This window comes from Pinus tabuliformis, chromosome 1_1 (genome assembly GCF_031772625.1).
Source record: "Pinus tabuliformis cultivar Carrire ecotype Pingquan chromosome 1_1, CPIR1, whole genome shotgun sequence".
Classification (NCBI taxonomy): Eukaryota; Viridiplantae; Streptophyta; class Pinopsida; order Pinales; family Pinaceae; genus Pinus; species Pinus tabuliformis.
The window spans coordinates 66,199,573-66,271,661 of record NC_142297.1 but is presented as its reverse complement, the minus strand read 5'-3'; the positions used below and the strand labels follow the sequence as shown (position 1 = coordinate 66,271,661).

General features: G+C 38.8%; 1 pseudogene; it reads left to right on the top strand.

Annotated features, from left to right (window-relative positions):
- Window positions 1–36,428: 36,428 nt before the first annotated feature.
- LOC149211598 (dynamin-related protein 4C pseudogene) lies at window positions 36,429–60,901 on the top strand (annotated as a pseudogene).
- Window positions 60,902–72,089: the final 11,188 nt, after the last annotated feature.

Sequence of the window (72,089 nt, the reverse complement as noted above, 5' to 3'; positions counted from 1 at the left end):
AAATCTGCCCAATCCTAAAAAAGCTAAATCTCTTGATACTGATCACAAGCAAGACATCACATGGTTTCTAGAGTTTGATGGCTCTGTTAACAAGTTAGGAGTAGGGGCAGGTGTCTGGATTCACAATACATATGATAATCATGCAGAAGGACATGCCTATAGACTGAATTTCAAATCCACAAATAACATGGCAGAGTATGAGGCTCTGCTGTTAGGCCTTAAACTGCTGAAAACTCTAGGTGCTGTAAAAGTGTCTATCTTAGGTGACTCTGATCTAGTTATACAATAGATGAAAGGTAATTTTGTTACCAATGACAATAGAATGAGAGCCTACAGAACAGCTGCTACTGACATACTCCAGTCATTCACTGAATTCAAGCTTGACAAGATTTCCAGAAATCACAACATTCATGCACACAACCTAGCCACCTTCGCAAGTACATGCAAGCTTCCTTTTGACCCGAATCATCGTTTCACAGCCGAAATAAAACATAGGCCCACGATCCCAAATAATGTCAGAGATTGGCAAGTATTCGAGAATGATGCCCAGATTAATAATTTCCTTACCCTTGTGCACGAATTTTCAAATATTCACATTGACACGGATGCCATGATAGATTCTGAACAACAGAGAAATGAAAGTCAGCAAGCTTTAGATGCTGCAATAGCCAAACTGATTCTGAAGCCAACCATTTTTGACAATGAAAACATTGAACAACTGAAACAAACATAGGCAGAAGAAACAGACAGAACAGAGGCAGAGGTCATTGACTTGAAAGATAAACTTTTGCCCGCTGGCCTCACCCCTTTAGAAGACATGTTTGACTCTAATGATGTTCCCAGAAAACCAAAACTGCAACCAATAAACACGGAAATAGAAGAGCACAACATAGGGACAGCCGAGAATCCAAAAATGATCAAACTGTCCAAAAATTTGCCACCCGATCAAAAGCCCAAGTACATTGACTTATTCAAAGAATTTCAAGATGTATTTGCTTGGAGCTATGAGGATTTGAAGTCCTATGATACATCAGTGATTCAACACACAATCCCATTGAAGCCCAATCAGAAGCCCTTCAAACAGAAATTGAGAAGAATCAACCCTGTGCTACTTCCCCCAATTGAAAAAGAAGTAAAAGGGATATGGGAAGCAGGCATAATAGCCCCTATCAGATTCTCTGAGTGGGTGTCCAATCTTGTTCCTACAAGAAAAAAGACAGGAACAACAGTAAATTCATGGAGGCACAGCCTGTGCTGATTGTCCAGTTTTTCAAGACCTATCTTTGTATCAATCTCAGCAAAACAGCAAGAGTAACAATGTCATAACAGCAATTCGGGTCAAAGAGAAGTTGTTTTGCACTTGCAATATTCAGGCAAGAAAAGGTTAACAGAAGAGGAAAAATTTCAGCAAATTGTTTCAGACCAATGCTGAAAGAAGTACATCAATTTGCAATCCATGTTTTCAAAAATATATTCTCAGGCAGCATTGTACATAATAATCCAGCACGCAGAAGAAAGCAGGCGTTGCTGAGCAGTTCACAAAGATTCACTTGAGGAGAAGGTTGTTTTGTCACAGAGTTTCATATTTCTAACAGCCAGAGCAAAGAAGTTTTTCAGTTTACGGTGACAACAGAGATCAAGGCAGTCTGACCTGCTGTTCTTGACTTTTCACAAGGAAAAGCCATCCCCAAGTGGAGCCACTGTTAGCCTCCTGTTGCAACAGGTTTCATTTTTCATGATTGACATTTTTACATGCCAAATATGTCATACTTGGCAAGCTGCAATGTTCCATATTTCCAGAAGATACCATGAGAATGTGCCAGTCCAAATGTCACTGCTGTGATTCCATTTTGAGGAGTTGTCCCAGTTTTGAAGAGTTCTTCATTTTAGGGAGGTCCAAACAGTCTAATCTTGGTCTCCCTAGGTTTCAATTTTTTGTTGTAGAATATAGAGAATGCATCTGTCCAAACAGTTTAATCTTGGCAGATTTGTAGATAGGCAGAGAATCAAAGGGACCCAACTGTTTAATCTGGGCCCTGGCAGAAACAAGTGTAGATTTAGATAGGAAAATAGAAAAAAGGAAACATTGTAAGGATGGGTCTGCAAGTCTAAGTGCACCCAAAGCAAAAAGAAGAAAAAAATGTTAGGAGAGTAGGCTGGGTAGGTAGTTTTGATGTGGCAGAATCATGATTGGTAATCAATTTTGTATCTCACAATATCTTATCTTTTCAGATCACAATTATCAGGCAGTTTTGTATTCAAAGGAGGTACTCAAGCTGGAAATTCACTAACCTCCCCTTTCTTCTCATCACCCCAAAGTCACTTACTAGCATCCCCCAAGAGGTTAAGATCTGCTTGAGCCTCTCAGTTTCATCATTTCCATGACATGTGCCTTGGTGAGGATCTCCTTCACTCAAGGACTGCTCACTCATCATCTGTGAGCCTTCTTTTCCCCAAAATGGCATAAGGTCTCACACCTTAGCGCCCTCTTTTCATCTCCATATTAACTTTTAACTTTATTATATAACTCCCTATCAGTTTTTCCCTCCCCCTATTAAAATCATGTATATAAACTCCCCTATGTAAATACCCCTCCCTGGAAATATAGACATATTCTCTACAAGTCCGGGAAATCACAGTCCATATGGGGCTATTTTTAACCCATCCGAGTCATTAAGGAACTAGTTGACATCTGGTCAGCTAGTAACCTCTCCTTTAACCCAAAAAACCCCCAAAAAACCCATGTTTTCACCTTTCCCCTTGTAAAATTTCACCCTAACGCTGTAAAAGAAAACCATATTCCGCCCCTAACCCAAAGTTTCTGTGCATAAGTATTAAGCCCGCGCCTGTAAAACCCACATAAACCCTTTTCCTATAGTTTTTAACCCACCGCGCGCATATATTAAATTTGGAATATTCCTGCGAATATTCCCACCCGCTAACCCGCCGTTACCTCGCGATCGCCGCCAACCGTTGGATCGCCCGCCCCACAGATCAACGGCTGGCGGGCTTTCCTATATGCAACACGCCCGGCCTTTAGCGTCCGGGAGTTCGGCGGTTTTGCCGCCGTACTCCCGCCACGCGTCAGGCTCTGGGGTGTGGCGGAGCCCCCTCCCCCGAAACCACCTTTTCCCATAAGCGGTGCGCCAAAAACCGCTTACCACCTTGTGACGTCATGCCCCACGTCACCCCCTGCACAGTCCCTGCTTACGTCACCCCCTGCACAGTCACCGGATGAGTCACCTGCCTGCGTGGCCTCCTGCCACGTCACTACCATGTGCCCTGCCACCATACCTGCCACATCATCGTCCGTACGTGATGACGTCATCCTGCCACGTCGCCTTATTGACGTCATGCTGACGTCACCCGCCATACAATGCTGATGTCATGCTGACGTCATCAACACTTTCTTGGGCGCAGAGGCGTGAAAGTCACACTTCAGAGCCCCGGAATACAATTCTGAGGCAGTTTTTGATGAGCGATTTGCGCCATCGCAGGATTTTTTAGGCCGAAATGGAGAATCTTCAGGGAATCTTTAAGGAATCTTCTCACTATGCAGCCCAGGAAGCCCGAAAAGGCGCACAAATGATCCGTTTTCTTCACAGAGCACACCAAAAGGAGCAGAAGATCATTCCAGAAGATACAGAGGCCAAACAACGACCATTTATTAGTGATTAGACCCGCAGCATATCAGATCAGCAGTCCAGATTTTGTCAAAGAGTATCAGAGAAGGAAAAACGACAAAGAGTATCAGCTGAAGATATTTTAGTGGCTCGAAGCAGCTAAGAATTAATGAGCCCCCAGAAAGTCAAATCAAGCAGCTAAAGCTCATTCCTGCACTCAAAACACAGCTTAAACTTTAAATGCAGGCAGACATCGAGGAGCAGGAACCCATGCATATTTACTTCAGAAGACACTACAGCAAGCCACCAAGGACCACATCATTTGCTTATTTCTGATACGGTGACCCTCAACGCCACTCAAGAGATTTTTTGAATTTAATTCCAGATAGAGTTAGGTCAATAAATTATGTTTTATGACCTGATTAGGTCAAGATGTAATAAAAGTAGTAGATAGAAATTTTTTCCCTATATATACCACCATCTGTATAGTCTTAAGGGTGAGTTAATTGAGAATTTTCACTAGAGACTCGCTGTGTATACTTGAAATTTTCTGTAATCAAAGGTTGCTTAAAGCTTCGAGAGCGAACTGTCTGATGTTGATGAATGTTTTGAAGAGTTGAAGCTGGAATTCCTGCGCTGCGGCCTGAAGCAATAAGTGCCTCTTATCTCTGTTTATGTGTTTGCCATTATCTAAATAGAAGAAAGAAGGAATAGCCTAGAATTAGTTTAAATACTCTCTATGCTCAATTTCTGTTGTTTCTTGATGTTTTCCTCTAAAAGAATTGGTTATGAACATTGAATTCCTCCCGGCTCATGTTTACCCCAATTCACCTGTGTTGGCCAATTATCTAGGGATTCTTAACTGCCCCTAGGTAGCGCCCTGTTATTTTCTCTGCTAATCTGTTGGAGAGATTCTTAACTGCCTCTCTTTCTTTAGCATTGAGTTCATCCCTTAAACCTGAAAATTGCTTCAACCTCAGCTATCTTGCTCCATGTTCCCTCACTGTTATGGAAGAAGTACACTGGCAGTTCCCCTCCTCGACTCCACGCTCAATGGTTTGAAAGATTCAGACTATACTCTGCCTCTCTACCTAAAAGTGTTAATTTTCCCACCAAAACAAAACAAAAAACCCTCTGGACCCAAGACCTAGCCTAAAATCTTTTTTAAACAAAGCTAAATCTAAAAGAGAGAACCCTCTCTCATTGCAGGTTGGCTAGAACCTGCAGTCCAAAGTTGGTTTGTGGTTACCTCGACCGTATCCCTTTCTTAACCTTCAGGGACAACCTGAGTGATAACACACGTGAAGACTTTCGTGGCCATTTCTAGATCTCTAGAGGAATGCTGACACCTGTAGGCTGACCACGATGTGGATCCAACAGCCACTTTCAATAAGATTGCGTAATCTCGGAGACCATGATGCTAAATCCATGGACGTTGTTTTTCACGTGTCCTCTGTTCACATAGTTTTCCAGGAAAAGCAATTATGTAACCTTTGTTATAAATAACGCGTTCTGATACGCATAGTAGTTAGTCTTTTTGAATGTAAGTTTGTTGTTAAGAACTCACTATGCCGTGACACTAGTTTATTGTTGTAACTGTGTTTTGAGATATATATACGAAGACTCTGTTCTACATGCTTGCGTAAACGTGATTTTGGATTGATAGCCTATTGGCCAAGGTTGTACAGAGGGCCCCTACACATTGAGGTTTCGTTTTCTTACTGTGTACAGTTTCACGTAGTATTTCTTTATGTTCATTGCTTATATGCCATAGTCATTCACTTGTGTATATTTCATTAACTGTGGTAATAATATTTCGTTTCTGTTCATAATTTACATGCTTTGTATACTGCTGATCAGTGTGTGCATGTTTCAGGATAGAGTAGGCAGCCTGGGCATCTACATATAATTTTCACAATGACTAGTGACATGGAATTAATCCTCTTCTGACTTTGCTTTCTTAGTTTCTTTTTAATTCCAGTTCTATTTTGTTGATTGCAGTCTTCTTCATTTGCTTTGATAAGTTAGTTTAGAAATCAACTTGCTCATGTCATTGACGGTTACCTCCAAAAGCCATAGCGAGACTAACTGGCGAGGGATTGAAATTTGAATGATGTAATTTGATTTTAGTTTACTTTTCTACAATTAGATATTGGATTGCTCATGTCATTGGCAGTTACCTCTGAAAGCTATAGCGAGACTAACTGGCGAGGGATCGAAGTATGAATGATGTAATTTGATTTTAGTTTTACTTTCCTTGAAATCTTTGATTTCCTTGAGTGCAGTAGCTTAATTCATTTTTTGTATTTAGACAGCAGAAGAGATAATAGTTTCATAACCAGTGGTTCATTATTTACTTGTTTTAAATAACATCGTATTTTCATTCTTGATTCAAGCATTACTTTCATTACTTTCATTATTTTGAAGTGTCAAGTTCTGGAAACCATTATAGAGGACCTAATCGCCTAAAAACTATATCCGTACTTGCCTTCTAGAGACTTAGGAATAGGATTTCCATTTAGGATATAAAAAAAGACAAAACCCCCCAAAACAAAATAAAAATTGAAAAACGAAAAAAAGTAAGAAAGAGGTTATCTTGCACTTATAGTACGCCACACTTCATTAGTTTACGACTCCCGGATTGATAATTAATGTAGCAATTTAGGACACACTAAATTGACCAAACAATCACCCAGCCACCTCCGTGGGCCGTTGGGCCGCCAGGGTGGGGCAAAGGTTGTGCGCAGCCTGCGCCCCACCTGACAAACCAATGGCCTGCAGGGGTCGTGGGGCAATTCTAGACATCCTCCGCCCACCTTGATGGCCCAACGGCCCACAGGGGTGGAGGTGATTCTCGGAATCACCTCGCCACCCAGGCAGCCCAATGTCCATAGCCTCCTCCCCACCCCCAGTGGCCTAACGACCCGCGAGGGTGGCGGGGTGATTTCGGGAATCTTCAAGGGGAAAACAAATTGAAGGATTCATCTTATATGGTAAGACATTTGAAATGTATATTTGATTAATGTTAAAAATTTCATTTATGTACAAGTTAATTGAACTTTTACTATTTCATGTTACAGGCAAGAGTCAAATCTTCTTAACTATGAAGATAAACTATCTATAAATAATCGTGAGCTCATCCATATTAATAGTTAGGTAAAAGATGATAGCAATATGTCTATGATTTTAAATCAATTAGATAGAAAGAGTCATATCCAAATACTGACTTATGATGCTATTGTGAGAAAACTAACATATGAAGTCAAAGAGGCAAAAAAGAGAGATAATGAACATTTATCAAAACCATAGTTATTGATTAACTATCTTATAGACATATGTTCAAATGAAGGAGCTTGGGTTCTGCCACTGCCCCACCTCAAAAGGGCCTAACAGCCTGTGGAGGTGGTGAGACGATTCCCGGACAGCCTCTGCCCCACCCCAGTGGCCCAACGGCCCGCAGGGGTGGTGAGGTGATTCCAAGAATCTCCCCTCCACTCCCAGCCTACACCCCACCTTGGCGGCCCAACGACCTATGGGAGTGGCGTGGTGATTCCGAGAATCACTCCGCCACCCTCGCAGGTCGTTGGGTTGTAGTGGTGGGGCCAAGGGCGAGGTGATTCTGAGAATTACCCTACCAGCCCCATGGGCTATTGGGCCGCCGAGGTTGGGCAGAAGGCGGGGTGATTCCCGGAATCACCCCGCCACCCCTGTGGGTTTTTGGGCCGTTGGGGTGGGGCAGAGGCTATTTTCAGCCCTTCGCCGCACCCTGGCAGTCCAACAACCTGCAGGGATGGCAGTGTGAATCCCGGAATCACCCCGCCACCTCCATGGGCCATTGGGCCACCGGGGTAGGGTGGAGGTTGTGTGTAGTCTGCACCCCACCTGATGACCCAATGGCCTGCAGGGGTGGTGAGGCGATTCTGGACAACCTCTGCTCCACCTCGACGGCCCAACGGCCCGCAGGGGTGGTGAGGTGATTCTCGGAATCGCCCCACCACCCGGGCAGCCCAACGTCCATAGCCTCCTTCCCACCCCTGGTAGCCTAACGGCCCGCGGGGGTGGCGGGGTGATTCCAGGAATCTTCAAGGGGAAAACAAATTGAAGGATGCATCTTATATGGTAAGATGTTTAAAATGTATATTTGATTAATGTTAAAAAATTCATTTATATACAAGTTAATTGAACTTTTATTATTTCATGTTACAGGAAAGAGTAAAGTCTTCTTAACTGTGAAGATAAACTATTTATAAATAATTGTGAGATCATCCATATTGATAGTTGGGTAAAAGATGATAGCAATATGTCTATGATTTTAAATCGAGTAGATGGAAAGAGTCATAGCCAAATACTGACTTATGATGCTGTTGTGAGAAAACTAACATATGAAGAGAAAGAAGCAAAAAGAGAGATAGTGGACATTTATCAAAACCACAGTTATTGATTAACTATCTAATAGACATATGTTCAAATGAAAGAGCTTTGGTTCTGGATTTATTTTCTGGCTCAGGTAAGTTTTATTATATGGAATTGAATTTCAATATGTTATTTCTTAATTTATATGTCATTGTATTAATTTACTTCATTATTTCTTTTGTGCTTGATAATTAGGTACAACACTAGCATGTTTCCTTAAAAAAGGAAGAAATTGCATTGTAATTGAAAAAGATCCAATACAGTACAATTTTATTCAGCAAAGAATCAATGCTCTTCAGTTTCTTCTAGATGCAATGCAAGAAATTGGGTTAAAGAAAGGGGACTTTAGTGAATCATGTGTGGCAAAAAGGCATAGGAACCCCAACCACCAATACACCGAATGATTGGAAAGGCATACATTGGGAGATTCGCAAACATTAAAGATCCATTAGAAGAGGAAAATCACCAAAATGAAGCAGAAAATATTGTGGAAGAAGACAATGATGAAACTCTAGAGAACGAAGATGGGAAGGGATGAATGACAGAGCGTGGGAGACACGCAGTAGCCTTAGTAACCACTGTAAGTAGAGTTAGAGTTGAATGGAGAATGGCAGGGGGGTGCTCGGCTCCCTCCTACAAAGAAGAAGTGGCCAGCAGAAGTAAATCACCAGCTGGAACTAGTAAAGGTGGTATCAACTTCAGAAACAGGGTTAATGAAAAGGAAATAGATGGGACCAGAACTAAAGAAGACACTAGCACAAAGGACAAAGAGGAAGAAGACAAAAGTCTGGGTTCAAGAGACAGAAAAAAGAAAGGACCTTGCAAACCAAAAGTAGAAATCACTCCTCGAGTAATATTAAATGATCCTACTCTGCAGGAGCACAGGGAACATATGGGAACCTACGCCATTATCTGTAAATTCATGGGACTATGGCCCACTAAAAAGGATTTACAGACATGGATCAAGTATCATTGGTAGCCAAAAGGAAGCAATGACCTACATCTAGGGTCAAAAGGATTCTTCACAGTAGTGTTCTCCAATATCGAAGATAAAGACAAAATATTCGAGGGAGGACATTATTTTTTTGCTGCAGCAGGTCTCTAAATGAGACCTTGGAGAATGAACTTTGTCCCAGAGAGGGAGACTTTCTCTTCAGTCCTTCTGTGGGTAAGGCTCTACTCTCTACCTCTTGAGTATTGGCAAACTGAATCATTGGCTACCATTGGTAATAAACTAGGACGCTATATTAAAGCTTCTGAAGCCACAAGAAGAGGAAAATATACCTCCTTTGCTAGGATATGTGTGGGAATGGATCTATCAGGAGCACTTTCGGACGAAGTCATCTTGGAAGTTTTTGATGAGGAATGGGTGCAGATGGTAGACTACAAACATATCCCCTTCAGATGCCGAAGATGTCATGAACATGGGCATATATTAAGAGACTGCCCTCTAAGCAAAGAAGATAACAAAGATAAACTGAATGCAATGAAGGACACTGAAAGCTTCCAGAAAGTGGCTAGCAAAGGAAGGGGGGGAAAGGGACCAAAGCAACATCATACTGAGGGGCAAAAGGGTAGTAAAAATAAGTTTCAAGTGCTAGAAGATCCTGAAGAAATCATAAGAGAGATTCAATATCAGGAGGAAAATGCTAAAGAAAAGGGAAAAAAAGAGGACACAAATCATTCTTCTGACGCTAAATCTCAAAAAGAAGCCATGAGAAGTGATACAGAAATGGAAATGGACCAGGAAATGACCCAAAGTGAAACAGATCTGGAAGAAAATGAACTACAAGATATCCTTGACAAGGAAAACTTGGATCTGTAAGGATTCCTGACGCAAGGAACCAAAGAAGGAATAGATTCTCTACCTCAAGAAGAATGCAACAGAATACATCAGCTATTCTTATGGAAGACTCGGGAACGAGGATAGGAGAAAGGTACAAAAAGGAACACAGAGGAGTGAAAACAATGAAAGTAAATCCAGGATTAGCCACCAGAAATCCAGGTAAGAAGAGAGGTAGAAAAACGAAAAATGAACTCCTGATGGAGTGTGTAAAGCTAAGGATAGATTCGGGTAAGATGAAAGATCTAACTAGTTACTCCTTTACAAATCTTTAATTATGAAGTTCATTTCATGGAATATCAGAGGTCTAGGTAGTAAAAGAAAACAGAGAGTGCTAAGTAATAGAATGAAACTAGAAATGTCGGACATAATCTTCATTCAAGAAACAAAATGCTCCATTCAGAAAATAAAGCAAATCCATAACAAATGGCTTAGAAAATTTGAGTTTCTAGAAGTCAAAGCAGAGAACACAGTGGGAGGCATTCTCACTCTTTGGAACCCCCAAAAATTTAGCATTGTAGATGTAGAGGCGACGAGAAATTACTTATCAGCTATCATTCAACCAATGGGGATGTCTGAGACCTTCTTGGTTACAAATGTCTATGGTCCTCAGAGAATTGAAGAGAAGCTTAGATTTTTGAACTCCCTGGCAGATCTCAGAAGCAGACATGAAGAAATCCCTTGGGTCATTGGAGGAGACTTTAACAGGATTAAATCTCTTTCAGAAAAAAAAAGGAGGCACCAGAATCCTCATTAGAGATTTAGTAGGATTCCATTCTTTCACAGAATACTTGAAAATGGTTGACTCTAAAATGCGTAACGATCCTTTTACTTGGAATAACAAAAGAGGCGGAAATGCTCAGGTTGCCTCCAAGTTAGACAGATTTTTGATCTCTGAAAATCTAATGCTCACAAATACAGAAATATCCTCAAGTGTTCTTCCATTTTGAGGCTCTGATCACTGGCCGATTCAATTAGAAATCAAGGGAATTGATGCTCCCAGAAATAGACCCTTCAGATTTGAATATCTGGCTCTCCCATCTAGATTTCATCAGCAACATTGAAAAATCTTCAGGTTCAGGGCTCCAAAATGTTCCTCCTACATAAAAGACTAAAGCACATAAAAATCAAACTCAAAGAATGGAGCAAGAAGGATTTTGGCAACATTTTTGTAAACAAAAAATCAGTAGAGATCAAACTATAGGAACTAAACCAAGCAATGATCACAAATGGTTTTGATAAAAACAAAAGTGAGCATGCTGAAAAACTCAACCTTGATTGGGAGAATTTATGCAAACAGGGGGAAATCTTTTGGAGACAAAATTCAAGAGTCCAATGGCTTAAAGAAGGTGAATGAAACACCAGTTTTTTCCACTGTTCCACCATAGCCAATATAACGCACAATAGAATCTCCTCAATTTTGAATAAAGATAGGGAGCTTCAGACCTCTCACAAGAACATTGAAGGGGTGATGGTTCAATATTTCAGAGACATCAAAAATGAAAATAATCTAGACATATACCAATACATCAAGGAAATTACAAAGAATATTCCTAGGATGGTGTCTAGAGAAGATAACTTTAATCTGAAAAAACCAGTAACCAAAGTAGAGGTCAGTATGGTTATCAAAGATATGCAGAATGGCAAAGCTCCAGGTCTAGATGGTTTCAATGTTGACTTTTTCAAAGCCTGCTGGAATGTTGTCAAACAGGACATTTTGGAGGTGGTTGAGGACTCCAGAAGAAGCAAATCCATTCTGAAAGCCCTCAACAACTCCTTCATCTCCCTGATCCAGAAACAGGACTCAGCCCTGATTCCTGACAAGTTCAAGCCTATTGCTTTATGCAATGTTGTTTACAAAATTATTTCCAAGATCTTGGCAAATAGACTCAAACCTCTTCTTCCTTCTTTGATATCTGGGAAACCGTTTGGTTATGTTGAAGGAAGGCAAATCCTGGATAATATTATTCAAGCCCACGAGGTTGTTCATTCTCTCACTAGTAAAAGGTAGGCCGGTATGATCATGTAATTAGACATTGCAAAAGCGTATGACAAGGTGAACTGGACATACATAAAAAAGGTCCTTTCTTCTTTTGGGTTTGATCATGACTAGATCATATGGGTGATGGTTTTGGTTACTTCACCCGGCTTTTCAATTCTAGTGAATGGCTCGCCCTCAGAGATCTTCACACCTTCCAAAGGCCTCAGGTAGGGATACCCTCTCTCTCCCTTTCTTTTTATCCTCATGATGGAAGGATTGGGCCAAACCATTAAAAAGGCTAAAATCTTGGGAAAGATCAAGGGCCTACATTTAATGGAGAATGGCCAAGCCTTGACTCATCAGAAATTTGTGGATGACACCATGCTACAGGGTATCCCCACAGTCAAGGAAGCTGCAACGTACAAAAAAATATTAAATGACTTTGCCTCGGCTTCAGGTATGGAAGTCAAACTCTCCAAATCAAATTTTTTCTCTTCAATACTAACATTGCTATTCAAAGGAACATCTCCAGAATTTTGGGCTTCCAAAGGGAGGTCCCCCCCTCTAAATATTTGGGAATCCCCCTAATGGATAAAACAATGCACAAAAGTATCTAGGAACTAGTGCTCAATAAGATGCAAGACAAGATCAAAAGATGGACTTACAAAGCGTTGAACCTTGCGAGAAGATTGATTTTAACGAAGACAGTTCTTCAATCTATCCATGTTTTCTTTTTATTAACCCTGCCAGCTCCCAAAGGAGTCTTATAGCAATTTAGGAACCTTTAGAGAGACTTTCTCTGGGGCAAGGAGGGAACCAGAAAGAAATGGGCCCTTGTTTCTTGAGATAAAATCTATAAACCCAAAAGTCATGGAGGCCTAGGCCTAGACGATCATGAGATTCTAAGTAGTGTTTTAGGAGCCAAACTCTGGTGGAGATGGGTTAAGGAACCAGGGGCGCAATGGGCTAAAACCTGGAAAGAGAAATATGCTAACCCCTAGAAAACGAGTGATATCATCAGAATGTCAGGGAACATAAAAGGCTCTCACATCTAGAATAAAGCCTGGGAAAATAGAAGCCTGGTACAAAACAACAGCTTCTGGGAAATCAGAGCAGGAGATCAGGCTCTCTTCTGGGAAGATAAATGGCAACAGGAACCTATGTTGATTAGGGAGGACTTTATGGGCATCAAGCAAGAACTAATTTCCAAGGACTAATAAAAGTTAGGGACTTCTGGAATCTTCCTCATGACACTAAGAAATGGAGAAGCTAGAGGACTATAGAATGCAGAGTGGACGACCCCTGAAAAGCAAAATCAGAAGAACTCATGAAAATTTTAAACCAGAGGAAGATCTTGGTTACAGATGGGCAGGATCAGTTAAGATGGGCCCAAAACAAAGAAGGAATCTTCAACATTAAGGAAGCTAAAAGAATTTCTCTTAACCTAGATCCCTGTGTTTTGGCTAAGTCCTGGCAAAAACTTTGGAGCCACCAAGGATGGATGAAGATCAAATTGTTTATGTGGTTAGTTCATCACAAGAGAATATTAACTTGGGAAAACGTTCAGAAGAGGGGGGTAATGGGGCCTTCTAGATGCCAATTATGTGAGGCTCAAGAGGAAACTATGGAGCATATTCTCAATAACTACACCTATACCTCTTGGTTGTGGGATTCTTTCAATAGCATTTTTCAACAGACATACAGAGATAAAGGCAGCATTATCAACACCTTGAACAAGTGGAGAAAAAACTTTTCAGAGTATGAGATCCTTAATTTAGCCTGGACCTTTACACCAAGCTTCATTATCTGGAATACATGGAAATAAAGGAATAAAATAATTTTCAAGGATGAAAAAAATGCTTTTCTTTGCCTTATGGATTTGATCTTAAAGCAGATAAAGGAGACTGTTTCCACCACAGTGCACAGTTATCCCTCGAATCCTCCCTTGGCACTTGAATTGAGAACTCTCAAGCAGCTGGGAATGCATGAGATCATCCTCAATGGTCTGAGCAAAAAAGAAAGAATGTGGGAAAAGAAAAAGGAGTTCTGGCATCCTCCACCAAAAGATTATCTAAAATGCAACATTGATGGGGCTTTAAAAAGCAAGCCGGGGATGGCAGGTTATGGAGGGGTGTTAAGAGATGAAGACGGAAAAATAATTTTTACTTTACACTATAATTTAGGCCAAGCCACCAACAACATGGTTGAATTAATGGCTTTGGAACAATGTCTAGAGCTTTTTAAACTCAATTATAGCTCAAATGTTCTCATCGAAGAAAACTCCGAGATTTCTATAAATGTAGTCAAGAAAATAAGCTATGGAACAACGCCTGAAAGAGTCTCAAAACAATGGAGACTTATACAAGTGTACCAGAGAATCCAAAAACATCTACAGAGTCTAAGAACGGTTAGCTTCAATCATGTTCAGAGGATGGCCAACAAACTTGTAGGTCTACTGGCCAACCAAGGTGTCGTAAATCTTGAATGCAGAATCGAAATGAAATGGCAGGAGATGCCTCCAAATAGGATAAAAGCCCTCTGTGATGCTCATGTCGCATAGGATAAATAAATTTTCGATTTTTGGGCTCGAGAGGCAGGACATGATTAAATCTCTCTATGCCTGTTCTTTCTCAATTCGGCGGTTGGATCCTTGTCATAGGGCTTTCTCTACATGGGGATATCTTGTTTTGTGGTAAGGAAACTTATCTCCTTCATTCATTGAATGGCGACACAGAGTTTCATTTGCAGTTGAATGACGACACAGGGTTTCATTTGCACTTACAAAATGGTTCGGTGGCGAGCTTTATAGCCGGTTTTAGTAGCATGAAAGGCTAGTCTGCTCCCACGACGATCTTTACCCGCTTATTCTCTTCTGACTCGGAAAACCAGGCAAGAAGTGGTTTTCTTTTGATTGCAAGGCTCAAGAATGGTAAGTTGTTTTGGCCCATTGAGATCGATTCCACTCAGCTCTGACCACGTGGCAGGGGTCATGCTCAACATACCTCCTTTGATCGCGCCTTAAAGTCCTTGCATCTTGGCTCTCCAATATTTCTCAGCGTCATCCTTTTCTGTGGGGGCACTCGACAGTCAGATCTCGTCGGGCTTGTTTGTGGGATCGCGAGTCTATTCACTCTTTACGAGTTAAACACGGGAGGTACCGCGAACTTTGACCTTGGGTCTTCTTTGTGGTCGCGTGTTGGTTCACTCTTTGCAAGTTAATCACGGGATGTTTTGCGGATTTTGACCTTGGGTCTTCTTGTTTTCGGGGGGATGATTTGAGCGATAGCTTGTCCTTTAGTTGGTTTGGTGGGTCTCATCCTTGTTAGTTCGATCTCGTTGGTTTCGTAGGCCTTAAGTTTTTTAGGCCTTTTGTACTTATTGTAACTATACTTTTGGGTTATTGAAATAGAAGGAAAGTCTCTTACTTTAGCAAAAAAGAAACTTTAGAGAACGAAGAGTTTGGATTACGTGACATTGTTGAATAAATTTAGGTTATGCTTGGAAATCAAGCTCATTTTTTGTAACTATTAATTAGTTATACTTGTAATGTTTTGACTTTGACATTTTATGAGAAGAATAAGCACTCAATTAAGGTTGTTATGCGTTCAATATTTGTATTATGTGATTTTCGCATTAATTTTTATGTTAATCATTATTTTTTGAAAAAAACAGTGATTATTAATATTTTTTTTGACATGAAATTCATTAAAAAAACTATTATTTTAGTTAAAAATTTCCTATAAAAATTGTGATTTTGACATGTCATTTCTAGCAAAAAATTAGAAAAAATTATCAAAATGTGTAGTTTTTTAGTTATATTTATGTTAAAAATGGTTATTTTTATGTCAATTGTTAAAAATTATTGTTTTTTAGAGACAATTATTTCATATGGATTGAAAAATTAATTACCGATGTATAAATATGTAGAATATGAAAAATTCAAAATATCGATCTTCTTCTTTAAATATGCAAAACAATAAAAATCACACTACAAAATTTTATATATATGTGTGTGTGTGTGTGAAGAAGAAGACCACTTCAAAAATTATTAAATTAAGAAAATAATTATTTACATTTCATACATGAGAAAATTTAAAGTCAAAAATTAGGTCTTTTAAAAAAAGGGTCTCATCGAGAATTACCACTTTTTAAAATTAGCATGAAAATCACTACCATTTTAAAACACAATGTACATAAAAAAAATTAAAGTGCCAAAAACTATGCTGTAAAAAAAACATGTGTTCTGCATCACCCCTTCTCAAAATCGGGTCACTTTTTTGCTATCTCTATGAAACGGGTAATAGTATTAGTTCTTGTTTCAAAATTTACATTGTTTAGTCTTAATATGGACTGTAAATGAATTTTAAGGACTTCTGTAGATTTGTTTTAAACCATATTTAGAAGGAAAAAATGATGTGCGTTAATGTGTGGTTCCTTGTTGTAAATGTTTTCTCATGGCTGGAAATTTGATTGTGCTTGAAAAGAAACTCTCTGTCTGTTGTCTTTATTACACGCTTGATACTCTTCAGGAACTGTAGGTAGTTATTGTGAAGTTTGTTGGTTCTTCAACGGTTGTTCTCTCCGTGTGACTGTAGCAACACTTCCACCGGCTCTTGGTCTCGCTGTCTCTAATATTCTAGATGTCTGTTAGAACAATTAATCTACCAGTTTTGGTCTCTGTTTTGGAATACACTCAATTCATCTTAAGAACAGAAAAGAAATATATCTTATTCCAAATGGATTCAGATGATTTTGAAAGTTTCTTGTATGTTTCTATTATTCTTCTGCTATGATGGAAATCAACCTTTACAATGTTTCGCTCTTTTCCTTTTGTATGATTTGTTGAACAGTTTTAAAAATTGTCAACAGTTACATGTAGTTACCATGAGTAACTGTTAATTTTTGTTTGTCTAAATTCTAGAATTAATTTAAAAATAGAAAGTCTTTTTTTTTTTTAAACAAAAACATCTTAACAAAATAAAACAGAATTTGCTATCATATCCTAAATGCTAGTAAATAAGAAATTTAAAACAAACTTAGGTACAGTGACCTGTAAGCCTGTCAACTTGTGAAACAAGCACCTTCTCTTGTTCACCCCTAGTCGGATGCTCCTGCATCACAAGGCTTAGAATTCTATACATAGTAGCGATAATAAAAAAGAAATTGTCTCTAATAAGAAATAGTCAAGGTTTTCATTGAAACTCTAAAGAGATATTAAGTTATCCATGATAGAAATGTGAATTCATATCAATTAAACCCTTAAGAAAGATACAGTTCATATGATGCATACAAAAAAATTAATGCTCAGAGTGCCAAGGTTCAGGATTTTGTACACAACAAATCAGAAAGAAACCATCTCCAATAGGAAATACTTAAGGTTTTCACTGAAACTCTAAAGAGAGATGAAGGTAGCCATTATAAAAATGTGAATTCATATCAATTAAACCCCCAAGAAAGAGATGGTCCATATGATGCATACAAAAAATCCATTTTGAGAGTGCCAAGGCTCAAGACTCTATACATAGTAGCAGTAATCAGAAATAAACTATTTCCAACTCAGTGGAATATGCATAGATGTTGATAAAAACAAATTATTATGACTTCAGTTATTTATCCACCTACATCATGAAAGTCCAATTAGTTGACTACTTTTCCACTGTATAAAGCTATAGAACAAGACCTCACTTTTGCATATTATTTCCCAACCATGACGAGCCCTCACACATCACAATCTTGTAAGCATGTGTGACACATAGAAGACAGGGTTTGGAGAAAAGTGGTAAGAACATAAATAAACTAAAATGTGTTAAAATTCCATCTGGAGAAGCCAAAATTATACAAACAAATTATTCTATAGAGACTGGCTCAAGAAACTCAATCTGGAGAAGCCAAAATTATACAAATAAACTATTATAAAAAAAGACTGTTATATAAACAAATTATTATGCAGAAACTGGCTCGAGTAGCTCAGTGGAATATGAAAAGATTGCTATATAAACTAATTATTATAGTAGTAAAACCCCAATTTGTTTTTCAACCTAAGCCACAGAAGCCACCAGAAGCTACAAATTAAGGCCACATATACTCCGTACATTCACAGAAGGCAAACAAGCCTTTGAAAACCCAACCAATGCATAAACCCCAATTTGTTTTTTAGCCTAATCCACATAAGCCACCTATTAAGCCACAAAAGGCACAAATTGAAGCCACATATACTCTATACATTCACAGAAATCAAACAATCCACCAAAAAATCTAACTAGTGAAAAACCCCCAATTTGTTTTTCAACCTAAGCCATAGAAGCCATGAATTGAAGCCACAAATACTCCATACATTCAGAAAAGGCAAACAAGCCACCAAAAAACCCAACCAAAGCATGAACCCCAAATTTGTTTTCAACTTAAGCCATAGAAACCATGAATTGAAGCCACACATACTCCATACATTCACAGAAAGAAAACAAGCCACCAAAAAGCCCGACCAGTGCATAAAACCCAAACCTTTTTTTCAATCTAAGCAACAAAAGCCACGAATGGAAGCCCCAGATAATCCATACACTCACAGAAGGAAAACAAGCCACCAAAAAACCCAACCAGTGCAAAAACCCCAAATTGTTTCTTCAACTTAAACCACATAACCACCAATTAATCCGTAGAAGCTACAAATTGAAGCCACAGGCACTCCAAACATTCACAGAAGTCAAACAAGCCACCGAAAAACTGAACCAGTGCAAAAACCCCATTTTTTTTTCAACCTAAGCCACAAAAGTCTTGAATTGAAGCCAAAGATACTCTACACATTCGCCAAAGACAAACAAGCCACCAAAAAACCCAACAAGTGCATAAACACCATTTTTTTTCAAACTAAGCCACAAAAGCCACCAATTAAGCCACAAAACCAACAAATTGAAGCCACGGATACTCCACAGAAGGAACAAAAATCTAATGATTAACACAAAGACAGCGAATGGTGTTTATACTGAGCAAATAGATGCGTTTACAAACATAGTTGCAGTTATGGCTCGCAAGATAAAAAATCCTACCAGGGAACAACAACATCAAGCTCCAAACTCATGTTGCAGCGAGCTGACTAGGGTGTCCAGTGTCGGTTCAAACAAGGACGAGAGAGTGAGAGAAATCGAACAAAGATCCCTCCAATTTTGAACCATAGTCGACGACATACAACCCTGCGACAATGTGATGACACCCAAGAGCCGAAACCCTTTACTACGCCCACACCCCACCTCTGCGGCCGAGCAACACACTACAACATCTGAACAACGCAATGCAGTGACTAATCAAGATTCCATAACAAGTGATAAATGAGGGTTCACCTCACCATAAACAAACACCTCACACACAACTACCAACAAAGGAAAACGAGCAAGTTTCGGGCCTAAATAGAAATGAAAGGGGAGTGAAACAAGGTCAAGTAGTTGATGCAACAAGGACCCAAAATGACGAAAAAACACATAAGTGGGGTCCACTCCGTGAAGAAACATGTGAAATTACATAGGCGATATACATCATATATCCGAGTTAGCTCGTCAAATATCATTTTTGGTCCAGTTAAGGGGGCCACATAGCTCGTGACCTCTCTCCCCTAGTTACTATGTCAATTGTCATTCCCAACATAGACAATGTTTTAGATAAAATATCACACAGAAATATATTCTATTAATCTTGAATGAGGAAATTACACACATATTTATACAATCAATAGTCTCAAGATATAAATTCTATCTTAGATGTACAGTAGTGTGGTTGAGAGATTCTCTCAACCACACACTAAACTAGGAGAAACTATATTCTAGCTAATTCCTATTATGTAGGAACAAACTCCTCAAATAGAAAATTACAACCATAGACAAGTAGGAATTAATTATTTCTAACTCCCCCCCTTAATGACTACTTGTCATGATAGTCAAATCAACCACCATCAAGCGAATTGCATGTACAGAACTTCCAAAAACAAAGAGAGATCAGTGTGTTTCTAAGCCAAATATTCATGTCTAAATAACAATCACAAACAGTTGCGCTGATTGCGCCTTTCGACGCAACTGTCAGATAGAAAAGTGCACCAACCCTCTTATGCTCAGACACACCAATATCTGAGACCGTGAGCCAGGTGTTACTGCAGTCCACCTGCTCCTACGAGCACAACGCTCCCGTGTACACGTTAGCCACTCAGGCAATATGCCACAACTGGGCAAGTCCGATCTGCCACCACCGGGCAAACCCTGTAGCCACTAAGGCTCTGCCACCACCGGGCAAGTCCAATCTGCCACCACCAGGGAAATCCTATAGCCATTAAGGCTCTGCCACCACCAGGCAAGTCCGATCTACCACCACCAGGCAAATCCTGTAGCCACTGAGGCTCTGCCACCACCGGGCAAGTCCGATCTGCCACCACCGGGCAAATCCGGAACTTAAATATGCCACCTTCGGGCAAATTTTGTAGCCACTAAGGCTCTATGGATGGTTTCTGGCTCACCACCAACCAACCACACAGGAAATCCATTACAAAGTGGTTTTAAGATCACCACGAACTTTCAAATACCTTTAAAAGGCTTACATTTCATTCAACATTTTGGAGTTTCTGGGTACATGACCATTACAACAACTGGACTTGTTTATAACATGCTAGGGAGTCTATTCCACAAACCACACTAATTCAAACAAACATCTACTTTGTTGTCCACCATAAACGTTGTCGCTGCTCCTTTACCTCATTTTTTCATAGTTCACATCTTGGGCATCCTTGTCTGTTCAAATAATTTCTTGGAACTCCATGTTTAACCTGTCATTCATTAGAGTTGCAAATTCTAACAAAATAACTTTGTCTGCATTGAGTTAGCTAGGCTCAATAAGGCTCAATAATATTTAAACATGATTCCAAGAAAATACAACATAAACTCTTCAAATTTAATTTCTCTATCTCTACCCAAAGATGATTATTTCCCAAACATAACAACAACTATTTAGAGTCAGGAAATGTCATGAATCATAACCAGCGATCTACAATTGGCCGCCTGCTCGGCGCACACCACTGGCGCGATCTCCTCCAATCCTGCAGCGTTCTGGACCCAACAATCTTCTCCACGCTGGGCTGCCACTCCAGAAACACAGCAGCAGCACCGCCAATCCTCTGCCAACATAACCAGTCCACCTGTTCGACTGATTTGCTGTCACCTGCTCGGATCTCACTCTCCGATCGCAGACACACCACGGACTTTGCTCCAGCAATCTCCTCTCACACATTCATAACGACCATGCCCTCTACTCTTCGGCTCTTGCACCAGTAAGCAGGCTCACACTTGCTATATATTGCAAAATATCCTAATATCATGCCAGACGAATCAGACACAATATCAGGAGCCACAATAGAAACTCTTGCTTATTATGCAGTAATCAGAAACTGAACGCGGTCAAAATCTACCCAAATTAAAAAAAAACTTGTACATTCCATCTTAGCAAGCCACCTCTTGATTTGAATACCAGATCACTCTTGGGATAACAAAATGAAAGAGCTTCCGATAGATAGGACAAGCTCGCAATACAGAGTTCACATCCATGCCAGGAACTAGATTATTTCCTCGCCAGTTGCATATGCACGAAATACAGAAAGGATGATCACACTCTGACATTAAACCAAACTTTCGTTCAGCAACAGTTGGTTTTGATAGTGCACAGTCTAAACATACACTGCACTCAATCTCTTGGCTGTTCCGCAAAGCTTCCAAGCGTTTCTGATTACGCTGACATTGCTTGATATGCTCCTCCCTTTTTGCTGGTAAATGTCCTCGTGGTAACACATGCCCTCAGCTTCATGAAGGCTGATTTGATGGAGACTTCATGAGTGCCTCACGGTACATAAAAATTATGAATTCACAGAAATAAAGAATGATTTTGAGATTATCCCTCCCCAGCTGTAACGCTGAGCCCAGAAAACTACGATTTGGACTCATACCGAGTTGATCATGATATTTGGAGATTGAGGTAATATTTGTAGGTGATCATTGAGGCAACGTCCTCATCCCATTAGCATTCTTTATCAGTGAATTGACACCTGTAACCTACATTCTTTCATTCAACGAACTCGTGCATGTTCTTCAGCCAGGCCACGTCTACACAGAACTAATGGCAAACTGAACCTCTGGAGTTCGATCCGGAAACAACGGCTTTCACTATCCGCAAACATGAATTGAACGAAAACAAGCCAAGGATTGACAAAATCTTTTTCACAACAATCTACAACAACATCCTCATCTTAGGAAAAGGATTGGTTCGCAACGTTCAACAATAATCTAGTATGATTTGGCAATGATGGATCTTCTAGTCAGCTTCATGTACCAGTTGATCATCACCATCATTGCAACTCCATTGTGATTTACGTCCCGCATTCTAGCGCAGAGAACATGCCCACGCTGCATACTCAACGAAGCTTACCACTTCTGCCTCAGGGATTAGCTGAACGGAGCTTGCCACAAATCAGGTGATACCATGATCCACCGATTCTTTTCGGGAGCCTTGCCGATCTACGTTTTGTCGTACTACGCAGAAAATACCACCGATCAAATGACGTCGGGTTTACCACCGATCACCTAGGTAGGTAACCAGATCCGCAATACCACATATCACCACAGATTACCGGATCCACAATACCATAGATCACCAGATCGCCAGATCCAATGATTCTAGGGTCAATCTGCAGCAATGAATGCTGCCAATGTGGACTAAACAATTTGGCAGGCTCCACTGCACAATCCTCACACCACCTACTCGATCTAGATAGTCTCATCCACTGTTGACCTTTGGATTGATCCTGCACCACAAGAAGAGCAACGAAATAGCGCCTATGACTCCAGGAAATGCGTCGATCTACCTTCCCTTACACGTATCTTCATTAGCACACCACATCAGTGCGTGGTTTCGGCCAATATATGTGTCTCCAAAAAACTGCGAACAGAGCTTTCGCAGGAAAGGCACTTGACTTGGCTTTGCAACACACCGCCGAAAATATCTTTAACAATGGTATCAGGCTCCCTTTGATGCCTTACCACCTTGACTATTCCGTGCCTTATAAAGCTTAACAGAAACGTCATTGCAAGCCTCAATCAAGTAATGGAGAAATTCATGAGCATCTTCCTTCCTTCCAGACCTGAAATGCTTTGCAAAGAGTTCTAAAGACCTCTGGATATTTATAGGAGCATCATGCGAAATGTCACTATTTAGAGACCTCAAGATGCGCTTCTCCACCAAGCAAAAGGGGCAGTGGCCGTCCCAAGATTTTCATATAGAAGGATGTAGATTTTGAAGGCAAAAATTCGCCAGAGGAGGCGTATAAGTGAGACACTGAAGCACGCTGTTAAGATAGCACGTATTCCCGAGATTTCTGAACCCTACGGGCGGGCCCTAGTGACGAAATGGCCATTGCCATGTCATTTCCAAGGCCATTGGCTCTCATGAAACCCTAACTCCGCTCCTACCATGCCCTGCCCTCCGATTCTTGCACGGTTTCTATCGCTGCTGTTAAGCGAAGAAGAACGAGCATAACATAATTCTCCAACTGAAGCAGACCGCACCACCTCTGGAGTTCGAGGCCTCCTGATCTCTAGTGAATCGCCACAACAATCGCTTCCCTCGCTAATGGACAGCGGATGATGAACAAAAAAATATTCACAAAACTTTTATTCTCTTCAGCCCAGGAGCAGCCAAGCCCACGAGGGGCTGGGCCCTCAGGCTCTGATACCAAGATAAAATAGCACACAACAATATATTCTATTAATCTTGAATGAGGAAATTACACACATATTTATACAATCAATAGTCTCAAGATAGAAATTCTATCTTAGACGTACAGTAATGTGGTTGAGAGATTCTCTCAACCACAAAGTAAACTAGGAGAAACTATATTCTAGCTAATTCCTATTATGTAGGAACAAACTCCTCAAATAGAAAATTACAACCATAGACAGGTAGGAATTAATTATTTCTAACTGTTTTGGAATGTCAATATCGGGTGGAACACAACCACGTGTAATTCCTTACACTTGATATATAAACTCTCAATGGGAGCTAGCCAACACGTCAAATGATGACTTCGTTATTCGAAAACCTTTTGGAATATGTCGGTATCATGTGGAAAGGCTCTTTGTTCCTACCGACCTCCTGATATCCTTAAACTAACCAAGTCTTTTTCCATATACCTCGAACTCTTAAAAAAGTGGAACCAGATAAGCTCGTTTATAGACGGATTGAAGTTTTCACGATAATTGATCAGTTTTTGGGTTTGAATTTTGGGTAAAGAATTTACCGAAGGTTTGATACATTATATATAATTCCCCGATAGTAAAAAATCCATTAGTGAATAACTCAAAAGTGGTTCTGCCAAAAGACGATTTAAGTTTCTCGCATTTTTGGGAATGGGAAGTTAAATCAAATGGTTATTGTTATATTCTTGAAAGTTGAAGCTCGATATTTTGGAAAACACCATATACGTTTCCATGATTTATTTCCAAATGCTTATGTTAATTTTCATTTATGCAATTACCTTATGCAGATTTGAACTGAAAGGGAAGGTTTGAATTGAATGTATAGATTTATAATTTAATGCTTTTCATATGACTCATTATCCCTCATAAAATATCATTTTGAATACATTGTTCATATTTTTATAAACATTGTTGTTCGTTTCTTTTACTCTTCCACTCTAATAAAAAAAAATTGATAGCTATTCTTTGGCATTACATTAACTCTTACACCTATTTTTTGGTAAATATACATGATTGTTCTATGTTATTTTACTATCATTTCTACATTAAAAGTGGTGTTTTTTTGTTAATTTTTTTCTTTACGAAAAATTTGATTTGCAAGGTTTTGAATGACAAATCATTGATGGAAATAGAAGGAAAATAAGCATGGTGCATCAGAAACAATGGTTTAATAAAAAACCCATAGTTTGATCTATACAACCCAACAATCACCCTGCTTAACCCCCTTTTCCATAATATATAGGCCTTTTGCCTATTGGGACCCAAAGCCTTTGATAAAACTTAAAAACAATGCCTTTTTCTCTTTCGGGATCAAAATACCCTTGGAAATGCTAAAACACGCTTTTCCCACTTTTTAACAAATATATGGATTATCTCGCAGATCCAGATCTAGCTGATCGGATGAATCAGATGGAGTCATAGTATCGGCGATCGGAGGTTCTAATGGTCACCACTATCGGTGTTATCCCTCGGCGGAGCTCCGATGCGATATCGCTAATCGTTAGCGGCGATTGCAATGGCCGCTTAACACTTTATAACTCTTGCTCCCGACTACCGATGCGACATGTCGGCGATTGCATATCGCAAAGGGTTTGGGGACAAGCCTTTGGTGTGCATCGATCCGATTGCGTGATGCGATCTATTGTCAAACCCAATAAGGCTCAAAACTCCCGTGGATAAGTTTTCAGATTCGCTTTCCCGAATCCACTAAGTGTTTAGCGTGATTTCTCTTTGTAATGGCTTTCAGAAATATAACAAGTAAATACACAGGGGCGATGCGATTTGGGTTCTATGGACCTGATAGTATTCAAAACCTCCGTCTAAAGGATTTGAAGTCCGGATTTTCAATCCGAATTTTATGCCCGATACTTAGTGTATTTGGGTTTTCTGCTTTCGAAATCAGAACAGTGGAATGCACTCGCCAAATGACCGTTTAACACAATATGACCATTAAAAGTATGAAAAACACAGGGACAACATCAATATCCTTCGAATCAAAGAAAAGCAAGCATTGGAAGGCCTCCATGGGCTGTTTAGATCATTATGCATGCAACACTGCTTTATTCACCATAAACAATAACAGAGTCTCGGCCTTAGGCCATATTACATCAATAGAGACCTCTGTCTCCAAAAGAATATGATCCACTCACTCTCTCTGCTCTCGCTCCACTCCTCCCTCACTCATTACATTCTCCTTCCTTTTATTCATCGATAAACACTCTAACTATATCTAACAACAAATCTCTAACTCCTAGATCTATGCTAACAATCTCTATCTCTGAATCTAAAATAAGACAGTCTCTAACTGATTACAATAATGAATTATAACTAATTTCTTGAGAGATCCAACCCTCTCAGTAAAACTATTTTTTTACCAATCAGGTCAATGAATTTCAACCTCTTTTAGCCATAACATGTGAACAAGTTTTCACATTGTTGGCTAAGTCCAGATGCTCCTACATCATATCATAATCCCATTTAGAGGAGTGTTAGTGTTAGACATGCTCTTACAAAGTCATTTTAAGGTGTTAAGGTCAAATTTTGTCATTTTAGTGAGTCTTCAAGTAAAATTTGGTCACTAGGTATTAGGTCTACAGTTTGTTTTCACTCCTTTCAAAGTTGTCCAAATGTCAATCCATGTCACCATTCAGCTGAGTGTACCATCATTCAGAGAGTTTTCATCATCATGTCAAGTTCCACTGGGTCATTTTATACCTTTTTCATGCTTCAATTGCACCTAGGTAAGGTTCATTTCCCTCTCCTAGGGGTTTGAAGGCAATTTCTCTTGGATGGTCAAATCATCAGCAAAACTTGTATCCTGATGTTCATAAACCTTCCCCTATCCTTAATGTACCTTATTAAACACTTCCCATCACTGAGATCCCCCAAATTCCTCATTTTTGCACAAACCCTAGTTTCCTGCTACAACTTGGCAATTTTCTAGGCTAGACATATGTTTTGCCCTTTTGGACCCCTTCCCCTCACTCAATCTTTGAAATTCAACTTTTTCCTGCTTCTTATCATCCCTCCCTACTTCCAAAAATTTTCTCAAGAATTTAGAAGCCCCTTATCCCCTTCATTTCACTTCATTTCGACAAATGCCCTGTTCCACATATCGAGATAGGTTTTACTCCAATGATGTTTCTGAGAAAGAAAAGACGAATTTGGGAACATTGAGAGAGGTTTTTGTCCACAATAGGCCAAGGAATGAAAACCTCCTTCAATTTTTACACAGGTGTCATAGTTTTAGAGAAATTTCAAAGATACAGTTGCCTCAGGAGAATTGATGCACCTCTGAAGTGACCTTGGGAAAATCAAGATTTTTCCTAGCTTGGTTGGCCAAATTACTTTCTTGATGAGTTAAATGATAACTAGACACAACGCGATTTCCAATGAGCTATCGTGAGCTCAATTTGGAGTTGAGGAAGACCTTCAAAAGTTGACTGCAACATCACTCTGCCTTGAGGCACCTTCATTTGGCACATTTTGACCAGTCTTGGGAGATTTGATTTTTGACAGGGAAAATGAACTCCAAATTGAAAAATTATAGTTGTGTTGGAAAGTAGACTCAATAAAATTCCCAAAGAGCTATGCTTGGCCTAATTTGGACACTGGGAAGGCCTCAAAAAGTCTCCTGCAAAAAGAGCTACACATAGGGTTTGGTGGCGTGGCACATTGGGCAGCTGGCGCGGCGCACATAACTGGCGCGGCACATTGGGCTGCGATTTCCAGTGAAAATTTACATGGGCACTGTGCACATAACTAGCACGGTGCGTTGGGTTTGATGCATGACGAATACACCCGGCAAGCCTGAAATCTTCACCAATTCATTCCAAATCACCCAATATGCTTGGATCATCATTTGTGCAAGTAGGTTGAACCTCTAATCACTGCTTTTCATCCAATTTTGGTGCTTGTTTGATGGTGGTTGTCTTATGGTGGTTGGCTAAGAAAATAAAACCCTATCTCTCTCTCCAAAGAAAACAGTGCTAGGGTTTGTATCAATTATTTGGCTGCCAAGTCATTTCATCACCTTTCTACTCCCTCACCCCATTTTCCCTCACTTCCCTATTCCCTAAACTCATATATCCCTAAATTCACGAATCCCATATCCCAATCCCAAATACAAATTCCCAAACCTGAGTCCTATACCAAAAGCTCCCAAAACCTTCCTTAATTCCCTATTTCCTTAACTAAATCCTACCCCAATAGTCCCTAAATCCCTCATTGTTTCCTCCACCCACAGTCCCTCATATCATTTTTTCCCTTGGTGGCAGAAAATCAAGAAACACCATAATTTTCCTATTTTTCATCAAGAAAACTCACTTTCTAGTAGAGATGGAACCTGATCCGTCATATGATCATGAAGAAGAGACACACAGTGACTCTCCCACAGAGGTATATGCACCCAGGAGGCCTCATAGAGGTGGCAAACATATTCGAGAATCGCCAAGCTGCCCAAAGGAGGAGGGTGGAGTTCACTTCACTTGAGCAAGAGGTTAATGCCGATAGGGAGTCATGGCTGTAAAGAGCCAATATACACTTGGAGAGGAAGCTAGAAAAGGCCATCAATGAGAAGAATATGCTTAGAAACCTATCATATCATTACTTGTCAAGGAACTTGGTGTGCCAAGTGAGAATCAGGAGTTTAAACGCAAAGTTGAAGAGAGCATCAAGGAGGCAAAAAGAATATGCAGGACTTTAGATATTGGCTAAGGCTTCCTTGGCCCAACACAATGTTTGATGGAGAAGACTCAATCCAAATTTCAAAAAAATTGGAGCACTTTTTGTATTTTTGAAATTTTTGGCACAAAAAACAGGTTTTTCTACCCTATGCACCGCGCCACGTGGCACTCACTTTTGCTAGGAGCCTCCAAAGCACAAAAACTCAGCATTTTTAGATTTGGCATGAATAATATGCTTTCCTACCAATGGCCAAGAAATTTGGGCAAGTTTTGAGCCCTCAAAAAGGTCAAAAACACTCAAAAAATGACCTCACTCCCCCTATTTTGACACACAGGAAGTAGTGTTGGGAGAACTAACTTTTGGGGGGGGGGGAATGGTGGCAAAATTGAAAAATTCTACTTGGGTTGGAAAGTAGACAGGCGGACCTTTCCAAAAAGCACACCTGGAGCTCTTTTGGACAACGGGAAGGCCTCCAAAAGTGGGTCCAAACAGGCATTATGCATAGAGAATCAGGCGCGGGGCATAGAGGAAATTTTGCCAGTTTGACCAAGTATACTCTGTTTTTCACCCAGCTTTGGCCAGTTTGACTTTTTCACTTTCCTAATGGCAAATTTGTGATGTAATTAAATGTAAATTGATGGATCATGATGTAAATATGTCAAATTTTCACTCATGGAGGCAGATTCATCCATAAAAAGTTGGTTTGCAACTGAATGAATCAGTTCCCTTGTTTCTAGAGCCATGTTGTTTTGTTGCCTAATTTCTATTTCTCAGTTTAGAATTAGTTGAAACAACTCCTAAACATGTGAGCTCGACCCCTAGAGGCAAGCATGAGCTATGGTTATCTATATTATGTTGTTTTTCAGTCATTAGCATGGTTGGACTCTTGAGAAAGAAAAGAACTTACTTGTACATTCATATTAGCATTTTTTGGCTAAGGAATTGAGACCAGGATTTGTAGCACTCTTTGGGATTCATGTGGCAATTTGTATTGGTACAATGATTTCTTTTGTAATTGTGAATTTTCTTATGTGTCATGTATGCCATTCTCTATCTTGTTTCTTCTAAACTAAACAAACAAGAGTGTAAGTAGAATCCATTGAAATTGCAGTGCTCTACTTGAAGTTTTCTTTAGTTATTTGATGTTTTCAGCTGTTTGGGGAGGATCCATGGTTGCTCTTTCCCTCTTCAACACCTCACCTATCTATTCCTTCCATCTCATTCATTTTTAAGTGCCAAAAACGATTGCCTACCTTGTCCTATTGAGATCTTTGCAGGACTGAGCCTCAATCCTCACACCCAAAATCTACCTTTCCATCTGAGCCAACAAAACTCCATTTTATCAAATCAAATTCTCTTGCACTTATACCTAGCCTAAGATTAGTATATATTTCAGTCATCTCAAGCCCTCATCGATCATAATTTGCTGATATTGACCCAGAGAGAGCCCTCTCCTGACATGGTAGGGCTAGCTACCAGACTTAGTGTGGTTTGATGTTGGCCCTCGATCCTACCTTTTCAGCCTGAGGTAAATCTAGTCACTAACAAGGAGAAAGAAGAGAATATCTCTAACTCAGTGTTCTTTTTAGATACATCATACTTAACGTTGGATTGAAATGTTAATGGGAGTGAGGGAATATTTAAATCTATCTTTAAGAATGAAACTTTGAAGATGAATATAATGAAGAGATGGTCAATTTTATTGATATTAGAAAGTACAAAATGTATACAATTGCTACTCGCCCAACCATTCTTTCATATTATGATATGGTACATTGGATAAATTCCCACACATATTTTTAGACTTGTATTGTTATAAAATATTCCAATCAAGTTGTAGGGTCTTTTAGACCAGAGAGTATTTAAGATATTTATAAGTTATTCCTAACAAAAAGGAATCTCAATAAATAATGTCTAGAGTAATTTGAAGGAAAGAGATAATTGAAGCTCAAAAGCCTACACCATTGATACACAAAGACCAATGTTACAACCCAAATTCATTTAGGGTTGTTTAAAATGAGTTGTACGTTGCGAACCAACTCTAGAAAACCCATTTTTTCTTAGCTTCCAATTCATGACGATTGTATGGAGAAGCCAGTGTTGCAAAATTTTAGATTAGAATGGACCTATATAATGCTCCAAGTCATTAAAAATTCTACTAGATTGAACTAGGCACATATTTTAGCCTCAAATCTTCATATATAGGTTAAGAAATCTCAAGAGGACCCACCTAAACAATGTCCAGGTTCCTTTATGTCTGCATATCTTATAGATGTTGTTTGTGCTATAACCCCTTTTCCTCTCATGATGTGGTATTGGATTTTTTGGATGAACTCATTCATATGCAATATTCTAAAATTTTGGATAGAAACAACAAATATCACTTCTATAATATATGAAATTACTTCATTATTCATTTGTTTTTTATACTAAAAATAGTGTTTCCTCTTAAAATCATTCATGATGTTATGACTTCTCTCAAAGATATTTGTGATTGGTAATATAGATGAGGAATATTCCTATATTTGTGTATATGGTTGTGACTATGCACCTCATATTTTTCCCAAATATAGATCCAAAAGATTGACTAGGAGAGAAATATCATACTAAACTATTGCTATTGGTATTATTTCTTCCTTAAAAATGAGCCCAAAGACAATTTGATCTTATTTTCCAACCCTGGTTAGAATTTGTACACTAAGCAATCCCCATCATGCTGCACTTGGAGGCTAAAAGGGTTGAAGACATTCATTTGACTTATGGGGGAATGATCCCAAGGGGATTATTAAAAAACAACATTACTGTTAAAGCTATACATATAACCATAATCACTCTCCTTTCAATATTCCATTTTAAGGAGCCAAGAATTTAGAGTTAGTGTTGCAAATATTTTAGGAGATTCAAGACCTTGAAAAAATAGCTAAGTTCGTTATTTTCATAATAAAGAGGAGATATGCATTTTTAAGAGAAAATTCAAAACTACTAGTGATGGATTGAAGTTCTACAATTGGTCAACCAAAATTAGGATAAAAATCAAAGACACTATTTCCCTGAGTAAGCATATGATAGTTATTGATATTGAGGAATCGGAAATTAAAGAAAAAATAGGACACATAAAGAGGGAAATACTCAAATTGTAGAAAGAGAAAGAGCAACAAAGGGCATAGAAAGAGGTGAGAATAAGGGAAGAGGAGTATAAGATAAAGTGGAAGAGAATGAAGGAATTGGGGAAAGAGAATGAGGAGGAGGAAGAGGAATAATGAGGAGAAATGAAAAAAGAGTAGGAGAAGAAGTAGAAGAGAAAGACTGATGATGGAAGATGAAAAGACAAAGTAAAAGAGGAATGTGGATTTATGGAAAAGGAGTAACAAGCATTTTGGAAAACAAGGGAAGAAGAAGGAAGATAAATCACAAAAAAGAACATGCACTAAAAAAAGTATAATGTATGATATGAAAGAAAAGATTTTGGGGAAAAGTAAAAACAATAGGAACTTTTTACCTTCTACCTAATGGGAGACATTTGAAATCTCTAATAGATCTATATGTTTTCCATAAGTAGGAATTATCCACTACCGCCAATGTGAATGATTTTCCATAAAAAATTAGGATTAGTGCCAAATTGAATACCATATGATTTTCCATATCATGACAATGTTTTTTGGTTAAAAAATTATGTTTATCATTGATTTAAATATTTAATGATTTTTTCATCAATGTTTGCATACAATAACATAACATGATCTCTATAGTGGTAGCCTTCGATGGTATCGAATTTATTTTGTTTTCCCTTCTTTTTTTTATTATTCAAGGTTTTCCTATTTAGACCATGGTTTGCATAATTTGATTGAAGAAAGGATAATTATTTCACTATATTAAAAACCATTAGACACATGAAAACCTCATAGAATCTTGTAAATATATATATTTATTTTTCTAGGTTATAATAACCTATTGATTAGGAGCATGTTTGGCCTATTTAATATACAATAGATTATAAGAGTTGAAACTACTCTTTCTATTTATCCAACACTGAAGTTATGAAGTGGGATTTCTTAATGATTTGGTAAATAAATGAATGCGATGTAAATAATTTCTGGTTTATAACTGTTATATATTTTATATAAATTATTAAAAAACCAATCTAATTTTTAAATAAAAAATCATATTATTAACTATTATAATTTTTATTTACTATTTAGAAAAAAATGCATACGTTGAGTCTTATAATATTATATTAAAATATAATATTTGAAATTAAACTTCTCACCATTTTAGAATTTTGACAAGTATATTTATTTTATTTGCAATATTATTTTAATGTAAGTTCATCCAAATTAATATAAATATGAAACTAATATTCCATATATTAATAACTGAAACTAATAACTATTTGTAACATTATTTTAATTTAAGTTCATCCAAATTAATATAAATATGAAACTAATAATCCATATATTAATAATTGATATAACAAACTAATGTGACTTAAATTAATATATGTTAGTAATGGATATTAATTAAGGTAATAAATATATCTAATATAAATTATTTATTAAATAATAATTTTTATGTAAATTATTAAAAATTAGAATTATAATTTTATATAAATTATTAAAAATTTAAAGAAAAAACATATTAAATACTAATTTTTATCTAATTATTAAAAATTGAAATCATAATTTTATGTGAATCAATTATTACTATACGATAATTCTTTATAAATTATTAAACCTTTATATATATATATATATATATTAATTATTTTAATTATATTAAAATCCAACCTTTATAATAATTTTTAAAAATTATATGTCACTTATTTTATTATTTGTTTGAGCATTATGTTTTTTAAGTGAAATAATATCCCATGATTTCTATTGACATTTGGAGAACAATATAATTTAAAGTAAATTCACCCAAATTCTATAAATTTTCGAGAACCAAAAAGCATTAATATATTATATGAGAGATATAAGAGTTCCATAATAATTACATTGAGATGACCTATAAAAAAACTTTTGGTCAAATACATTGCTCATAAAAGGATCTCCATGTGGGTATATCTATCTAATGATAATCAGCGACTAATCAAACTAGCTCTGATAGTTCTACAAAATATTATGATTCACATAATATAGTGAGGCTATATGCATAATCACAAAATACATATGCAGAAAGACATGCAAACTAGCAGAGACTAGAAATACGGTAGAGCAAATTCGTGGATCTGAAAGGTATCTCCCTTAGAGAAAATCTGTAAATACCATAAACTTGGAGAAGATAGGAGGCCCAATTTAGAAAGAGCATCAACTTTCATATTTTTGTCCCTACAGATGTGATCAATAGAACTTCCGACCATGTAGCCCCAGAAATAGTTGATCCTATCCATCCAGCAAGTCAGGTGAGGCACAAAAATGTGATTTTTCCTTGATACGAAATCGACCATAACTTTTGAAGTGATTTTTCCTTGATACAAAATCAACCATAACTTTTGAATCTCCAAATACTGATACGTGTTGAATATCAAGGAAAAGAAAAAATTTAAGGATTCCAGCAAGAGCCATAGCCTCCGCCTTGCTGTTAGAGCAGAACCTCCATTCCAATGGATGGAGAAATGAGTGTTTTCGTTCATCATAATGATAAAACCACATCCACACACACCTAGCTATTCAGCATCGTCGAGAACGCTAATGGGAAAGTTGAGCATTCCATTGATTGCAATTAGGAAACAATCTTTTTTTTATTGGTATAGTTTTGTGGGAGGGCATCAAAATTAGTAGAAATCCTATCTATGATTTCTGAGCATGAGGAATTAGAGCCTTTAAAGATGTTGAGGTTGCGCCACTTCCAAATGTTCCACGGGGAAAGGATAAAAATCCTTCGCCATGTTTCTTTCTGTCTGCTACACCATAGAATCCATTCATAAATTGAATCCTGTGAGCAGTGCTGAAAACCATATTCTTTTTCTAATGCCAGCCATATCTGCTTCGTTTTTTTACATTTTAAAAATAAATGCACATTACTTTCCCGTCTCATCTGCATAATGCACAAATATTTGGGCCGTGCCATCCTCTTTTCATTAAATTCTCCCATGTTAAATTTCTGTTGTGAAAAGCAAGCCAAACAAATAGGATCATTTTCGATGGGCAGCCATCCTTCCAGAAAATCTGAGGAAAAACAAGGGTGTAGGGAATCTGCTGCAATATCATATGTTGATAAACCTCTTTTACTCTCACAACATTTATTTCTTTCGAAATGTTCCATGTTAGATAGTCAAAGCCACAGCCACAGTTCCGAAGAACCTTCCTAATGCGAACCCATTGATGTGCAATCTCCTGGGGCATTTGCAAATCGCCAGCTTCGTTCCACATCGGGATGGGGCCTTGCCAACCAGCAATCAAAGTGTCCCAATAAAACATACCTCTTCTATGAAAGAAATTCAGTAAGGATTCAGGTATATTTAACTCTTCAGTGCCGCATTTGAAACGATCTTTGCCAATAAGTATCTTACTTCCAGTTTGAAAATGCCAAATTAAATTCTTTAAGAAATACGGTTCAATCCTGCCAAAACTAAGCCAGATTGGAGACCCATATGAAGCACCAATGGAACCTTTCCTGAACCAGATTTATAAGCTCTTCCTGCCTAAGTACTTCATCTGAATCATGTAACTCCATGGACCCTCACCCTGTATAGCTCTCCATAGTGACTTGCACAATAAGGCTTTTATGAAAGAGCGCAAATCAATCAAGCCCAGCCTCCCATATTCTTTGGTAATGAAATACTCTCAAGTTTTATGAGATAGTATTTCCTCCTTTCAGCTTGACCCCCGTATAAAATTAGCTGATAATATATTCATGTTATTAATAATACTCGCCCGAAGAAGAAATAAATGCGCCAGTAAACTGCTAATTGGTTTAAAACTGATTGCACTAATATCATTCTATAAATACCTTACTAATAATCTATATGGTTTAGTATATTTAACTAATACATAAATATGGAAGCATTTTCCCATCATTTGTACTTGCAATGTGCAAAGATCATTTTTTCACGTAGGTTCATCCCACTTATACAACTGCACGAGTCAAATGGGTCACAGAGGACATATTTATACATAACTGTAATTTAGTTGTACTTTTAAGATAAGACTGATTAGAATAACAACAACACCACATTGCAGGTTCAATAAAACGCGATCTAAATACAGGTGGCAAAATTTTACCATCCCGAAAATTCCAGGTGTTTGCAAGGCGAGATATGTACTATGATTTTATTGTAATGTAATACAGCACCAGCGATTCGAGCATTAATGAAACAATTTCGTGGCCATTGCAGGATGATGGCATGGACAATAAGCAAAGCAAGTTATGATTGTTTTAGTTGATAGAGGCACCGAGCAGTATTACGAAATTCGTGGTTATCTCATACACAATAAACGAAGGAAATAATGATGGGTTTGGTCGAGAAATATCGATATAAATAGACGTGCAGAGAGGATGAACTTCTGTGAAGAGACACTCTAATTTCGGTTCTGTCCTGTGGAGAGTTCCCGGAACACAGAAGTTAATTATTCAAGAGCCAACAGCGTGGTGCGAAGCGAGTTTAACAGGTAATGTTTGCTTCCTTCATGAAGATATTGATTTTCATGAGTTCATAGCACGTTAGGGAATGAAGGGGAATCTCATGTTGATTGCATATTCTGGGACCTGCAATCGACATAAGTTCAGGAGGGAATGAAGTCTAGCTATTTCTCCCACCAATTTCATTCAACTTAATAGGGATATCGAATTTCATGATGTGTTTTTGTAAATTTTAGAGTTCTCATCTATATAGTTTGCTGTTATCTTGTATACCCCATATTCTGGTTATAAATTTATGATGTTCCCGTATATATATAGTTTGCTGTTAGAATGTATATATATAGTTAGTTTGCAGTTAGAATGTATACATCACATTCTGGTTCTCTTGTAAATTTACGGTGTTCTCATGTGTATATATATGTACACGTCACAATCTAGTTAACAGGCAGACATCTTTCTCTACGGCAATTAACTATGTTTTGTTTTTCGCCTTTTTTTCTTATTACCGCAGCAACCTGCAGCACAGAATGTCGTCCGAAATAAGTCTGAACAGCCTGAACCTAAACCAAAGTTACAATGAACGGATTAGGCCTCTGCTTGATGGGGTTGATACTGTTAGGAAACTTGGAGTAGTGAAAGAGGGCATCCGGTTGCCCACTATTGTTGTTATTGGAGACCAATCATCAGGTAAATCAAGTGTACTGGAATCCCTTGCAGGGATTAGTCTTCCAACGGGAGAAGGGATTTGCACCAGAGTCCCGCTTATTATGCGGTTGCAGAGATGTCAGCCCGAAGATTCTGAAATTGTGATTGAATACAGAGAAAATAAGAGAACAATATTAGAGACTGAAATTAAACAAGCACTGGATACAGCTACAGAAGAGATCGCGGGGAGCGACAAGGCTTTAAGTGATACGCCTATAACTCTTCAGGTGAGTAAGCCGGATGCTCCAGACCTAACCATGGTAGATTTACCTGGAATAACGAGGGTTCCTGTTCATGGGCAACCAGAGGATATCTACGAACAGATAACCAAGATAATTAAGGAATATATCACGCCGGAAGAGAGCATCATTCTGAACGTATTATCTGCCACTTTAGATTTCCCTACATGTGAGTCCATAAAAATGTCTCGAGAAGTTGATCCTAACAGTCAAAGAACTTTAGCTGTTGTAACCAAAGTCGATAGAGCTCCAGAAGGCTTGTTCGAGAAAGTGACAGTTGATGCTGTTAATATTGGTCATGGTTATGTTTGCGTCAGAAATAGAATTGGGTGCGAATCTATTGCAGAAGCGAGAGAAAGTGAAAGTGACCTCTTTAGAACGAATCCGCACCTTTCCTTTCACGTATACATAAATCAATGGTGGGATGTTGGGTATTTTTAATGGGGAAAATACAAAAAACCAAGAAAATGAAACACAGAGACAATGCTCTGTTTTACTTTACTCCAGGATCTTTTTGTACACAGGAAGACTTAAAAAAAAATTCACTGAGAGACAGAGTATTTCACCATCATAAAACATTTTATTCATTAAAAACTGATACAAACTTCATCCTTTTTTTCTGAGAGGGATTCACCACAAAAATACATTCAACAAAAAAAACAAAAAAAACATTTACTCTGTTTTCACGTGAGAATTCAATGAGCTAGGTTTACTGTTGTAAATCCCTTTTACATTCATTGTTGTGAAAAACATTTTACTGCTGTAATAAAATTTTGCATATACATACAAATGTGCTCCACCATTTTCTTTGTGCACTGCTGTGCAAAACCACACATGGTTTTTCGCTACACCTATATTTTTCGATGGCCAACAACAAAAACCTTATATCCCATGTGCCAAACAAAACAAAGATGCAGAGCACGTTTTTCTCCTTCGTTCCTTTTACAATAGTCAATGCACGAGCCCTTTTCATTTTTTGAAAACAAAATAAAAAAAACACAATTACTTTTACGTGCCGTAAATATTTTTAACACCCATGCCTTTCTTTAAATGCACCATACCTCCGATACATATAAAAACATTAAAATTTAAATCACCTACCAATACTTCTACGGACACATTAACTACATTATTATTGGCGGTCAACACAAAATTGAATTCACTCCACGCAAGGCTTTTAATATAGGCTCGTATGCATCTTCAATCAATCAACGGACGAAAATGGTGGAGCAGATCAAACGGCGGAGATAGATATCGGAAGGCCTCATGCTACAGAACTTTAGCTTCCGATAAATTACGTTGGCTGATGTCAGGCGAGTGACACGCGTCTGCACCATATCTTATCGGAGTCAAAAATACGGAAACAGCTTTTACACAAAAGCGGTGCGATATGCTCTGGGCGGTTTGTGGTTTCACTGTGGTGGTTTTGGGGTAGTACGTGTGGCTGCGTTGAAATTACGACTTCAACACTCCCCTTTAATTTCAACAGCTGGGCATTCGGTCATACCGAGACACTTCCTCAAAAATTCAAAGCTTTTCTGATCCAGTGGCTTTGTCAAGATGTTTGCAACCTGTTCTTGAGTCCTGCAATGTTCTAGGACAATTTCTCCATTGTTCACCAATTCTCTGATGTAGTGAAACCTTGTATCAATGTGTTTCGTTCTCTTATGAAACACTGAATTCTTTGACAATGCAATAGCTGAGCTATTGTCACAAAAGATCACTGTCGCTTTTGCCTGCTCTTGGCCTAAGCTTCTCAACATTCTTCTCATCCACACTGCTTGACATGCTGCTGTTGTAGCTGCCACATATTCAGCCTCTGCTGTAGACAATGCTACAATGGACTGCTTCTTAGAAGCCCATGAAATGGCTCCTGAACCCATATGAAAAACATAACCGGAAGTGCTTTTCCGATCATCTACACTTCCAGCCCAATCACTGTCAGTGTATCCAACCAAATCTGAATGTTCTGAGACATTATATAAAATTCCAAACATTTTGGTACCTTTGACATACCTCAAAATTCTCTTTGCTTTGCTGCCTGCCAATGTGCCTCCTTCGGCCTCTCCATGAATCTGGAAATTAAACTAACAGCATACATTAAATCAGGCCTAGTTGCTGTTAAATACATAAGGCTGCCCACAATGCTTTTATACAAGCTTGGATCAAAATCCTTGTTGTTGTCCTCTCTGCTGAGCTTTAATCCCATTACAGTGGGAGTGATGGCTGCCTTGCATTCTTGCATGCTAAATCTGTCCAAAACTTGATTTACATGTCTTGCTTGAGATATAAAAATTCCTTTTTCATTTTTATCTACTTCTATGCCTAAGAAGTATCTCAACAAACCCATGTCAGTCATTTAAAATTCATTCTTCATGACTGATTTAAAATTCTCAATAAGATAAATATCATTTCCAGTGAAAATAACATCATCTACATACAAGACAACAATTAAAATTTTACCATCCTTTTCCTTGATGTAGACTGTGGGTTCTCCTTCACATTTGTCAAATTCATTATCCAATAGATATGAATCTATCCTAGTGTACCATGCTCTTGGCGCTTGCTTCAGCCCATAAAGAGCTTTCTTCAATCTGCACACTTTGTGCTCTTCTCCTTTCTTCTCATATCCAAGAGGCTGTTCCACATAAACCTCTTCATTTAACACTCCATTTAGGAATGCTGACTTCACGTCCATTTGGTAGACTTTCCATTTGTTTTGAGCTGCTATGGACAACACTGCTCTCACTGTTTTCATTCTTGCAACCGGGGCGAAAGTCTCCTCATAATCTCTCCCATACTGCTGCTTGTAGCCTTTGACAACCAGCCTTGCCTTATGCCTTTCAATCTTGCCTTCAGCATTTCTCTTGGTCTTGTAGACCCATTTCACACCAATGACTTCTTTGCCTTTTGGTAACTCAACCAAATCCCATGTTTTGTTTCTCTCTATGGCATTCATCTCCTCATCCATAGCTTCTATCCATTTCCTATCTTTAATTGCATCTTCGAAATGAATAGGATCATCAACATGACAATACAGGGCAAATAAGGAATTCATTCCTTCATCATAAATATCACTTAAGTTTCTGAACTTCTTACCTCTTTCATTTCGTGTGCAAGTGCTTGATGATGCACTTGAATTTCCTCCTTATGGTGTGCTTGGAGAAGCACTCTCATTGATCCTTAATGGTGTACCTTGTTGTCCTTGTGTTGTCCTCAATGGTGTCCCTTGCTGTCCTTGTGTTGGCGCTGTTGTTTGGGGATGTATCTCAGCCAGCTCCTCATCATCTTCATCATGAGACAAACAATTTTTGACATTCAATGTTTTCTCTATGCTTCCATCCCAAGCTTCCTCTTCAATGAATTGAACATCCCTGCTGACAAAGAACTTCTTGGTAGATGGAATGTACAGCTTGTAGGCTTTGGATTCATCACTGTATCCAATGAAGATGCATTTCTCCCCTTTGCTGTCCAACTTCTTCCTTAGCTGATCTGGAATGTGTGCATAAGCCACACATCCAAAAACTCTCATGTGGGTGACTCCTTGCTTTCTCCCACTCCATGCCTCTTCTGGCACTTTGTTCAAGACTGCTTTTGTAGGACACCGGTTCAATATATAAACTGCACAATGTACAGCTTCAGCCCAATAGTCATTTGGAAAATGCTTTGCCTTCAACATGCTCCTTGCCATCTCCATGATGGTTCTGTTTTTCCTTTCAGCAACTCCATTTTGCTGTGGGGTGTACCGAGTTGTGAACTGTTTATGTATTCCATTTTCTCTACAAAACTTTAGGAATTCATTTGAGATATACTCACCTCCTCTATCAGTTCTCAATACTTTTATGTGCAGCCCACTTTGGTTCTCCACAAGTGCTTTGAAATTTTGGAATTTCTCAAAGACTTCACTTTTGTTCTTGAGGAAATATATCCAAGTCTTTCTTGTAAAATCATCAATGAATGTCAAGAAATATAGGCTGCCAGCTAATGATGGAGCTTGCATTGGTCCACACAAATCTGAGTGGATAATCTCTAAGGGTGCCTTTGCCCTTATGCTCTTCCCTGATGGAAAACTTTCTCTATGTTGTTTGCCCAAAATGCAGCCTTCACATAGGCTATCCGGTTTCTCTATCAATGGTAATCCTTTTACCATTCCTTTTCTGCTTAATAGATTTAGACCTCCAAAATTTAGATGCCCGAATCTCAAGTGCCATAACTAGTTCTCATCCTTTGGCACGGTTTGGAAGGCCTCTTGGGTGACTGCTGCCATTTCCCTTTTGTTCTTCATGTCTGCCCTGATCCAGAGAGGGAACATCCTGTTCCTTGTCATCTTCACTTCAGCAATGCATCTTTTGCTGGGTGGTATATCCATGATGGTGCACACATCATTTACAAAGTAAACATTGTAACCCTTTTGGATAAGCTGTCCAACACTCAATAGGTTACATCTCATTCCGGGGACATAGTAGACATCTGCTATGGTTTTCCTTTCTCCTTGTTTTGTAAATATTTTTACCTCCCCTTTTCCCATAACAGACACTTTACTATGAGTTCCTAGTGTGACCTCTGACTTCAAGTTCTGATTTAAGGCTGAAAAGAGGGCTATATTCCCTGTCATATGGTTGCTACAACCTGAGTCTAAAAACCATATGTCCTCACTATGTGTTTCAGCCATGTTACAAGCTAACAAGACATTTTCTTGACTGCTGTTTTCTCTTGTAACATTTGCATTTTGTCTGTTGTTCATATCATGCTGTTTCTTTCTACAATCACTAGCACAATGTCCATACTTTTTGCAATAATAGCATTGAACATTAGATTTATCATACCTTTGTCCTTGAGCATGATGTTGTCCTCCTTGTTGGCTGCTGCCTTGACCTTGGTTCTAATTTGGATTGTTGCCGTTTCCTTGTGCATTTGATGCTCTGTTCCTTCCACCTCTGTTCTGGCTTCTGCCTCTTCCTCTTCTGTTTCCTCTGCCTTGACCTCTTCCTCTTCCAAAGGACATCTGGGTCTTGAAGGCTTGCTCAAGAGATGAGTTTTCATTCCTACTCAACCTCTGCTCATGTGTTATCAGTGATGCATGTAGCTCATCAACTGAATAGTTTGAGAGATCCTTTGTCTCTTCAATGGTGGTGACTATGGCATCAAACCTTGAGGGTAAGACCCTCAATATTTTCTCCACAATCCTTCTATCTTCAATGGTTTCTCCATGAGTTCTCATTTGTGTGATTACACCAATCACATGAGTGAAGAATGAGTCAATGTTATCTGACTCCTTCATGTTCAAGTTCTCAAAATCCTTTCTCAGCAATTGTAGTTTTGTTGTCTTCACTCTCTCCATGCTTTGATAGGCTGTCTTGAGGGTTTGCCATGCTTCATTGGCTGTCTTAGCTACTGCTAACCTTGGAAACATACTTTGGTCTACTGCTAGATACAACAACACACGGGCTTTTGAATCCTTCTTCCTATTGCTCTTCAGCAGATCCTTCTCTCCCTGAGTTAATGCATTGAACTCAGTTTCATCTGCTGGTTCTTCAAAACCATCTTCAACTATTTCCCATAAGTCTTGGGAAGCAAGCAAGGCTTTCATAGTTATTGACCAGTAGTCATAGTTCTTCCCATTAAACTGTGGGAGCTGGGTACTAAACATACCCATACCAGTGGTTGTGCTGGCCATTCCTAGACTGTGTATTTAAAACCACTGACTGCTCTTTCAGCAACACAAAAAAAACTTTTGGAATACCTGAATCCTTTGTTGTCTGAGTCTTCTGTCTGCCTGAGAAGTTTTGCTGCAGCAACAAACCTTCTCTCTTCAGCTTATTTAACTTCTTTAAAGAGCCTGAGCCTGCTCTGATACCACTGTTGGGTATTTTTAATGGGGAAAATACCAAAAACCAAGAAAATAAAACACAGAGGCAATGCTCTGTTTTACTTTACTCCAGGATCTTTTTGTGCACAGGAAGACTTAAAAAAAAATTCACTGAGAGACAGAGTATTTCACCATCATAAAACATTCTATTCATTAAAAACTGATACAAACTTCATCCTCTTTTTCTGAGAGGGATTCACCACAAAAATACATTCAACAAAAAAAACATTTACTCTGTTTTCACATGAGAATTCAATGAGATGGGTTTACTGCTGTAAATCCCCTTTTACATTCACTGCTGTGAAAAACACTTTACTGCTGTAATAAAATTTTGCATATACATACAAATGCGCTCCACCATTTTCTTTGTGCACTGCTGTGCAAAACCACACATGGTTTTTCGCTACACCTATATTTTTCGATGGCCAACAACAAAAACCTTATATCCCATGTGCCAAACAAAACAAAGATGCAGAGCACGTTTTTCTCCTTCGTTCCTTTTACAATAGTCAATGCACGAGCCCTTTTCATTTTTTGAAAACAAAATAAAAAAAACACAATTACTTTTACGTGCCGTAAATATTTTTAACACCCATGCCTTTCTTTAAATGCACCATACCTCCGATACATATAAAAACATTAAAATTTAAATCACCTACCAATACTTCTAAGGGCACATTAACTACATTATTATTGGGTCAACACAAAATTGAATTCACTCCACGCAAGGCTTTTAATATAGGCTCGTATGCATCTTCAATCAATCAACGGACGGAAATGGTGGAGCAGATCAAACGACGGAGATAGATATCGGAAGGCCTCATGCTACAGAACTTTAGCTTCCGATAAATTACGTTGGCTGATGTCAGGGGAGTGACACGCGTCTGCACCATATCTTATCGAAGTCAAAAATACGGAAATAGCTTTTACACAAAAGCGGTGCGATATGCTCTGGGCGGTTTGTGGTTTCACTGTGGTGGTTTTGGGGTAGTACGTGCGGCTGCGTTGAAATTACGACTTCAACACTCCCCTTTAATTTCAACAGCTGGGCATTCGGTCATACCGAGACACTTCCTCAAAAATTCAAAGCTTTTCTGATCCAGTGGCTTTGTCAAGATGTCTGCAACCTGTTCTTGAGTCCTGCAATTTTCTATGACAATTTCTCCATTGTTCACCAATTCTCTGATGTAGTGAAACCTTGTATCAATGTGTTTCGTTCTCTTATGAAACACTGAATTCTTTGACAATGCAATAGCTGAGCTATTGTCACAAAAGATCACTGTCGCTTTTGCCTGCTCTTGGCCTAAGCTTCTCAACATTCTTCTCATCCACACTGCTTGACATGCTGCTGCTGTAGCTGCCACATATTCAGCCTCTGCTGTAGACAATGCTACAATGGACTGCTTCTTAGAAGCCCATGAAATGGCTCCTGAACCCATATGAAAAACATAACCGGAAGTGCTTTTCCGATCATCTACACTTCCAGCCCAATCACTGTCAGTGTATCCAACCAAATCTGAATGTTCTGAGACATTATATAAAATTCCAAACATTTTGGTACCTTTGACATACCTCAAAATTCTCTTTGCTTTGCTGCCTGCCAATGTGCCTCCTTCGGCCTCTCCATGAATCTGGAAATTAAACTAACAACATACATTAAATCAGGCCTAGTTGCTGTTAAATACATAAGGCTGCCCACAATGCTTTTATACAAGCTTGGATCAAAATCCTTGCTGTTGTCCTCTCTGCTGAGCTTTAATCCCATTACAGTGGGAGTGATGGCTGCCTTGCATTCTTGCATGTTAAATCTGTCCAAAACTTGATTTACATATCTTGCTTGAGATATAAAAATTCCTTTTTCATTTTGATCTACTTCTATGCCTAAGAAGTATCTCAACAAACCCATGTCAGTCATTTCAAATTCATTCTTCATGACTGATTTAAAATTCTCAATAAGATAAATATCATTTCCAGTGAAAATAACATCATCTACATACAAGACAACAATTAAAATTTTACCATCCTTTTCCTTGATGTAGACTGTGGGTTCTCCTTCACATTTGTCAAATTCAATATCCAATAGATATGAATCTATTCTGCTGTACCATGCTCTTGGCGCTTGCTTCAGCCCATAAAGAGCTTTCTTCAATCTGCACACTTTGTGCTCTTCTCCTTTCTTCTCATATCCAAGAGGTTGTTCCACATAAACCTCTTCATTTAACACTCCATTTAGGAATGCTGACTTCACGTCCATTTGGTAGACTTTCCATTTGTTTTGAGCTGCTATGGACAGCACTGCTCTCACTGTTTCCATTCTTGCAACCGGGGCGAAAGTCTCCTCATAATCTCTCCCATACTGCTGCTTGTAGCCTTTGACAACCAGCTTTGCCTTATGCCTTTCAATCTTGCCTTCAGCATTTCTCTTGGTCTTGTAGACCCATTTCACACCAATGACTTCTTTGCCTTTTGGTAACTCAACCAAATCCCATGTTTTGTTTCTCTCTATGGCATTCATCTCCTCATCCATAGCTTCTATCCATTTCCTATCTTTAATTGCATCTTCGAAATGAATAGGATCATCAACATGAAAATACAGGGCAAATAAGGAATTCATTCCTTCATCATAAATATCACTTAAGTTTCTGAACTTCTTACCTCTTTCATTTGGTGTGCAAGTGCTTGATGATGCACTTGAATTTCCTCCTTGTGGTGTGCTTGGAGAAGCACTCTCATTGATCCTTAATGGTGTACCTTGCTGTCCTTGTGTTGGCCTCAATGGTGTCCCTTGCTGTCCTTGTGTTGGCGCTGTTGTTTGGGGATGTATCTCAACCACCTCCTCATCATCTTCATCATGAGACAAACAGTTTTTGACATTCACTGTTTTCTCTATGCTTCCATCCCAAGCTTCCTCTTCAATGAATTGAACATCCCTGCTGACAAAGAACTTCTTGGTAGATGGAATGTACAGCCTGTAGGCTTTGGATTCATCACTGTATCCAATGAAGATGCATTTCTCCCCTTTTCTGTCCAACTTCTTCCTTAGCTGATCTGGAATGTGTGCATAAGCCACACATCCAAAAACTCTCATGCGGGTGACTCCTTGCTTTCTCCCACTCCATGCCTCTTCTGGCACTTTGTTCAAGACTGCTTTTGTAGGACACCTGTTCAATATATAAACTGCACAATGTACAGCTTCAGCCCAATACTCATTTGGCAAATGCTTTGCCTTCAACATGCTCCTTGCCATCTCCATGATGGTTCTGTTTTTCCTTTCAGCAACTCCATTTTGCTGTGGGGTGTACCGAGTTGTGAACTGTTTATGTATTCCATTTTCTCTACAAAACTTTAGGAATTCATTTGAGATATACTCACCTCCTCTATCAGTTCTCAATACTTTTATGTGCAACCCACTTTGGTTCTCCACAAGTGCTTTGAAATTTTGGAATTTCTCAAAGACTTCACTTTTGTTCTTGAGGAAATATATCCAAGTCTTTCTTGTAAAATCATCAATGAATGTCAAGAAATATAGGCTGCCAGCTAATGATGGAGCTTGCATTGGTCCACACAAATCTGAGTAGATAATCTCTAAGGGTGCCTTTGCCCTTATGCTCTTCCCTAATGGAAAACTTTCTCTATGTTGTTTGCCCAAAATGCAGCCTTCACATAGGCTGTCCGGTTTCTCTATCAATGGTAATCCTTTTACCATTCCTTTTCTGCTTAATAGATTTAGACCTCCAAAATTTAGATGCCCGAATCTCAAGTGCCATAACCAGTTCTCATCCTTTGGCACGCTTTGGAAGGCCTCTTGGGTGACTGCTGCCATTTCCCTTTTGTTCTTCATGTCTGCCCTGATCCGGAGAGGGAACATCATGTTCCTTGTCATCTTCACTTCAGCAATGCATCTTTTGCTGGGTGGTATATCCATGATGGTGCACACATCATTTACAAAGTAAACATTGTAACCCTTTTGGATAAGCTGTCCAACACTCAATAGGTTACATCTCATTCCGGGGACATAGTAGACATCTGCTATGGTTTTCCTTTCTCCTTGTTTTGTAAATATTTTTACCTCCCCTTTTCCCATAACAGACACTTTACTATCAGTTCCTAGTGTGACCTCTGACTTCAAGTTCTGATTTAAGGCTGAAAAGAGGGCTATATTCCCTGTCATATGGTTGTTGCAACCTGAGTCTAAAAACCATATGTCCTCACTATGTGTTTCAGCCATGTTACTGTTAGGATATTCCGACACATAGGATATAGTTAAGTTCAACTTGGTCTTGTATAGAGTTAGGTCAGAGTTAGGTAAAGTGTGTTTCTTTACCGTTGTACATATTGTAACTTACAATTCGACGGTCACGATATGTAGTGATCCGACGGTTCACTCTCACCTCGGTATTACTGACACTTGACCCGTGGCTTGACACCCGATTGGTCCATGAGTTCTATTTAAAGCGCATGGAGAGTCATTGTTCGGGTAATCCGTGCATGAGAGAAGCTTATGTAAATTTTCATTCTTTGATTAATAAATTGCCTGTAGTACCCACGTTGGGACAGGCCGTGGACTGTTTCCCTCCTTGCACTCTGAGGGTTTTAACCACGTCAAAAATACTGGTGTATTGATTTGAGATCTGGTTGTGAGCGGTGTCCTTTTGGTATTTTTTATGTGGAACTTACCCTGTAAATTCCTACATGGTATCAGAGCTTGGACTCAGGTTCGATTCCCCAAAGTTGCGTTTGAGGGGGGTGTTGAAAGAATCACTGCACCTCTATAGAATCTGTAATTTCCACCCTGGGAATCCTAGTTACTGGCTGTTAATGTTTACCAACACCTGCGGGTTTTGGTGTAACGGCAAACCTCCACATGGTATCCTATGTGTTGGAATATCCTAACATCCCCCCTTAAGAACAACTTGGGATAGGATTGAAGGATTTACAAATATGACACAATAGGAGAAGGAAGGAGGCACTAGAGCCTATCCCCCCTTAGTAACAACTTCCTGAACTCCAAGCATATATCGAAGTTTAGTGAACTTCGCCTCTGTGAGAGCCTTTGTGAAGATGTCTGCAACCTAATCATCTGTTGGACAATATTGCACTTCAAGAACATGGTCATGAATGAGCTTTCTGATGAAGTGCATGTGTAGTTCAATGTGTTTGCTGCGCTGATGCTGTACTGGATCTTTGCATAGTTGAATGGCACTTTGATTATCACACCAAAGTGTGGTTGGATGCTGCTGCTCAAAGCCAAACTCTGATAGGATCTGACGAAGCCACAAGGCTTCCTTACTAGCTTCCACGGCACCACGATACTCTGCTTCTGCTGACGAAAGAGAAATGACAGCCTGTTTCTTACAAGCCCATGTAATAGGTCCTGAACCAAGAGTGAAGACATAACCGGCAGTAGACTTCCGATCATCAAAAGGACACCGCTCACAACCAGATCTCAAATCAATACACCAGTATTTTTGACGTGGTTAAAACCCTCAGAGTGCAAGGAGGGAAACAGTCCACGGCCTGTCCCAACGTGGGTACTACAGGCAATTTATTAATCAAAGAATGAAAATTTACATAAGCTTCTCTCATGCACGGATTACCCGAACAATGACCCTCCATGCGCTTTAAATAGAACTCATGGACCAATCGGGTGTCAAGCCACGGGTCAAGTGTCGGTAATACCGAGGTGAGAGTGAACCGTCGGATCACTACATATCGTGACCGTCATATTGTAAGTTACAATATGTACAACGGTAAAGAAACACACTTTACCTAACTCTGACCTAACTCTATACTAGACCAAGTTGAACTTAACTATATCCTATGTGTCGGAATATCCTAACATCCCCCCTTAAGAACAACTTGGGATAGGATTGAAGGATTTACAAATATGACACAATAGGAGAAGGAAGGAGGCACTAGAGCCTATCCCCCCTTAGTGACAACTTCCTGAACTCCAAGCATATATCGAAGTTTAGTGAACTTCGCCTCTGTGAGAGCCTTTGTGAAGTTATCCTGCAACCTTCTATCTATCTATCAGATAACTCATTCAGGTGAAGGTAAAATTGTTGAATTTTCACCTCATGATGTTGTAATCAAGGATCTAAAAGATCCTAAACAGATTCTAGCTACTGGTCTTGCTGATGATTCCAAAAGGTTGTATAAGTTTCACAACTTTGGGTCATCCAATCTTCCCTCAGTATTTGTTGCTCATAATGATGAAGTGAGCAAACTTTGCCATGAGCGATTTGGTCACTTAAACTATCGCTCCCTTCAGCATCTATGTAAAGAAAATATGGTGACAGGTCTTCCTATGGTATCTTGCAGAGATGGTGTTTGTTCCGGATGTGTACTCGGAAAACATCATCAGGACAGTTTTGACAAACGTGCCTCTTGGCACGCCTCAGCCCCTTTACAGCTTGTGCACAGTGATTTATGTGGTCCTCTTCCTGTTGCTTCATTCTCTGGCTGCAAGTACTTCTTAACTTTCATTGATGATTTCTCCAGACGCACTTGGGTATACTTCTTAAAACTCAAGAGTGAAGTATTTAACACTTTCTTGGCCTTCAAAGCCTTTGTTGAAAAACAATCTGGACATCAAATCCTTAAGCTAAGAACTGATAATGGTGGAGAATATGTTAAAAACACATTCATCAACTTTTGCACCGAAAATGGAATTCAAATGCAACATACTGTTCCATACACTCCACAACAAAATGGTGTAGCTGAAAGGAAAAATCGCACCTTAAAGGAAATGGCTAATTGTATGCTGCAATCTAAAGGACTCAGTCTTAGTTTTTGGGCCGAAGCAATTAATTGTGCAAATTATATAATCAATCGCACTCCTACTAAGGTTCTAGAGAATATCACTCCAGAAGAAGCTTGGAGTTCCATTAAACCAGATGTAAGTCACTTTCGTGTGTTTGGAAGTGAAGCATGGGCCCATATTCCAGATGAAAAGCATAAAGCTTTAGAACCTAAGAGTGAGAAATGTACTTTTGTTGGATATTCTGAAGATGTAAAAGGTTATAGACTTATTCCATTTAAGTCCAAAAATGTTATCATTAGAAGAGATGTAAAATTTGATGAAAATAAATCGGCCTGCGAGCCTAGTCCGGCGGATGTGCCACCTCTTCCTATCTCTTCTATCTTTGAAAACACTTCTTCTTCAGATGATGAAAGCGAGGATGATAATCCTCCCCCACCTTCTCAGGATCCTCAACTTCCGAGATGGGTCCGTGCTACTCGAGATGCAGCAGGTGATCTTGCCGGTGATCCTACAGATCAGCGACGTACACGTTCTCAGTTTGAAAGAGCCTCTTCTTTACTGGATCAAGCTCCAGTAAATCATGATCCTGACACTTTTGCAGAAGCTTCAGGCCATCCACATTGGGAAGCAGCTATGAATGAAGAATATCATTCATTAATGACAAATGATACATGGGATCTTGTTCCTCTACCAAAGGGACGCAAACTTGTTAGATGTAAATGGGTTTACAGAACCAAGTATGGACCAGATGGGAAAGTTGATAAACATAAAGCTCGTCTCGTTGCTAAGGGCTTTTCACAGGTCGAAGGCATTGACTACACTGAAACCTTCTCCCCTGTTGCCAAAATGAACTCTATCCGCCTTGTTCTTTCCCTTGCTGCCTCTTTAAAATGGGAAGTCCATCAAATGGATGTTAAATCTGCCTTCTTGCATGGGGACTTGCAGGAAGAAATCTATATGGAACAACCCATTGGCTTCATACAAACAGACTCCAGCCTTGTTTGTCGACTTAAGAAATCCCTTTATGGCCTCAAGCAAGCTCCTCGGGCTTGGTATGCCAAAATGGATAGCTTTCTTTTAGAATCTGGCTTTTCTAGGTGTCATTCTGACAATACTGTCTACACCAAGAAAGTGGGCAACTCTCTTATCATCCTTGTTCTTTATGTTGATGATCTTATTCTTACTGGTAGTGATCCCAACCTTATAAACCATGTGAAGTCCAGCCTTAAAAGGAAATTTGAAATGACAGACTTAGGACACTTACACTATTTTCTCGGTCTTCAAGTCTTGCAATCCCAAGAGGGTATTTTCCTTTCCCAGTCCAAGTATGCTTGTGATATTCTTCGTCATTTTCACATGGAAGACTGTAAGCCAGCCCCTTCTCCCTTTCAGTCTGGAGTCAAACTTTCAGTCTCTTGTACTTCTCCTGAAGTTGATGCTACCTTATACCGTCAACTTGTCGGAAAACTCTTGTATTTAACCCATACTCGTCCTGATCTTTCCTTTGCTGTTGGCCTTGTTGCTCGTTTTATGCAAAACCCCCGTGAAAGTCATTGGAAAGCAGCTAAAAGAATACTTCGTTATGTTCGAGGTACAGTACAGTTTGGGATTCATTACAGTGCCAAAGCAGCTCCTCTGTTAGTTGGTTTCACTGATTCTGATTGGGCTGGTGACCTTGATGATCGGAAGTCTACTGCCAGTTATGTCTTCACTCTTGGTTCAGGACCTATTACATGGGCTTGTAAGAAACAGGCTGCCATTTCTCTTTCGTCAGCAGAAGCAGAGTATCATGGTGTCGTGGAAGCTAGTAAGGAAGCCTTGTGGCTTCGTCAGATCCTATCAGAGTTTGGCTTTGAGCAGCAGCATCCAACCACACTTTGGTGTGATAATCAAAGTGCCATTCAACTATGCAAAGATCCAGTACAGCATCAGCGCAGCAAACACATTGAACTACACATGCACTTCATCAGAAAGCTCATTCATGACCATGTTCTTGAAGTGCAATATTGTCCAACAGATGATCAGGTTGCAGACATCTTCACAAAGGCTCTCACAGAGGCGAAGTTCACTAAACTTCGATATATGCTTGGAGTTCAGGAAGTTGTCACTAAGGGGGGATAGGCTCTAGTGCCTCCTTCCTTCTCCTATTGTGTCATATTTGTAAATCCTTCAATCCTATCCCAAGTTGTTCTTAAGGGGGGATGTTAGGATATTCCGACACATAGGATATAGTTAAGTTCAACTTGGTCTAGTATAGAGTTAGGTCAGAGTTAGGTAAAGTGTGTTTCTTTACCGTTGTACATATTGTAACTTACAATCCGACGGTCACGATATGTAGTGATCCGACGGTTCACTCTCACCTCGGTATTACCGACACTTGACCCGTGGCTTGACACCCGATTGGTCCATGAGTTCTATTTAAAGCGCATGGAGGGTCATTGTTCGGGTAATCCGTGCATGAGAGAAGCTTATGTAAATTTTCATTCTTTGATTAATAAATTGCCTGTAGTACCCACGTTGGGACAGGCCGTGGACTGTTTCCCTCCTTGCACTCTGAGGGTTTTAACCACGTCAAAAATACTGGTGTATTGATTTGAGATCTGGTTGTGAGCGGTGTCCTTTTGGTATTCTTTCTGTGGAACTTACCCTGTAAATTCCTACAAGACATTTTCTTAACTGCTGTTTTCTCTTGTAACATTTGCATTTTGTCTGTTGTTCATATCATGCTGTTTCTTTCTACAATCACTAGCATAATGTCCATACTTTTTGCAATAATAGCATTGAACATTAGATTTATCATACCTTTTTCCTTGAGCATGATGTTGTCCTCCTTGTTGGCTGCTGCCTTGACCTTGGTTCTGATTTGGATTGCTGCCTTTTCCTTGTGCATTTGATGCTCTGTTCCTTCCACCTCTGTTCTGGCTTCTGCCTCTTCCTCTTCTGTTTCCTCTGCCTTGACCTCTTCCTCTTCCAAAGGACACCTGGGTCTTGAATGCTTGCTCAAGAGATGAGTTTTCATTCCTACTCAACCTCTGCTCATGTGTTATCAGTGATGCATGTAGCTCATCAACTGAATAGTTTGAGAGATCCTTTGTCTCTTCAATGGTGGTGACTATGGCATCAAACCTTGAGGGTAAGACCCTCAATATTTTCTCCACAATCCTTCTATCTTCAATGGTTTCTCCATGAGTTCTCATTTGTGTGATTACACCAATCACATGAGTGAAGAATGAGTCAATGTTATCTGACTCCTTCATGTTCAAGTTCTCAAAATCCTTTCTCAGCAATTGTAGTTTTGCTGTCTTCACTCTCTCCATGCCTTGATAGGCTGTCTTGAGGGTTTGCCATGCTTCATTGGCTGTCTTAGCTACTGCTAACCTTGGAAACATACTCTGGTCTACTGCTAGATACAACAACACACGGGCTTTTGAATCCTTCTTCCTATTGCTCTTCAGCAGATCCTTCTCTCCCTGAGTTAATGCATTGAACTCAGTTTCATCTGCTGGTTCTTCAAAACCATCTTCAACTATTTCCCATAAGTCTTGGGAAGCAAGCAAGGCTTTCATAGTTATTGACCAGTAGTCATATTTCTTCCCATTAAACTGTGGGAGCTGGGTACTAAACATACCCATACCAGTGCTTGTGCTGGCCATTCCTAGACTGTGTATTTAAAACAACTGACTGCTCTTTCAGCAACACAAAAAAAACTTTTGGAATACCTGAATCCTTTGTTGTCTGAGTCTTCTGTCTGCCTGAGAAGTTTTGCTGCAGCAACAAACCTTCTCTCTTCAGCTTCTTTAACTTCTTTAAAGAGCCTGAGCCTGCTCTGATACCACTGTTGGGTATTTTTAATGGGGAAAATACCAAAAACCAAGAAAATAAAACACAGAGGCAATGCTCTGTTTTACTTTACTCCAGGATCTTTTTGTGCACAGGAAGACTTAAAAAAACATTCACTGAGAGACAGAGTATTTCACCATCATAAAACATTCTATTCATTAAAAATTGATACAAACTTCATCCTCTTTTTCTGAGAGGGATTCACCACAAAAATACATTCAACAAAAAAAACATTTACTCTGTTTTCACGTGAGAATTCAATGAGATGGGTTTACTGCTGTAAATCCCCTTTTACATTCACTGCTGTGAAAAACACTTTACTGCTGTAATAAAATTTTGCATATACATACAAATGCGCTCCACCATTTTCTTTGTGCACTGCTGTGCAAAACCACACATGGTTTTTCGCTACACCTATATTTCTCGATGGCCAACAACAAAAACCTTATATCCCATGTGCCAAACAAAACAAAGATGCAGAGCACATTTTTCTCCTTCGTTCCTTTTACAATAGTCAATGCACGAGCCCTTTTCATTTTTTGAAAACAAAATAAAAAAAACACAATTACTTTTACGTGCCGTAAATATTTTTAACACCCATGCCTTTCTTTAAATGCACCATACCTCTGATACATATAAAAACATTAAAATTTAAATCACCTACCAATACTTCTACGGGCACATTAACTACATTATTATTGGGTCAACACAAAATTGAATTCACTCCACGCAAGGCTTTTAATATAGGCTCGTATGCATCTTCAATCAATCAACAGACGAAAATGGTGGAGCAGATCAAACGACGGAGATAGATATCGGAAGGCCTCATGCTACATAACTTTAGCTTCCGATAAATTACGTTGGCTGATGTCAGGCGAGTGACACGCGTCTGCACCATATCTTATCGGAGTCAAAAATACGAAAACAGCTTTTACACAAAAGCGGTGCGATATGCTCTGGGCGGTTTGTGGTTTCACTGTGGTGGTTTTGGGGTAGTACGTGCGGCTGCGTTGAAATTACGACTTCAACACTCCCCTTTAATTTCAACAGTTGGGCATTCGGTCATACCGAGACACTTCCTCAAAAATTCAAAGCTTTTCTGATCCAGTGGCTTTGTCAAGATGTCTACAACCTGTTTTTGATTCCTGCAATGTTCTAGGACAATTTCTCCATTGTTCACCAATTCTCTGATGTAGTGAAACCTTGTATCAATGTGTTTCGTTCTCTTATGAAACACTGAATTCTTTGACAATGCAATAGCTGAGCTATTGTCACAAAAGATCACTGTCGCTTTTGCCTGCTCTTGGCCTAAGCTTCTCAACATTCTTCTCATCCACACTGCTTGACATGCTGCTGCTGTAGCTGCCACATATTCAGCCTCTGCTGTAGACAATGCTACAATGGACTGCTTCTTAGAAGCCCATGAAATGGCTCCTGAACCCATATGAAAAACATAACCGGAAGTGCTTTTCCGATCATCTACACTTCCAGCCCAATCACTGTCAGTGTATCCAACCAAATCTGAATGTTCTGAGACGTTATATAAAATTCCAAACATTTTGGTACCTTTGACATACCTCAAAATTCTCTTTGCTGCCTGCCAATGTGCCTCCTTTGGCCTCTCCATGAATCTGGAAATTAAACTAACAGCATACATTAAATCAGGCCTAGTTGCTGTTAAATACATAAGGCTGCCCACAATGCTTTTATACAAGCTTGGATCAAAATCCTTGCTGTTGTCCTCTCTGCTGAGCTTTAATCCCATTACAGTGGGAGTGATGGCTGCCTTGCATTCTTGCATGTTAAATATGTCCAAAACTTGATTTACATATCTTGCTTGAGATATAAAAATTCCTTTTTCATTTTGATCTACTTCTATGCCTAAGAAGTATCTCAACAAACCCATGTCAGTCATTTCAAATTCATTCTTCATGACTGATTTAAAATTCTCAATAAGATAAATATCATTTCTAGTGAAAATAATATCATCCACATACAAGACAACAATTAAAATTTTACCATCCTTTTCCTTGATGTAGACTGTGGGTTCTCCTTCACATTTGTCAAATTCATTATCCAATAGATATGAATCTATCCTGGTGTACCATGCTCTTGGCGCTTGCTTCAGCCCATAAAGAGCTTTCTTCAATCTGCACACTTTGTGCTCTTCTCCTTTCTTCTCATATCCAAGAGGCTGTTCCACATAAACCTCTTCATTTAACACTCCATTTAGGAATGCTGACTTCACGTCCATTTGGTAGACTTTCCATTTGTTTTGAGCTGCTATGGACAGCACTGCTCTCATTATTTCCATTCTTGCAACCAGGGCGAAAGTCTCCTCATAATCTCTCCCATACTGCTGCTTGTAGCCTTTGACAACCAGCCTTGCCTTATGCCTTTCAATCTTGCCTTCAGCATTTCTCTTGGTCTTGTAGACCCATTTCACACCAATGACTTCTTTGCCTTTTGGTAACTCAACCAAATCCCATGTTTTGTTTCTCTCTATGGCATTCATCTCCTCATCCATAGCTTCTAACCATTTCCTATCTTTAATTGCATCTTCGAAATGAATAGGATCATCAACATGACAATACAGGGCAAATAAGGAATTCATTCCTTCATCATAAATATCACTTAAGTTTCTGAACTTCTTACCTCTTTCATTTGGTGTGCAAGTGCTTGATGATGCACTTGAATTTCCTCCTTGTGGTGTGCTTGGAGAAGCACTCTCATTGATCCTTAATGGTGTACCTTGCTGTCCTTGTGTTGTCCTCAATGGTGTCCCTTGCTGTCCTTGTGTTGGCGCTGTTGTTTGGGGATGTATCTCAGCCACCTCCTCATCATCTTCATCATGAGACAAACAGTTTTTGACATTCACTGTTTTCTCTATGCTTCCATCCCAAGCTTCCTCTTCAATGAATTGAACATCCCTGCTGACAAAGAACTTCTTGGTAGATGGAATGTACAGCCTGTAGGCTTTGGATTCATCACTGTATCCAATGAAGATGCATTTCTCCCCTTTGCTGTCCAACTTCTTCCTTAGCTGATCTGGAATGTGTGCATAAGCCACACATCCAAAAACTCTCATGTGGGTGGCTCCTTGCTTTTTCCCACTCCATGCCTCTTCTGGCACTTTGTTCAAGACTGCTTTTGTAGGACACCTGTTCAATATATAAACTGCACAATGTACAGCTTCAGCCCAATACTCATTTGGCAAATGCTTTGCCTTCAACATGCTCCTTGCCATCTCCATGATGGTTCTGTTTTTCCTTTCAGCAACTCCATTTTGCTGTGGGGTGTACCGAGTTGTGAACTGTTTATGTATTCCATTTTCTCTACAAAACTTTAGGAATTCATTTGAGATATACTCACCTCCTCTATCAGTTCTCAATACTTTTATGTGCAGCCCACTTTGGTTCTCCACAAGTGCTTTGAAATTTTGGAATTTCTCAAAGACTTCACTTTTGTTCTTGAGGAAATATATCCAAGTCTTTCTTGTAAAATCATCAATGAATGTCAAGAAATATAGGCTGCCAGCTAATGATGGAGCTTGCATTGGTCCACACAAATCTGAGTGGATAATCTCTAAGGGTGCCTTTGCCCTTATGCTCTTCCCTGATGGAAAACTTTCTCTATGTTGTTTGCCCAAAATGCAGCCTTCACATAGGCTGTCCGGTTTCTCTATCAATGGTAATCCTTTTACCATTCCTTTTCTGCTTAATAGATTTAGACCTCCAAAATTTAGATGCCCGAATCTCAAGTGCCATAACTAGTTCTCATCCTTTGGCACGCTTTGGAAGGCCTCTTGGGTGACTGCTGCCATTTCCCTTTTGTTCTTCATGTCTGCCCTGATCCGGAGAGGGAACATCCTGTTCCTTGTCATCTTCACTTCAGCAATGCATCTTTTGCTGGGTGGTATATCCATGATGGTGCACACATCATTTACAAAGTAAACATTGTAACCCTTTTGGATAAGCTGTCCAACACTCAATAGGTTACATCTCATTCCAGGGACATAGTAGACATCTGCTATGGTTTTCCTTTCTCCTTGTTTTGTAAATATTTTTACCTCCCCTTTTCCCATAACAGACACTTTACTATCAGTTCCTAGTGTGACCTCTGACTTCAAGTTCTGATTTAAGGCTGAAAAGAGGGCTATATTCCCTGTCATATGGTTGCTGCAACCTGATTCTAAAAACCATATGTCCTCACTATGTGTTTCAGCCATGTTACAAGCTAACATGACATTTTCTTGACTGCTGTTTTCTCTTGTAACATTTGCATTTTGTCTGTTGTTCATATCATGCTGTTTCTTTCTACAATCACTAGCATAATGTCCATACTTTTTGCAATAATAGCATTGAACATTAGATTTATCATACCTTTGTCCTTGAGCATGATGTTGTCCTCCTTGTTGGCTGCTGCCTTGACCTTGGTTCTGATTTGGATTGTTGCCTTTTCCTTGTGCATTTGATGCTCTGTTCCTTCCACCATTGTTCTGGCTTCTGCCTCTTCCTCTTCTGTTTCCTCTGCCTTGACCTCTTCCTCTTCCAAAGGACATCTGGGTCTTGAAGGCTTTCTCAAGAGATGAGTTTTCATTCCTACTCAACCTCTGCTCATGTGTTATCAGTGATGCATGTAGCTCATCAACTGAATAGTTTGAGAGATCCTTTGTCTCTTCAATGGTGGTGACTATGGCATCAAACCTTGAGGGTAAGACCCTCAATATTTTCTCCACAATCCTTCTATCTTCAATGGTTTCTCCATGAGTTCTCATTTGTGTGATTACACCAATCACATGAGTGAAGAATGAGTCAATGTTATCTGACTCCTCCATGTTCAAGTTCTCAAAATCCTTTCTCAGCAATTGTAGTTTTGCTGTCTTCACTCTCTCCATGCCTTGATAGGCTGTCTTGAGGGTTTGCCATGCTTCATTGGCTGTCTTAGCTACTGCTAACCTTGGAAACATACTCTGGTCTACTGCTAGATACAACAACACACGGGCTTTTGAATCCTTCTTCCTATTGCTCTTCAGCAGATCCTTCTCTCCCTGAGTTAATGCATTGAACTCAGTTTCATCTGCTGGTTCTTCAAAACCATCTTCAACTATTTCCCATAAGTCTTGGGAAGCAAGCAAGGCTTTCATAGTTATTGACCAGTAGTCATAGTTCTTCCCATTAAACTGTGGGAGCCGGGTACTAAACATACCCATACCAGTGCTTGTGCTGGCCATTCCTAGACTGTGTATTTAAAAGAACTGACTGCTCTTTCAGCAACACAAAAAAAAGTTTTGGAATACCTGAATCCTTTGTTGTCTGAGTCTTCTGTCTGCTTGAGAAGTTTTGCTGCAGCAACAAACCTTCTCTCTTCAGCTTCTTTAACTTCTTTAAAGAGCCTGAGCCTGCTCTGATACCACTGTTGGGTATTTTTAATGGGGAAAATACCAAAAACCAAGAAAATAAAACACAGAGGCAATGCTCTGTTTTACTTTACTCCAGGATCTTTTTGTGCACAGGAAGACTTAAAAAAAATTCACTGAGAGACAGAGTATTTCACCATCATAAAACATTCTATTCATTAAAAACTGATACAAACTTCATCCTCTTTTTCTGAGAGGGATTCACCACAAAAATACATTCAACAAAAAAAACATTTACTCTGTTTTCACGTGAGAATTCAATGAGCTGGGTTTACTGCTGTAAATCCCCTTTTACATTCACTGCTGTGAAAAACACTTTACTGCTGTAATAAAATTTTGCATATACATACAAATGCGGTCCACCATTTTCTTTGTGCACTGCTGTGCAAAACCACACATGGTTTTTCGCTACACCTATATTTTTCGATGGCCAACAACAAAAACCTTATATCCCATGTGCCAAACAAAACAAAGATGCAGAGCACGTTTTTCTCCTTCGTTCCTTTTACAATAGTCAATGCACGAGCCCTTTTCATTTTTTGAAAACAAAATAAAAAAAACACAATTACTTTTACGTGCCGTAAATATTTTTAACACCCATGCCTTTCTTTAAATGCACCATACCTCCGATACATATAAAAACATTAAAATTTAAATCACCTACCAATACTTCTACGGGCACATTAACTACATTATTATTGGCGGTCAACACAAAATTGAATTCACTCCACGCAAGGCTTTTAATATAGGCTCGTATGCATCTTCAATCAATCAACGGACAAAAATGGTGGAGCAGATCAAACGGTGGAGATAGATATCGGAAGGCTTCATGCTACATAACTTTAGCTTCCGATAAATTACGTTGGCTGATGTCAGGCGAGTGACACGCGTCTGCACCATATCTTATCGGAGTCAAAAATACGGAAACAGCTTTTACACAAAAGCGGTGCGATATGCTCTGGGCGGTTTGTGGTTTCACTGTGGTGGTTTTGGGGTAGTACGTGCGGCTGCGTTGAAATTACGACTTCAACAGGTGGGAATACCCGTGTTACCCGTGTTGGCAGAAAAGCTTATGCACATTCAACCAATGGGAATTCGGAATTGCCTTCCAGATGTTGTGAAAAAAATCGATATTACACTTTCCAGTAGACAGTCACAGCTGAATGCATTACCTCGTCATTTTTCTAATTCTGCTGAGGCAATGGTTGAGTTTATGAAAATGATGGATGCCATTAGAGGTATCTTAAACAAGATTACTTTGATGGGTGAATTTGAGGATTTCGAGGATGAGGCTGAAATGCATTGCGCTCCTTGCCTAAGCAGGAAATTCAAGAGTTATTTTTGTGATCTCTTGAAAGAGAGAAAAGCATCAGGAAATCATTTTCTGTATGAGGAATTAGCATTATTGGAAGAGGCACAGGGCATAACACTTCCGAACTTCTTACCTCATCCTGCTTTCATGACTCTGCTGAAGAAACATATAGACTCTGTCTTTGAGATAAGCAGAAACTTAGCCATTGATGTGTGCGAATATCTGGACAAAGTCATATGTCGTGTGATAGATATTCAAACAGAAAGATACCCCAAGCTTCAGTCCGCTTCAAAAAAAGCTTTTCAAGCCCTCATAGAGAGAGAAAAAAAATGAATGCATTCAGTACGTTGAAGAGATGATGGAGATGGAGAAAAGCATAGTTCTCTCCTTGAGTACCAACTACTCAACGACACAGTCTTCTCTGCAAGAAAAGAAGAAGGTATTCGTTACTGCCATCGAAGAAAAATGGTCGACAATGACCATCGAGGGTATGGGAGAAATTAATTTGGATGAAGTTCCAAAGGAAAGTGATCTCATTGGTGCAGCCTTCGAATTGAAAATCAGTCTTATTGCTTATTGGAACGTGGTAAGAACGAGGATAGGGGATCAGATTCCACTCCATCTTCGGTTCATTTCACACAAATTGGTTAAAAATGAAATTGTGGCTGAGATTGTGAAAGAAGTGACTGATCAAGGTTTGCATACGATCGAACATGTACTGGAAGAAAGTCCAGCGATCCTCATAAAAAGAAAGAACCTCAACAGTAGCGTGAATACGTTGAGAGAATCAAAATTAGCATTGGCAAACCTGCTTGGAAGCTACAAGAAGCTAAATATTAATGATGACTAAGTACTCGTTTTTAGCAACGAGGCCTTTAGCATGTATATAGTAAGTTTTTTTGTCAAATTTTGAGGTAACTAGTTTTGTTCTAAGAGATTTTTGACTGACGCCGTATCATACAATGAAATAAAGCCTGTTTGTTCCGTCAATAATCCTATTTTAGGCAGTTTAATCCATGGATTATCCTTTGGCAAGGACTGCAATCTGAAGTGATGGTACCTTTAAATTAGAAGAGATGGATCATTTAATTTAGTTGGATGATATTAGTATGAATGTTATTCCAACCCAATCCTATGTTGCTATGTTGTTTGTAAGTTTTGCAAAAGAAAATTAATTCTTCCGCCATTTGAATATGATACGTTTGTAAGTTTCGTAAAAAAAGCCTAATTCTTTAACCAATTGATAATATAGACATTAGCACATTGAATACCGAAGGAATTGTTAACATAGACATTAGCACATTGAATACCGAAGGAATTGAACTTTCTTTCAGAAGTGATTTCACCTGTATGTATTTTAAAAGAAGTATACTAAAGTGTGAAATTCCGATCATAATTTCTAACACAGTAATTAAGATCGAATTCTTAGCACAATTAATAACACAACAACATCTCATTTTTTAAAATCAAAATGAGATATCTCTGGCCTTGAATATATTTTAAAGGAGCGTAGCAAAGTGTGAAATTCTGATCATAACTTGTAACACACTAAGATTAAATTCTTAGCATAATTTATAAGACAGTAAGATTAAATTCTAAGCGTAATTTATAACACAGTAACATCAGACTTTTTATATCAAACTGAAATATATGGGGTGAGTAGAAACAACGGTTCATTATTTGTTAAGGAAAAATATTCCCTTGATCTGTAAACAAAACTATCCTCATCACCCTTTAGGATGACACCCTTAAAAAATGGGTTGGGTTAATTGATTGTGAGCTGGATAGATGATATTAAAGTATACCTCAAGCGGTGGAAGATATAGACTTCCGCAGTGATTGTGGAACATATAGATTTTCTGGAGCGATTATCCGAAGCTGGACAGTGCAACTCCAAATGGAATCTGTGAAGAGGGCATTGTTGAGGCCAGACCCACTCATAGAGCTACTGAAGTGAATACGACGTATAGTTGATTATAATGATATTTTAGCTGTTCAGGTGTTTGGACTGTAAATGAATTTCGCACTGGCTTTCGTGGAAAACACGTATAAATCTTCTTATTTTTTATGTTCACAATTTTCTAATCTATATAGTTTTACACAGTGAAGCATTTTCTAGTCTTTGAGTTTTGCTTTTAGATTCTTCAAAATTTTCAAGATGACTGTCCTTATACGAAAGTTTATGGGGAAGTTCTCTAGTCTCTGAGCTCTGCTTCTAGTATTTTCAAAATTTTCAAGATATAACAAAGTTTACGGGGCAGTTCTATTTTGTAACTTGTATTACTGGTAAATAAAATGGTTTTAAAAGGGACCTATATTTTGTTAATTTGTATTACATTTGTTTTAAGCGCGTCTTCCGTCATTTAGACAGTCCTTAAACTTGATCATGACGACAGTAAAACTGTTTCACTTTGTAAAACAACGCACTGATTATCACATAGGACAAAATTCCTGGGGTTCGGGGAAAATATGCATATGCAGTATTCCTGTGGCTCGAGGTTAGTGGACAATAGGAATATTCCACTGATAGGGATCAAATTCTTCAACAACATCCGCTTCAAGTGACTGATTCACTAAATAGAACGATGCACTTCAACTACATCCTTCAACAAGATCCCGCTATAGAACGATGCACTTCAATTAAATTACATCCTTTCAACAACATCCCGCTTCAAGTGAGTGATTCACTAAATAGAACGATGCACTTGAAGTCTTCAACTACATCCCGCTTCAAGTGAGTGATTCACTAAATAGAACGATGCGTTGGAAATATTAATCTCCAGCACTGTTAAACACACCGTGACCAGAGCTTTATTGCGTTTTTGTTTGAAGATGGAAGGACTAAAGCCAGAAAAAAAGTAACGAACTATTTTACAACACATCATAAAAGTTAAGGAATTTAATGAAGTTTAGTAAATATTGGGTAAGCATTCACTTAGCCATTATTGTCCACACTTCACAAACCACTGTGCAATCACTGTTTATACTCAACAACAATTGCTTATTAATTATTTGCTCCATCATGTATAATGCCAAATTGTATGTTGATTAGATAGCTAGTCTCTGAGGAGAAAATCGTGGAGAAAATTTTGGTGAGCGCGTGTCACTGTGTGTTTCACTATCTGTTACTCGGCAAGCCCTCGTGAAGTGTAAATCATTGTAAACTTTCGCTTTTACTTGGTGAATGAGCCCTAGTTTCATATGAATGTATTTTCATGAATTTAAATTTAATGCTAAGTTTTATTGTGTTGCTCCAAACTTACTCTGTTTAATTAAGTCCCTCTATAGCTATCACTGTAAACTTTTGTTTTTACTTGGTGAATGAGTTGTAGTCTCATATGAATGTATTTTCATAAATTAGAATTTAATCCTAAGTTTCACTGTGTGTCAATCAGCAAGCCCTCGTGAAGTGTAAATCACTCAAAACTTTTGTTTTTACTTGGTGAATGAGCTGTAGTTTCATATGAATGTATTTTCATGAATTAGAATTTAATCCTAAGTTTTATTTGTTGCTCCAAGGTTACTCTGTTTTACTCTGATTTTGTCGTAAGTGAATTATGTGTTTTATTAAGCCTCTCTATACACTGTAAACCTTTGTTTTTACTTGGTGAATGAGCCGTTGAATGTATTTTCATAAATTAGAATTTAGTCCTAAGTTTTATTGGGTTGCTCCAACCCTATTCTGTTTTACTCTGTTTTGGTCGTAAGTGAATTATGTGTTTTTATTAAGTCTCTCTATAGCTGCGCGAAATCAAACTGGGCCAAATCAAGCTTCGCCAAAAACTTGTGTTTTTACTAGCAGTTAAAATTGTTTTGATGGCATATTGTTTTTAGCATATTACCTGCTTACACTCAGAAATGGCGACATCAAGAACAACCTTGACTAATACTCAAATACCTCAGTTTAATGGCAAAAATTATGATTATTGGGCTATTACAATGAAGGCCATGTTTTCTTCTTAAGACATTTCGGATTTGGTGGAGAATGGGTTTCAAGTAGCAGCATACAATGTCCTCTCTCAAGTAGAAAAAGATTTGTTAAGAGACAACATGAAGAAAGATGCAAAAAACCTCTTCTATATTTTCCAAGCACTTCATGAAAATATTTTTCCAAGGGTTGCAGCGGCAACGAAGTCCAAGCAAGCATGGGACAACCTCGAGACATCCTACCAAGGCATGGAAAAAGTCAAGAATATAAAACTACAAATGTTGAAAAGAGATTTTGAAACACTTTGTATGAAAGAGTCTAAGAATGTAGACTTTTTTTTACATATGTAAGTGGGATCATGGTTACTCAAATCAGGTCTCATGGTGAGACACTTGAGGAAAGAAAAATAGTTGAGAAAGTTTTGAGAAGTTTTCCAACAAGGTTTGATGCAATTGTTGTGGCCATAGAAGAGACAAAGAATCTCTCACAGTTCTCAGTGGATTAACTTAATGCATCACTGGTTTCTCATGAACATAGAATGAATAGAGCAACAAGCTCCTCATTGGAGCATGCCTTCAAGACACAAGTATCATTTGGTCAAGGTCAAGGCAAAGGAGGATCATATGCTAGAGGAAGAGGAAGAAGCCCACACAAAGGTGGAAGAAGCAACCCTTCAAGCTCAAGTGGAAGAGGTAACAATCAAAATCCAAGTCAAAGCGCAAGCCAAAATCAAGCACAAGGTTAGAGGTATGATAAATCTCAAGTTCAATTATTGTAAGAAGTATGGTCATTATGCAAATGAATGTAGAAAAACGCAATATGACATTAGTAACAACCAAGTGTAAATTTCACAAAAGAAAGTCATAACCATGATAGCATGTTTTTAGTTTGTAATGTAGCAAAAGAAAAACAAAGTGATATATGGTATCTAGATTCACAGTGTAGCAACCACATGTCAGGAAACATAGAAATGTTTTCCAATCTAGATGAAAGTGTGAAATTTGAAGTCACATTAAGAACTGATAGAAAAGTCTCTATCATGGAAAAGGAAGAATCAATATCCTAACAAAGAAGGGGGAGAAGAAGTACATCTCAGATGTGTTTACTTTGTCCCTGGTCTAAAGCATAACCTCATAAGCATTGGACAACTCATGCAAAAGGGCTACAATGTCTTCTTCAAAAATCATGTGTGCACAATTTTAGATAGGCCTCTAAGCAGACAACAGATTGCAAAGTTTCAAATGATAAACAATAGAATGTTTTCCGTACAATTAAAATCAAATTTGCAGAAAGAAAGTGCACAAGCACAACTTTCAATGAACTCACAAGATAATGGAAGAAAAGATACAGTTGTCATATAAGTAAACTTTCAAGCAAAGGTCAAAGATGAAAATTGGTTATGGCATTTGAGACTTAGACATCTCAACTTTGGAGGTTTGAATTTGTTGCATAGGCATGGTGAAGGGACTACCACTCATAGAAAAACCGGATAGCCTATGTGAAGGATGTATCTTGGGCAAGCAACATAGAGAGATATTTCCAGCAGGAAAGTCGGTAAGGGCAAAGGCACCTTTGGAGATTGTCCACTCAGATTTATATGGACCAATGCATACACCATCAATTGGTGGCACCCACTATTTATTGACCTTCATAGATGACTACACAAGGAAGACATGGGTCTTTCTCCTAAAACAGAAAAGTCAAGCATTTGAGCCCTTTCGCCAATACAAGGCTCTTGTTGAGAAGCAAAGCGGACATTACATCAAAGTCCTTAGGACTGACAAAAGTGGAGAATACATCTCAAATGATTTCCTTCGCTTTTTAGGGAACATGGAATTCACAAGTAATTTACAAGAAGGTATACACCTCAGCAAATGGTGTAGTGGAAAGAAAGAATATGACCATTATGGAAATGGCAAGGAGTATTTTGAAGGCAAAGAATTTTCCAAATGATTATTGAGACGAAGTTGTCACTTGTGCAACGCATATCTTGAATAGATGTGTTTAGTCAATTTAGTGTTCCTAAATTGATGTCATTAATTGTCAACCCGGGGCTCGTAAGCTGACGAAGTGAAGGTGTACTATATGTACTTAAGCAACCTCTTAGAGCTTTTTGTCGTTTGGGATGTTGTTTGTGGTTAATTTATCTTCCTAAGATGGAGTGATGATTATAAACAGATGAGTGAAAGTGTGTGTAAGGTGAATTCTAGATGAGTGAGAGTGTGTGATTGGTGGTTTCTAACTACTTGCTGAATTTGTAAAGGAAAAGAACTTAAAAGAAATAAATAACTTGAAATGAATTGAAAGCAAAGAACCACTTTCTAATGGCATTAGTCACTACTCATGTTGCTGCAAATCAAGAAAATAAGAAAATCACTTCAAAGACCAATGATAATGTTTATCTCTTCCTAACTCTCTGCTTCTAACACATAGTACTGTGTAAAACACGATTAGGAAGTAGCTAAAGACAAATCTAAGAAATGATAAAACTCTAAATGACAAATTATAACACCACTATGCCTTTTTCCATCATACTGCTTCCTACATACATGGTTATGTGTAACAAGTGGAAAAAGAGCTAGTGCTATAAGCCAAGACTACTTCAAAACAAGTTGTAATTCATTAGTATTCTGCTCTCTTAAAGATAAACAATTTATGATAAAGAGACCATTAATCAGTTAGCATACAACTTGTGAAACTATACTAAAAGCTAACTAGAAAACAGAGTAAAAGGGCAACATTATGAATATGACAACTGCAACTACCACTAGATATAAAGCAAATACACAAGCACACACACAATCCCGGGTTAAAAACCTGCAGAAAAACAAATCTGATCAGTCAAAGTAAAGGCTGCAAATGAAATAGCAATGAAAATAAATCAAGCTGTACATGTTTCAAGAAAAGGAAATGCTGAATGCAAAATAAGGAAATTGCAAGAATATAAACATGAAATACTATACAAGGGCTGTCATGAACGGGGGCCCTCCATCCATAAAACCCACAGAATACTCAGGTACTTGAAAACGTCAACACAGCACTGTTTTTCTATTACTCCATATGCAGAAAAATACAGTCAAGAGTGCTAGAACAACACTATAAAAACAGAGTCTTGAAATACACTAAAATTATAACAAGTACATAAAACACAGCAGCTAAAAAGTAACATTAAGCGTACGCAGATGCAAGTTTTTATAGGCATCTGAAAGATGGCCTAATGCGTAAAGCTAAAACTGAAAAATAACTAATCTGTCATGCGTAATCAAGGTTCAGCAACACGTCATAAGCCTCGTGGATGAGCTGGAAGTTTTGGTCGTCATGGGAATTGAATCCAGAGTTGGATTATGTCCCCCACAACCTGCGTAACACGGATAAATCACCGTTTGCACTGACGTGACCCAACAGCTTACGCATCACCGTTAAGCTGCCTTTGTTGACCATGGCTTGACCCTCGTTGACCGGAGGTGTAGATGATGTGACTGGCCGAACCAATAGCACAGGAACCTCGAGCACCTTTATTCCCACGTGCCCATGTGGTTCGTTTTGCAAAATGACACGTGGAACCTTGAGATTAACAAAAAGGCTACGGAATCGCTGAATGGCTGCGGAATTTCCAGACAGCTGTGGAATCTCTGTAAATATGTCAAAATCTAAACAAAACAGTCACACATTAGCAAAGTTCACTTGATCATGCTTAAAGACATCTAATGTAATGATCTGGGTATGTTTACAATGAAAATGAGGCAAAAGAGAGGGATAAGTAAGGAAAAATTGTAGGTAATAATGGATGATGAGGTGCAAGTTAGAGGCTCTACATACCCCCACTACGAGGGCATTGCATGTCCTCATGCAAAAACACTGCTTAATCAACCTGCTGAGATGCCTCTGCTAAGACATCTAATCTTCTCTTCTTCCTCTGTGTGGCCACATTGACTCTTGGTCTTTTCATCAAACATCTGAATTTTAAATTGATCAAAGCTCTGCTTAGCTTCCTGCATTTCTTCTTGAGCTTTTTGTTTTCCTTTTGCCAAAGGCCCATATGAAGCATGGTATTATCTTGGACCATCTTGTCCACATTGCTCTGAACCTTCAGTTTTTCATTTTCTTGTTTGATGTGGCGATTTAGTACCTCCAGCTCAAATACTTCTTGCTTCAGTGATTGAACTTGCTGCTCCAAAGGTTGAACAGTGCTTGGACCAGCAGCTGCTTGTTCTAACGTCTCCAGGTAATTATAAACTTTCTGCTGATCTGGGTCAACCTCTGGTGACCTCTTTGGACTAGGCTCATGCTCAAATTTAGGTTCATGTTCAAATTCAGGCTCATTCTCAAAAGGACTTTCCTCACGTGGAGGACTAGTCTCAACATACTCAGCGTGTGAAGGGCTTTTCTCAAAGTCAAGTCTTGTAGCAACCTTTTCAGGTGTGCTCAAGTCAATGATGAGTGACTTTTTACCCTTTGTGGCCCCTACTTTGCTTTGTAACCTGCTGCTCCTTCTCATGGTGGTGATGCTCTGTTTTTCTTTTTGTGCCTTTTGCTTTTGTTTTTCCACCTTCTTGGAAAGGGCAGTCTCATGGAGTTTGGCCATTCTTTGTGCTAAGGGCTGAGTGTCTTCTTCACTGGAATTTTCAGGAGTGAGGTAGGTTTCTTGGACTACAGCTTTGCCTTTATCTTTCTTTTGTCTCTTCCTACTCTCTTTTCTCTTTTGAGCAACTTCTTGGGCAAGTTCTGAAAGGGTTTCTGTGATGATTCTTTGAGCTGTTTGGTCAATGTCTACAGCAGGCTCAGGGTCAATTTCATGTTCAGAATGATGGGCAACATTTTCTTCTTCAACAAGGTCTTGGACAATTTATTCTTGGACAGCAGTTTCTGGGGTAACCTCTTCTCTTTTTCTTCTACTCTTTCTAGGCACAGAGGTTTCTCCTGCCTCTTCGAAATGGTTTCTCACAAGAAATCTCTTCCAGGTATCTCTTTTTGCTTTCAACTGTTCCTCAACTAGCATCTTAACAAGACCATGATGATACAGATGTGGCTCAATGTTTCTTGGGTTCCTTTGGGCAATTGAACACATTTTTCTAAGACTTGAGAGTAGAAAATATGGCAGGTTAATATCATCTCCTAAGAAATGCATCATGACCTTAGCATGGTAAACATATAAAACTCCAAACCTTCCCTCACAAGTAAAGAATTTTTTCACTAATAACAGTAAAGTTGTCCATTCTTCCTTGACATAAGAAACAGGAATCCCTTTTGTAAAGATGCTGGTATCCACACCTAGGTTCTTTAAGATTTGCTTCCACTGTTGATCTTGAACTGACCGGTTTTTAAACCATCTTTCTCCAGTTTGTGGGAGTGAGGTAGCTTGTGCTATGCTGCTCTCAGTGACTGTAAACTTTAAATCCCCTATCTCCACTTGATTGTCTTTTTCTCTGAAGGAACGTGCAAAGGCCTTCGTAACCTCTTTGTGGTAACCTCTAAATTTCTGGATGCATTGTAGCCAGTTTGCTCTCTGCAACGCTTCTTTAACTTGAGGATATCCCTCCAGAAATTTTGAATCCTCTGGTTCTGCCCTTAAGAGTTTACCCATTGGCTCTACGGCTCTGTTCTAAAACTTTTGGAAAAGGAGGTTACACGGCTTCAACAGTGGCCTTAACACAGTGAATTTACGGCCTTGACACAGTGGATTTACGGCCTTGACACAACCGTAATATACTTTCACTGGTAATCAGAATTAGCAGAGAGGAAGGAGTAAAACAGAGTATGGCTAATGGTAGCAGCGTAGTGAGCACAGCGGAATAAGGGAACTTGTGGAAATGAAACAGCGTGAATGGAATGATACGAGCGTAGGAGCGTAGAAGGGTTATGAAATGATGAGTAGAAACGGTTAGGTCCTTAGGTTTCGGTCATAGATTTACACTTGGCTGCGGGATTATGTCATAGAGAGACGTAGTACAGTAGGCTACGTCACTTAGGTACGAAAACCTTAATGGAAGAACAGCCGCAATTGAATTTCAAAATCGTGATGAACAAGGACTGATAGGTTTGGGGGATACGTGGATTTATGGTCGCATGATGGGAAAAACTGGTAATCATTACATTAAGTGGCAAAAACATAACCCAGAAACTTTGCAAAATGAGATAACCGTAAGTTTAGGATTTAGATCATACCTCATATCCGCGCTTGGATTGCCTTTGATCATTTGCCACCAACCCTTCATTGATTTATTGTTGTTGCATGACTCTTTTCCACTTATTGTTGATGACTTCTGAACTGTAAAATTGTTTTTCAAACAGACTGTGTTTTTTTTTTTTTTTTTTTATGCAGGTGCAGAGGGCTGCGGAATGGCTGAATAGCTGCAGAATTGCCAGACAGCTGCGGAAACTGAAGTGGTACCCTCCGGCTGCACAAAAACAACTTTAACTATCTAAAAAATTGACTTTATTGATGGAATGAATATGTAATGAATGGATGGATGGATGAAAAGAAATGAGGTGGAGTGAAAATGAATGAGATGGTGAATGAAATGGTTGTAATGATGAAATGAGATGGAATAAGGAGGAAAAAGAGAGTTTTTTTTTTTTTTTTTTTTTTTTTTTTTTTTAGAAAATATGAGGTGTCAGGTGGCCCTGATTTTCACCTCAAATTTTCTGTATAGGACTGCCAATCAGAGATTGGTTTTCAGGCCTATACATTTATTATTATTTTTTTTTCTTTTTTTTTTTTCAAAAACCAAAGCTTAGGCTGATGGAGGAGAAGAATCCTTCTCCACCAACCTGATTGCATAATCTTCTTTAAACAGTTTGACAAACTCTTCTTTTGAGAATGGCTTTTGGTAGATTTTCAAGCGATGGCCATTCACAATAAGAGGAGTATGAAATTCATCAATAGTTTTCACTCGAACTGCTCCATTGCTAAAGACTTCATCAATCTCATATGGCCCAAGCCAATGAGTTTGAAACTTTCCTTTGAAGTCTTTGAACTTTGAATCAAACAATAGAGCCCAATCTCCTTTCTGAAACTTTCTTTCTTTGATATGACGATCATGCCATTTAGATCTTTGGTGCTGAACTAGATCGGTACTTAGAATTGCATCTTGTCTTATTTCATCTAGCTCATTTAGTTGGTCCATTCTGTGTTTTTGGGCTTCTGAGAGGCTCATTCCCAATTGGACTGCCATCTTGAAGGTCTTGATTTGGAACTCAATAGGAAGCAGGACTTCCTTCCCATAAACAAGTTCATAGGGAGAATGTCCTGTTGTGTTCTTCCATGTAGTTCTATAGGCCCATAAGGCTTCATGGAGCCTTTCCGCCCAATCTCTTCTATGAAGATGAACAGTCTTGGTGATAATGCCTTCAAGAACTTTATTGGTAGATTCCACTTGGCCATTTGATTGTGGATGGTATGGAGTAGATGTTCTGTGCTTGATCTTATATTCCTCCATCAGCTTCTCCATCAATTTAGATGTAAACTGGCTGCCCTGATCTGTCACAATTTCCCTTGGGACACCAAAACGAGTGAAAATATCCTCAAAAAGAAATTGAACAACTGAATTTTCAGTGGCAGAAGGCAATGTTTTTGCTTCTACCCACTTAGTAACATAATCAGTACAAACTAGTATATACTTCTTTTGCTTTGATGGAGGATTAATTGGTCCAACGAAATCTAGAGCCCATTTCTCAAAGGGTTCGATGCATACCTGAGGCTGTAGAGGCATTTCATTTGAAGGAGTTGGTTTCCCAACTCTTTGGCAGCTGTCACACCTTCTAACATACTGCTTTGCATCTTTAAAGAGAGAAGGCCAATAATATCCTAGAGAAAGGATTTTATAGGCTGTCCTCTTGTCAGCAAAGTGCCCGCCGCATGGTTCATCATGACATGCCTTAAGGATGTCAGGCATTTCATCTTCCCTAACACACCTTCTGATTATACAATCTGGCCCTGTTTTGAACAATTCATTAGAAATTCAAGAAAAATGTGAACTCTCCTGAATGATTTTCCTTTTCTCATTAGGAAATAAGTGTAGAGGTAGCTTCCCTGTAACTAGATAATTAGCCATATCTGCATACAAAGGAGTCTTGGTAGTCACTGCAAACAAGTATTCATCTGGAAACT